Raw genomic sequence first — 72,089 nt, 5'->3', positions numbered from 1 at the left:
TTTTGCTCAATTGCAGATTTGCCCGAGTCTTCTCAACATATGGAATAAGAATGGCGTGTAAATAGGTCATCATCGCTTGTTCGTTATACCAATGGTTTCGGGTGAAGGTCAAATTCCACCCACTTGGAATGTTACCTTTTGGAAGACATGCCGGTGTCTTCCCAGCATAAATCACCTGGGATGAGAGAAATTTTCCACTACATGTGCAAGAAAACAATGCAGTAAGTTGCCTTTTGTCGTCACTGCCAGCTATTTCTACCCTCTTCGCACCTTTGTGTTCCATAGTCCAATTGGACACAGACACATATTTCAACCCAGTGTGGTCCCAGTTTATAATAAGATCTGCTGGGATGTCCTCCATGTAGACCTTGGTTCTAATATCAGCAAGGTACTGCTTTTTCAAAGCGTCGAAATCCAAAGGGTTGATTTTTGCCTTAGTAGTACCATGTCGCTTCACTAGACCCATTCTCCCCAACAGCCGTTTAGCCCAATCTTTTGTTATGTCGATAGGGCCCCCATGCTCTGCAAGTAAGTTTGCATCATACTCCTATCACAGTGCCTATTACTACTTGTGTGTTGACAACACTTCCATCTTTTCGCATAGCTTCAAGAAATAATTTTTATTTCTGCTTCAAGTTGATTACCAACAGAGGTCTTCCTCGGCGCTTGGCTGGCAACTGCATTATTGGATCGTTGCACGAACCTCTCTTCTTTGATCTTCTCTTTAGTTCTTCTTGATACAAGTTTTTCCAGCCGCAAACTGTGGCTTCTTTTAAACCAGGATATTCTTTCGTTTGCTTGAAATGGCGCAAAGCAGCAGTAACTCCATTCCTAGCAGCATACCCACCAATCGTTGCTCTCTCTTCGTCTGTAATCTTGACATAGCCACCACTTCGTATGTTCGCTACTGCCTCAGCCCGTTCCTTAAGCTCCTTCTCTACCGCTCGTATGCTATCCTTTGGCACCTTCTTCGGCAAGGTGTCTTCAAAGTTTAACTTGAAGTACTGCTTAATATCCATTCAACTCAGCGTGCAGTGGTTACCGCGTAAACTCACATGATTAGTAAAATTTAATCACGTGATTCAAAAACAGTATTCGTGGAAATAAAATCGCGAAAACCTCCAAATCATGGCATTCGTGAAAATTTCATCCCTCGAAAAAAACTGCGTATACGGTACACTGTAGATTACTTAAAGGCTGTAGTCCACCAGACAAAGATTTATGTAAGGCCAATTCAGCATGACCTGACACTTGATGAAGTAAAAGAAGAGGTATAATATATATGTACCATGCATAGAAAGTAACTAAATTCTATGACAGTATATGCGTGATTGTATTTTGTGCAACATTGTATAGTACATAGGGGTGTGGCGATTATGCCAGCCTAATTTCGGGCATAATAGGTATATGTGGGAATCAGGAATTATACTAGAGGTGATTATAAAGCTTTAACAGTAGGAAAATATGCAGATTGTGCAATTCTGTTAAAAAAGATCGAGATACTCTAATGGAGCAGTCAAAAACTCTAATAGAGCAGTCACTGAATATTATTTACTGTAATAAAGCAGTCACATTGAAATGAAATACTGCAATACAGCAACCAGCTAAAGAATTCAAGACTATTTGAAAGTTAAACATCAATGAAAATGGTGTAATACAGCAATTAAATGGTATTATTAACCAATTATGGTGGTATAATTTTGGGAATAATGGGCAATTCTCAAAAGCATAATAGGTGATTTTTTGAGCACTGTTCAAAAGCAGAATGTTCACTTTTTGGAGCATAATAGCCTCATGTCTAACAGCACGTATGTGCATGTACAGCTTTAGGATATGAGGCCTATAGTGCATACCCATGTCTACATAAAAACAGCCAAGCTTTAAAATGGGGTGCAGCCTTAAAAAAGCCTGGGTGAAAAAGATGTGAAATCAAAGGTGGCGGCCAAGAAATGGCTGTGATGGTAGGTTAATGGTAAAAATTTTAATAACGACAATTCAGGTGAATTTGTGTTCCCGAATCCTAGTGGAGGTCACACCCTTTTTTACAGCTTGGCTGTTTTTTTGATTAGATATGACTTATTTTTATAATTTCATACCTAAAGCCAGGCTATGGCCAGCTTTATGTATTTATTTTAATTAACTTGTCTTTTTCTTTACCACAGATCTAGAGAGTGACTTGTTTCTAGCTACACTCTCTACAGGTTGACTTGAACTGTACTTGGAAGACCCTACCGTGTGACATGATCAGGCTAATTTCTCTACAGGGTGATTTGTTTCTAACTGATCTCTCTACAGGATGATTTGTTTCTAGCTGATCTCTCTACAGTGCTGCTTATTTCTACTGAGCTCTCTACAAGGTGACTTGAAAAATAGTTGAACTCTTTTTACTGGCAACAGGATATCTTGCCTAACTGATCTCTACTGAGAGATTTGTTCATAGCTGGATTCTCCATGTCCATGGGGTGACTTGAAAAGTAGTTGGGCTCTTACAGTGTGATTTGTCATGCTGGTCTCTCTACAGGGTGCCTTGTTTTCAGCTGATTTCTCTATAGAGTGATTTTTTTCTAGCTGATCTCTCTACAGCATGATTTGTTTCTAGTTGATCTGACTTATTTCTAGCTGAACTCCCAGAGAAGAATTATGAAAATGGGATGGTAAACCAGAAATTTCATGTAGTTTTCAAGGACACTGCCTATAAAAATTCATGGACACTTCCTATGAAATTTTGACAATTAATGGACACTGCCTATGGAAATTTGATAATTCGTGGCCACAACAACCATGAAATTTTCTTGTGCCATGAAGTAATTTGTCAGTGCTATAAAATTACTATGAAATCTCCACTTTCATGAGTATTTCATGTCAATGAAATGACTTCCATGGCACTTAATGGGGGTTATTTTACTGTTCATGGATAATCCATAGGTGTTTCATGGTACTGTTCTCTGGTAGTGCTATATACACGGTGCGGACTTCATTCTCTATGGGGTGACTTCTTTCTGACTAATCTTTCAATGTAGTGATTTGTTCTTTTGTATCCCAAGTTAAGGAAGTTTATGTCCATGTAAAGCAAAACAGTGAAGGAAATGGAAGCTAAGAAGTGCATTGATGATTTAATGAATGAAAGAGATGAAGCTTTACTTTCTGCTAAGAAGCTTAGAAACCAGTAGATCAACTAAGGAGCACAAACAGAAAGTTGTATTGTGACATACATAATACAATAGATACCATTCGAAATTTTTACAGGAATGACATAGCTGAAGGAACTTCAAGAGCTGCTGTGTGTTAAACTCCCTTTTCAAAAAACATATGAATAAACAGATCATAAATTCTTTGTAGATGTAAATTTAGTTGCGTGTATCTTATTTAGCATATATAAACTATTTATTCAGCTACTTCTAATTAGAAAATAATGCATATAGTAGTAAGTATGGAGTTTACAAAAATAATTAATAATGATACACTAAAAAAGTTATGCACATGTGTTATGACTTCAATGTTTTAGTCATCAATCCTTCTGGTGAATGGAATGCAAACATTAACTTTGTCTATTCCATAATCAAACAAATGATAACTTCTGGCCATACATACCAAAAGATATACAAACTTAGAAAAGATGTGATATCTGTAGTACACAGGCTCCAACCTTGGATCTTTCTTGGGAGTGAGACTTTTCACAAAAGTGAATAATGGTGATGCAGTCCTTCAGCCGAGCGCATGCAATTCAAACCAGCACTTCAGGATGTCATGACATTATAATAGCATGGCTTCCTTGTGCTAGAGCATGGCTTCCTTGTGCTAGAGCATGGCTTCCTTGTGCTAGTTATATAAAGTGTTTGCCACTATAAGAAGTTGTGTATTACTAACTACAAGTGTAAAATATTAATAACTGCAAGTTATGTGTGCTAGCTACTGTACATTACATTCAATTTCCATGACAACCGTGACTGGCTCACGTGATCCACTGGAGAACACACTTCAATAATAATAATCTTGTGTATCTACTAGATGTCTTGCCAGCTCAACTAGCTACCTAGTTTCAAATCATGTCCACACAGGTTGTAGCTATCTTGTAGCACCAAAACCCCGGGAATTAAAATAAATAAATAGAATCACCGAACTTCACAATTTATATCCCGCCTGGATTCCCAGTGAATTTCAAAGTTCCTGCAGTACATTGCTTGCTATCCATATACACTCAGTCATTGTCTAAAACGAATCAGTCAGCTGCCATTGAGAACTCCAACCGCCAAACAAAAGTTTGAATGAGAGATAATGTGACCGCTAAAGCATGATAACTTGGCGCGTGCTGCAACCTTCTTGGCCTCAGGAAGCCTTGAGTGAAGCAGTCAATATTGGAAATTCGGGGAGTGACGATTACTTGTAGGTGTGAGAACACAAATGTTGGGCGTGAGAGCATGAAATTGAAGGCCAAATCGTGAGAATCACGCCTAGGGTGTGAGAGTTGGAGCCTCTGGTAGTATAACATATACATATATATGTGACTGGATCTGCAAGAATCCCATGTTACAAGTGCGGATCCAGGAACTGGCAAGGGGAGAGCACATTCTCTTATTGTTTTTGAAGCAGCAAATAATCACCTCTTAGTATATTGGCCTTTGCAGATGTTTGTGAAGTCTTATGTAAAGCTGTTTAAAAGGCCATAAATGTGTCTTAAACACCAGCAACATGATAATTATATTATTATATTTAGAGGCACTTATATAGTACATACGAAGGTACTGGGTGATAGTGTTCTGTATACAGGGCATTTTGGGTATTGTGTATCACTGTAACAAATCTGTTTGATACGATACTGTATCACGATACTGAAGGAAACTGACCATGGACCATATGCACTACGTACCCACACAGTACATACTATAGCTAATTTAAACATCATAACTGTATGTTGTGTATAGTCATGTTTTAATACAGTTTGTACATTAATTTTCCATGTTGTACATTTGAACATTCACAATGAAAACTTTAAGTTTAATCATTTTCACATTAAGTAAACTGATGAGATTAAACCACAAGATTTTCATGTAAGAATACAAGCCGGTTCACATTCTCTGGTAGCAGTCTGTTTCTTTTATGTGTTAACACATTGCCTGCTACAAAGAAACCATTCTGTATAGAGCTCAGCTGCAAACAAATCACCTGTACAGAATTCAGCTACAAACAAATCACCCTGTAGAGAGATCAGCTAGAAGAAATTACCTTGTAGAGAGTTCAGCTACAAAGAAACCACCATGTAGAGAGAGTTCAGCTGCAAGGCAATCACCCTGTAGAAAATTCAGCCATAAACAAATTGCCCTGTAGAAAGATCAGTTGGAAGAAGTTACCTTGTAGAGAGTTCAGCTACAAAGAAACCATCATGTAGAGAGTTCAGCTACAAACAAATCACCCTGTGAAAAGATCAGATAGAAGAAATTACCTTTAGAGAGTTCAGTTACAAACAAATCTCCCAGTACAGAGATCAGCTAGAAGGAAGTTACCTTGTAGAGAGTTCAGCAAACAAATCTCCCAGTACAGAGATCAGCTAGAAGGAAGTTACCTTGTAGAGAGTTCAGCTACAAAGAAACCATTCTGTATAGAGCTCAGCTGCAAACAAATCACCTGTACAGAATTCAGCTACAAACAAATCACCCTGTAGAGAGATCAGCTAGAAGAAATTACCTTGTAGAGAGTTCAGCTACAAAGATATCACCATGTAGAGAGAGGTCAGCTGCAAAACAATCACCCTTTAGAAAATTCAGCCACAAACAAGTTGCCCTGTAGAAAGATCAGTTGGAAGAAGTTACCTTGTAGAGAGTTCATCCACAAAGAAACCATCATGTAGAGAGTTCAGCTGCAAACAAATCATCTGTACAGAATTCAGCTACAAACAAATCACCCTGTAGAAAGATCAGATAGAAGAAGTGTGACAGACTGTAGTAATTAGTGACATTCCTTAGTGATTAGATGCATTGTTTGTACAGACTTTCTTAATCTTATTCACATGTTTTTGTACTTAGTTAAATATATTCATGTGTTTGTGTGTAACCTGTTTTCCCTCCTTCGGTTTTGTAATTAATTGCCCTTGTACTTATTTTCTCATCTGTGTTTTGTACTGCTTAATTATCCATTGTTCTGTACCTGTGGTTTTATGGTTTTATTTGTGTGTATAAATACTGTGTAGTAGTTGTACTTATTCAGTTGTTGTATGCTGCTGTCTTAAAGTTATTAAAGTTATTGTCAAGTTACGACATACTGGCGACGAGGATAAACCATGGCCACACATAGCCGCCTGCGAGAGTTCAACCCTGCTGAGAAGACTGGACCTCCTATGCAGAGAGGTTGGAGTTCTACTTTGCTGCCAATGAGGTGAAGGAGGCTGAGAAGCAGAGAGCTGTCCTTTTCAGTGTCTGTGGTGCTGCTACTTACAAGCTCATCAAGAACCTTCTGGCTCCTACTAAGCCTGTTGACGCTACCTTCAAGGACATTGTGAAACTGTTGACTGAACATTACCAGCCAAAACCTTCCAGAGCTGTGCAACGTTATTTATTTAATTCTCGTGTTCGCAAGCAGGGTGAGTCTGTTGCTACCTACATAGCTGAGCTTAAACATCTGTCTGAACATTGTGAGTTTGCAGGCATACTGGAAGATATGCTATGTGATCGCCTGGTATGTGGCATCAATGATAGCCGTATTCAATGCCATTTGCTGTCTGAACCAGACCTTAACTACAAGAAGGCATGTGAACTTGTTCTTGCTTTAGAAGCAGCGGATAAAAGTGCTCAAGAGTTGCAAGCCAAATCCTCCAGTGTCAACTTTGTGAAACCTAATAAAGACAGATCTTCAAAACCTATTGTTTGCCATAGATGTGGAGGCCCTCACAAAGCACCAGAGTGTACTTTCCAGAAGGCCAAGTGCCACAAGTGTGGGAAAGTAGATCACATTGCTAAGGTGTGTCGATCCAGGGCCAAACCTCTGAAGTCCACAGCAGCTAAAGCTCCTCAACAGCAGCATTCACTCCAGTTAGATGAATTGTCTTCAGATTCTGAATCAGAGTGCCCTGAGTATGGCATGCACAATGTCACTGTTGGCCATTCTGACCCAATTGTTGCCACAATTGAGATCAACAGCTCAAAACTACAAATGGAGATTGACACAGGGGCATCCAGATCTATTGTTGGTGAGAACACTTTCAAGCAATTATGGCCTGAAGAGCAGCAACCAACCATAACCCCAGCCAAGGTGAAGTTAAGAACATACACTGGTGAGCTGATTCCTGTTTTAGGTGTGGCTAAAGTAACTGTTAATCACCATAATCAGTGTAAAGTGCTTGAGTTATTAGTTGCTGCAGGTGCTGGACCTAGCTTGATTGGTCGTGACTGGCTTCATAAACTGAAACTTGACTGGACTACTATCCACAGTGTACAAGCTGAGAATAAGCTGCAGTCACTCCTCCAGCAGTATTCAACAGTGTTCAATGATGAGACTGGAAGATTCCAAGGAGTTGAGGCCAAGATTGTTGTTGATCCAGCTGTACCACCAAAGTTTTGTTGAGCCTGTACAGTCCCACATGCTTTAAAGACTAAAGTGGAGATAGAACTGAAATGACTACAGCAGACTGGCATCATTAAGCCAATTGAACATTCTGACTGGGCAGCTCCAATTGTGCCAGTTGTCAAGAAAGATGGTTCTGTGAGAATTTGTGGTGGCTATCGACTGACAGTCAACCGTGCGGCTAAGCCTGACACTTATCCACTCCCTAGAATTGATGACATTTTTGTTTCACTGTCTGCTGTCTGGTGGTAAAACATTCAGCAAATTAGATCTGGCTAATGCTTATCAACAGATTCCCTTGGAGCAAAAGTCAAAGCAGTTGGTAACAATTAGCACTCATAAAGGTTTGTATTGTTATAACAGATTGCCATTTGGTATTTCTGCAGCTCCTTCAATCTTCCAGCGTACAATGGAGAATGTCTTGCAGGGCATCCCAAATACCTGCATTTATTTGGATGATCTGTTGGTGACGGGTGACACACAAGAAAGCCACCTTGCTAATCTGGAAGTTGTTTTGTCCAAGTTGCAAACTGCAGGCCTTCGTTTGAAGCGCAGCAAGTGTACCTTCATGATGCCATCTGTCGAGTACCTGGGTCACCAGATATCAACCAAAGGAATACAGCCCACTGAAGACAAAGTTAGAGCCATAAAAGATGCTCCTGTACCTACTGATGTGACACAGCTACGGTCATTTGTGGGGTTAGTGAACTATTATGGTAAATTTTTGCCAAATTTATCATCAGTGCTAGCTCCCTTGTATAGTTTTACTACAGAAAGGTTCCAAATTGAAATGGGGAGCTCAGCAAGACAAAGCTTTTTCTGCAGTCAAATCTCAACTAACCTCTGAGTGTTTGTTAACTCATTTTGATCCCCAGAAGCCACTTACCTTAGCCTGCGACGCTTCTCCCTATGGAGTTGGTGCAGTGCTATCACACAGACTAGATGATGGCAGTGAGTGACCAATAGCTTTTGCATCCAGATCCTTATCTCCAGCAGAAAAGCGGTATGCTCAATTAGACAAAGAAGCTCTAGCTATTGTTTTTGGTGTCACAAAGTTTCATGTGTACTTGTATGGTCATTCTTTCACAATTTATTCAGACCACAAACCACTACAGTACCTTTTCAATCCTAGTAAAGCTATTTCAGCTATTGCTTCTGCTAGAGTTCAACGTTGGGCATTACTTCTCAGTTCATACCAGTATACAGTCTCTTACAAACCAGGATCTCAGATGGCTAATGCAGATGTCCTTAGTAGATTACCTTTGCCAGAGATGCCTGAATCAGTTCCTGCTCTGGGAGAAACTGTTCTTCTAATGCAAAGCTTACAAGCTCCAATAACATTTAACCAGTTGAAACAGTGGACCACACAAGATCCAATCCTTTCCAAGGTACACACACTGCTACTTCAGGGATGGCAGTATTCTAATGATCCTAATCTGAAACCGTATCAAGTGAGACACAATGAACTGACTGTATGTGATGGGTGTGTTATGTGGGGGAGTCGTGTTGTTGTTCCACAAGCAGGACGCAAGAGTGTAATGGAGCAGTTACATGATGGCCATCCAGGTACATCAAGAATGAAAAGTCTGGCTAGAAGCTTTGTTTGGTGGCCCCAGATGGATGATGACATTGCTGACAGAGTGAAATCATGTAACCAATGCCAGCTGACTCACCATGCTCCACAACCTGCCCCCTTACATCCCTGGGAATGGCCTGATCGCCCTTGGACTCGACTCCACATTGACTATGCTGGACCCTACCTTGAGAAATGGTTTTTGATTGTGGTTGACGCCCACTCCAAGTGGCTGGAAGTCAAAATGGTAAAGAGTGCTACTACTGCCAATACAACTGATCATTTATGTTCCTTGTTTGCCACACATGGGCTGCCAGAGATGATTGTGAGTGACAATGGTTCTGTTTTTACTAGTGTTTAATTCCAGGATTTCTGCTCTAAGAATGGCATTAAGCATGTCAAGAGTGCTCCATACCACCCAGCTAGCAATGGTTTGGCAGAGAGAGCTGTGCAGACTTTTAAAGAAGCCATGAAGCGAGCAGATCCCCGAGAATCTTTGTCGACCCGTGTATCTAGATTTCTGTTTAAGTACCGTCGGACACCTCACTCAACTACTGGGATATCTCCTGCTGAACTGTTACTAGGATGCCGTCCACATTCACATTTTGATTTTATGTTACCTAACCTGGCAAGCAAAATCAGAAGTAAACAGCTTGCCCAGAAAGTGCAGCATGACAAGAAGAGCAAGCCTCGAACTTTGAAGATTGGCTCTAATGTTTTAGTACATAACTTCTCAACAGGGCCTGAGTGGTTGTTTGGTACAATTGTCAACACTAAGGGACCACTTTCCTACATAGTGAAGTTGTCAGATGGGCGTTATTTCAAACGTCACATTGATCACCTGAGGAAAACTGACATTACTGATCATTATGCTACTGTTCCTGATGTGAATGATGACTATTCCATTTCAATCACCCACTACTGCACAAAAAGCCAATTCATAACTACCTACACCATTACGTCGATCTACCAGAGTCAGAACTGCTCCAGACTGATTGACCTACCCTCCCAAGTGATATGCAGTATCTTAAATGGGAAGGAGTGTGACAGACTGAGGTAATTAGTGACATTCCTTAGTGATTAGATGCATTATTTGTACAGACTTTCTTAATCTTATTCACATGTTTTTGTACTTAGTTAAATATATTCATGTGTTTGTGTGTAATCTGTTTTCCCTCCTTTGGTTTTGTAATTAATTTCCCTTGTAGTTATTTTCTCATGTGTGTTTTGTACTGTTTAATTATCCATTGTTCTGTACCTGTGGTTTTATGGTTTTATTTGTGTGTATAAATACTGTGTAGTAGTTGTACTTATTCAGTTGTTGTATGCTGCTGTCAAGTTATTGTCAAGTTACGACAAGAAATTACCTTGTAGATAGTTCAGCTACAAACAAATCACCCTGTAGAGAGATCAGCTAGAAGAAGTTACCTTGTAGAGAGTTCAGCTGCAAAGAAACCATCATGTACAGAATTCAGCTGCAAACAAATCACCTGTAGAGAGTTCAGCTACAAACAAATTTCCCAGTACAGAGATCAGCTAGAAGAAGTTACCTTGTAGAGAGTTCAGCTACAAAGAAACCACCATGTAGAGAGAGATCAGCTGCAAAGCAATCACCCTGTAGAAAATTCAGCCATTAATACTGTATTAATTACTGTACTGTATTACTGTATTGTAGAGAGTTCAGCTACAAAGAAACTACCATGTAGAAAGAGTTCAGCTGCAAAGCAATCACCCTGTAGAAAATTCAGCCACAAACAATTGCCCTGTAGAAAGATCAGTTAGAAGAAGTTACCTTGTAGAGAGTTCAGCTACAAAGAAACCATCATGTAGAGAGTTCAGCTGCAAACAAATTACCTGTAGAGAGTTCAACTACAAACAAATCTCCCTGTAGAGAGATCAGCTAGAAGAAGTTTCCTTGTAGAGAGTTCAGCTACAAACAAATCACCCTGTAGAGAGATCAGCTAGAAGAAGTTTCCTTGTAGAGAGTTCAGCTACAAAGAAACGATCATGTAGAGAGTTCAGCTGCAAACAAATCACCTGTAGAGAGTTCAGTTACAAACAAATCTCCCTGTAGAGAGATCAGCTAGAAGAAGTTTCCTTGTAGAGAGTTCAGCTGCAAAGAAAACATCTTTTAGAGAATTCAGCTGCAAACAAATCACCTGTAGAGAGTTCAGCTACAAACAAATTTCCCAGTACAGAGATCAGCTAGAAGAGAAGTTACCTTGTAGAGAGTTCAGCTACAAAGAAACCATCATGTAGAGAGTTCAGCTGCAAACAAATCACCTGTACAGAATTCAGCTACAAACAAATCACCCTGTAGAAAGATCAGCTAGAAGAAGTTACCTTGTAGATAGTTCAGCTACAAACAAATCACCCTGTAGAGAGATCAGCTAGAAGAAATTACCTTGTAGAGAGTTCAGCTACAAAGAAACCACCATGTAGAGAGTTCAGCTGCAAAGCAATCACCCTGTAGAAAATTCAGCCACAAACAAATTGCCCTGTAGAAAGATCAGCTAGAAGAAGTTACCTTGTAGATAGTTCAGCTACAAACAAATCACCCTGTAGAAAGATCAGCTAGAAGAAGTTACCTTGTAGATCGTTCAGCTACAAACAATTCACCCTGTACAGAGAGCAGCTAGAAGATATGTATTTTCCATGTGAGGAGCTGTTACCATTTTTACATGGAGTGGATGTTGTTACGCGGTAGGATTCGGCTTCAAGCGGCGGATCAATGCTAGCTGGCACTTCTCTCGTGTTATCACTTATTAAGACTCTTAATACGCATGCGCAAAATACCATGCTATAACACTCCCTCCCTACAAAGCTCCCCCCACATGCATGCAGCATATCACACATACACACATAAATACAAAAAGGAGGTAGCTACTAAAATACAGAGGGAATACAAGGTAAAGCCTACAATAAACAAGTTACCAAATAGTTCAAAAGTTCAAGCACGGTGTGATCAAACAGCCCGAGACAGGGCATCGGCAATAACATTGTCTCTACCTTTAATATGCTCAATGTCTAAGTTATACTCCTGCAAAACCAAGCTCCAGCGAACCAAACGTTGGTTGTGATTCTTCATCTTGTTAATAAACACCAATGGATTATGGTCAGTGAAAACTTTAACAGGAGTAACAGTTGACCCAACATAAACTTCAAAATGTTGTAGAGACAGCAAAAGTGCAAGAGTTTCCTTTTCACTTGTTGAATAATTCCTTTGGTGGCAGTTCAACTTCTTCGAATAATAGCACACAGGATGGTCCACTCCAGAAGGGTCTTCTTGAAGCAGCACAGCTCCAATACCAACATCGCTGGCATCTACAAACAATTTAAACTGCTTCTGAAAGTCAGGTGCTTTTAGAACAGGACCAGAAAGTAGTATTAACCTAATCTTATCAAAAGCACTTCTACACTCAGGAGACCAGTGGAACTTCTTGCCCTTCTTCAGCAATGCAGTGAGTGGATCAGCAATAGTAGAGAAGTTGTGGCAAAACTTCCGGTAATAACCAGCCATCCCTAGAAATCGTGTCAACTGGCGCTGGTCAGTAGGAACTGGAAATTTAGCAATAGCTTCCACCTTGGCAGTAACTGGAGTTATCCAGCCTTGTCCCACGACATGTCCAAGGAACTCTACACGAGCATGACAAAACTCTGTCTTCACTAGATTCACAGTCAGTTTGGCCTCTCTCAAACGGCACAAAAACTCACGAAGTTGCTTCACATGATGGTCCCAATCATTACTATACACAATAATGTCGTCAATGTAGGCCTGGCAACCTTCCAAACCACCAATAACACGATTAATCATGCGCTGGAAAGTGGCAGGAGCATTCTTCATTCCAAATGGCATGACTGTGTACTGATATAAACCATCAGGAGTAACAAATGCAGATATCTCTCTTGCTCTCTCAGTAAGTGGCACCTGCCAATAACCCTTCAGTAGGTCAAACTTGGTGATATAACGGGAGTGACCAACAGAGTCAATACAGTCTTCCACTCTAGGTAATGGAAAGGAGTCTGACTTGGTTACTGTATTTACCTTCCTAAAATCGGTACAGAACCAATAGCTGCCATCTGCCTTCGGGACCAGCACACATGGGGAACTCCATTCACTCTGGCTTGGTTCTACAATACCATGTTTTAGCATATACTGCACTTCCTTCCTCAAGGCTGCTAGTTTACTTGGGTGGAGTCTGTAAGGGTGTTTCAACATCATGACAAGCAATGGTGGTTCTACATGGCACATCAGGGAATACAACAACAAATTCTCTCACCAACCTTGTTACTGCCTCTCTCTCCCTTACAGGTAGATGTCGCAGTTTCTCATCTAAACATTGTAAAACATCAGAGTTCTGGAGTCGAACAGATTCCCTGGGCTCATCCTCAATCATCATTGGTTGGGTCACATTACTGGGATCACTTGGTGGTGAACTAACAACACTCACAGTCTTTGGAATTCCCTGCATGTCTGGTTTCTCATGGTAAGCCTTCAACATATTCACATGACAAAGTCTCTTAGCTTTGCGACGTCCTGGAGTACTGATAATATAATCTACACTGTTCACCTTTTCGTCAACTGTAAATGGTCCACAATAACGTGCTTGTAGAGGACTTCCATGCACTGGCAGTAGCACTAGTACCTTATCACCACATTTAAAAACTCGATATCTGGCTTTCTGGTCATACCACGTCTTCATTGCAGATTGTGTTTTCTTGAGATGTTTCTGAGCTAGCTCATTGGCTGTGTATAGTCGGTCACGAACATTGGACATACGAGTTAACAGACTCTCTGGAGCATCATCTAGTAACCAAGTTTCCTTGAGCAACTTAAGAGGACCACGTGGTACATGTCCAAACACAAGTTCAAAGGGACTAAAGCCAAGAGATTCTTTGACGGATTCTCTTGCAGCAAATAGCAAAAGAGGAATACCCTCATCCCAGTCCTTGTTCTCCTGAAAACAGTATGCTCGCATCATGGTTTTCAAGGTTTGATGAAACCTTTCCAAGGCTCCCTGCGATTGAGGATGATAGGGAGACGACTTCACTTGCTTAATGCCAAGTTGGAGCATCACATCCTGAAACAAATGGGACATAAAGTTGGAGCCCCGATCTGATTGCACGGACTTGGGCAATCCCACCAAGGTGAAAAACTTAATCAGAGCTCTAACAATCTTCGGGGCTTTGATAGTCCTTAAAGGAATTGCTTCTGGGAAACGTGTAGAGGCACGCATAATCGTGAGTAGATACTGATTCCCATCCTTTGTCTTTGGCAGTGGCCCAACACAGTCAATTATGACATGAGAAAATGGCTCAGTGGTGACAGGAATTGGTTTCAGGGGTGCTGGTGGAGGTTTTTGATTGGGCTTCCCAACCAATTGACAAGTATGGCAGGTACGACAATACTGCTTCACATCCTTCCTGATCCAATATCTTGCGGTAAGTTTTGTTTACCCCTAGATGTCCAGCCATTGGTGTTTCATGGGCAAGACTTAGAACATCACTTCGGTACATAGGTGGAAGCACTACTCGATAAATTACCTTCCACTCATGTGATGCTGGAACTTCAGGTCTCCACTTCCTCATCAGAATACCATTTTTCCGAAAATAACAACCAGGCACCATAGCAGCCTCTTGTTCATCCACAGCATGAAGGGCTAACTTTCTAATCTCTTCATCTTTCTCTTGTTCCTTGATCAGTGATTCCCGAGACAACAAACAATCATCTTTCACTTGGGACACTGCGTCCTTTGCAGAAGTAGATGTTAAAACCTTTGGAGCCTCATCATCAAGAATCGTGCCAGCCACACCTTCAAGGGGATCTCCCTTAACAACAGAGACATCCGGAGTGGATTGCTTAGATGCAGCTCTGGACATAGCCCGTGTCACAGCACAAGCTGAAAATAATTCTGGTGCATTGATCAGCATCTCTTCATTGCATGGCATCTGTGAAACATGGGGATTTGCCACTACCTTGCCTCCAGCCAGATCATTACCCAGTATAAGATCAACGCCCTGAACTGGGAGAGAATGTCTCACTCCTAAAACAACTGGACCATTCACTAAAGGACTCCTCAAACAAACCTTATGCAATGGCACATTGAAGATACCCAACTCTACTCCTTGTAGCAACACTGTCATACCAGTATCAGACTGGGAGCAAAAGGGTAGCACACTGTCTAAGATTAAGGACTGTGAAGCACCTGTATCTCTCAAAATAGTGACAGGTTTCTCACTTGGTGTGTCCACTAACGATACACTGCCACGAGATATAAATGGTCCATATTCTTCTGGGATATTCACATTACTAAATTGTGACACAAGAAGATCTGGCTTTGACTTATCATTCTTCTTCTGAAGAGCACGGCACTCTGACATAACATGACCTTTTCGCCGACAATAATAGCACGTAGGTCCACCAGGAAGTAAAGCACCTCGGCCATTAGTCTTTCCAGGACCAGCTGAATGACCACTGCGGTTGGTGTTTCCATTGGGAGTAGTACTGGTATCACTAGAGCTATCAGTACGGATTGCAGTCTTGCCATATGATTTGTGGGTCAAAGCATAATCATCAGCACGAGTGGCTGCTTGGTGGAGGGTGTCTATCTTTTGCTCATCCAGGTAGGTCTTGATATCAGTTGGGAGACAGTTCTTGAATTCCTCCATTAGCACTAATTGCCTCAGTTTACCAAATTCCTTCTGAACTTCCTTGGATATACACCAACGGTCAAATAATGTCTCCTTAGATCGTGCAAACTCAACATAAGTCTGGGAGTCATTCTTCCTGGTGTTCCTAAACTTCTGTCTGTAGGCCTCCGGTACTAATTCATAGGCTCTGAGGACAGCACTCTTCACAGTGTCATATTCTGAACTTTGATCCACTGATAAGGCTGAATAAGCTTCATGTGCTTTACCAAGCAGAGCACTTTGGAGCAGGAGTGTCCATACTTCTCTGGGCCAAGACAGGCTTGAAGCCACCTTCTCAAAGTGTAAGAAGTATTTATCCACTTCAGTTTCTTGAAAGGGAGGCACAAAACGAACATGCTTACTCACGTCAAAATCACTACGACGGGGGGTGGGGCTTGCTGTGGCAGTAGCTGCCGCTAACTCTAACTCTTTCATCTTTAATTGCATCGTCAATTCACGCTCTTTTAGCTCCATTTCCTTCAACTTTAGTTGGCTCTCGCATTCCTTTTCCTTATCTTTCAGTTCGAGTTTGTTCAGCTCTACCACATTAGCGCTAGTTAGCGAATCTTCATCGTCAGAAACGATTTCTTCTTCCACTAAATGCTCTACAAGCAGCCTTTGAATATCGCTCTTCTTCATAGTACTAGTAATTTCCAGCTTATAATGTTGAGCAAGAGCGGATAAGTCCGCTTTCTTCAGTGGTACTAAGGTTGACAATTTAGGAGAGTCCACAAAAGATTCGATGCTAAACGAAATGATGACTCGTAGATACAAAAAGGTAATAGTAGTGAAAATACGAAACAGTTTCGTCAGCCAGCAATTCTAGTAGTGTAATAATACAATTCCAAAAGTTGCCCACCGCCGCTGGTAACAATCCGATCCCTAACAAACGAGAACACAGAAAGAAACAACGCCAAATAACAAAATTCACACCTGTTCGGGCACCATTCAACCCGGTGCCAAGGAATTCGTATTTGGGGTTAGAAGTGTGAAGTGGTACTAAGTGGCGTAAACTGGCCACGACAATTGGCGATAATTCAACAGTAAATACAACTTCTGTACTCCAAGATCTTCAAAAGATCAAGCTTCTGGTTCTCCCGGACAAGCCCCCAAGTTGTTACGCGGTAGGATTCGGCTTCAAGCGGCGGATCAACGCTAGCTGGCACTTCACTCGTGTTATCACTTATTAAGACTCTAATACGCATGCGCAAAATACCATGCTATAACAATGTAGCTGTGAAAACACTACAATGAAATTGGGTTCCAAAAATATAGCAAGTCACTTGTACAGGAAACTGTCAAGCTTGTTAATAGTCAAGTTCAACACAAGGATGAAGTTTGTGCTGTATTAAACCAAGCATCTGGAATCAACTAAATCCACAGCCATCGATGATGTCTTACACGAATTCCTCTCTAAACTAACTAATATGCCTATACAAGAATTTTTGGACTCCACTGCAGCAATTAAGAAGGGAACAGCTTTTGTATCCAGACAAATTTAAAGGGACAATGTGATGTAAGTGAAGCCTTTTAAGATTTGTTATTATTTTACGGTCCTTAAAAACATATATTTATGTATATGCTCTGTAAACTATTTGTAAATCACCCACACTTCAGCTTGTGTAGTATGGTGCAATGCTCCGCGTGTTTAGGAAGGCCACGAAAGTATCACGGAGGGTGGGAAACAAGTAACACAAAGATATACGTGACTAGGGACACGCTAGAGAATTGGAGGGAACTAAGAAGGAAGTTGGATTTCTCGAGTGACAACCTTCTGGCCATCTACCTGCTAAAGCGAAACGAAGACCTGATGAAGATAGAGGAAACTGCTGACTCTCCTAATGATAGGTAATTGTTCGTGGTGTAGTGGTTAAGATAGATATAGATTTGTTCATTATTTAATTTTGTAAATTCCAGCCTTTGAATTGATTACAAGTGTCTCCACTAAGAATATATTGTAGCTAACAGGAAGGCTACACCTTGCATACAGGGATACAGCAAATGTTCAAGTGACGACTAACTTAGTTAAAGTGAGTTCAACTGCAGTGCACCTATTATGACCCCTTGCTCCAATTCTGCTGATCTCACTGAGGAAGAGAGATGTGTGTGTGTGTGTGTATGCGTACATGCGTGTGTATAGCATAATATTACAGACACTTATCACCTATGGCATTGTTTCCACCTATTTGTGCTTCAACTCCAGCTAGACTACAATCAAGTATTGGACATCAGCAAACTACAGAAGAATTGTACAGTAACTTTCCACTTTGACATGATTTTCATAAACTGTCTTGTATAGTAGCAATGATGATGGGGATGAGTGTACCAGTCTAGTGAATGATACTAATTGGTATGAGTTGTGCTGTAATAAAGCATTACCAAATAAATAAATAAGTTCTGCTTATCATATGTGATATCAGTGATGAACTGTACAGGTATGAATATGATATGGACCTTCTCATCCACAACTGTGATGGTGACTATGGGTAGGTTTCTTACCTGTTGAATTGTTTATTTTACCACACATCATCATACCAATGATCAAGGTCACCAAATTTCTACTCTTTTGTATGTTGAAGCTGAAAATGCTTTGCTCTGTGATGATTCATCAAGGTAAATGTTGTTAAACAGTAGGGATGCCACGATAGTCACGATATACGACATGTCACGACATATAAGTCTACGATACGATATGACATACAGTACTGTATGTCGCGATACGTACACGTGACCTCATGTGCACCTGTAAGTAAATAATGGCCATTGTCTCAAGAAATGGATGCCAATTTAACTTTTGCTGCCCCTAGTTTAAGACTAGAAGTGAAATATGGACTTATTTTGGGTTCATGGCGGACAGTGATGGAATGGTAGTAGACAAGAAGAAAATAGCGTGCCGTCTTTGTCGAGTGATAATTGCCTACTCGGGTAACACGTCCAATATGACGTATCATCTCGAACGATTGCACATCAGCGAATTCAAGAAATACTTAGAGAAAACTGGGAAAACCAACTCTGTCAATGGCAGCAAATTGTCCGAAGAAGACACAGTCGTGGATGATGAAGCTGAAGCCCAGCCAGAGTCTGAACAACTCACGCTTAGTGCAGCATACAAAAGGACAGCTCCGTTTCTACAGAATAGCCCCAGGTACTGTTCTCTGCTTCGTGCAACAACAAATTTTATAATTCACACGATGCAGCCATTAAGCTTAGTGGATGAGCCAGCTTTTCGCAACCTATTACAGGTTGCTGAGCCTAGATTTCAGCTGCCACACCGTACTCACATAACTACAAAAGTTCTACCTGAGGCATACAGCAGAGTTAGGATGGCAGTTGAAAAACAGCTGGCTTTGGCAAGCAAATGTACCATAACAACAGACCTGTGGACATCACAGCACCAGCAATGTTCATACATGTCTTTAACAGTTCATTTCATAGCTGATAATTTTACTCTGCAGAGCAAGTGTCTTCAAACACTTGAGGTCCCACAGGACCATGATGAGCTTCATTGAAAGATGTACTCTCATCTATGTTTTCAGACTGGAAAATCACAGATAAGGTTTGTGGAGGTATCAGTGATAATGGTAGTAACATTGTCAATGCCTTCACTCTGTTGAATATCGACCACTTTCCATGCATAGCTCACACTTTACAATTGGCAGTCAACAAAGGTCTGAAGGTAGCAAGAGTGCAGAGAATTATTGCACGTTGCAAGGCAATTGTCAGCCATTTCAAGAGATCAACAAAAGAGACCTACAAGTTACGAGAAAAGCAAGAATTGTTAAAGTTGCCACAACACATGCTTGTTCAAGATTGTGTAACACGCTGGGGTAGCACACTTTCTATGTTACAGAGACTGATTGAACAACAAACGGCTATTTCAGCAGTGTTGGTGGAAGGGAAGGACAGGCATTTGATGTTGGAAAGCGGTGATTGGGAAGTTGTTGAAATGCTAGTAGAGCTACTGAAGCCATTCCAGCAAGCTACCACTGTTATGGGAGCTGTTAGATATCCCACATTAAGCATTGTTAAGCCTCTGCTCTATAAGTTACTTACTAAAACACTGAAGATCACTCAAGGAGACTCTGCTACTTCTAAGGCAGTAAAGCAGGAGATTAAGAAAGACCTGGATGATAGGTATCACAAGCCAGCTGTGAAGAGGATAATCAATATGGCTACTTCCCTAGATCCAAGATATAAGGACTACCATTTCTTGACTCCTATAGCAAGCGAGAAATTGTAGACATGGTAGAAGAGGAGTTGATTTCTTTGGAATCTGATAGTACAAATCAAGAATTGAGAACTGAAGAAGTTGTGGATGATGATGATTTAGATCCACCGGTGAGCAAGAAAAAGAAGGGACCAATTTCTAAATTGATAGGAGACTTGTTTGAAGGTTGAAGGGCAGAACAGCTCTGGATCTTCTACTTGCAAAGCATCAAAGGAATTATAGCTATAGACTGTGTAGAAAAGGCTATGTGTAGCCTATATCTAACTACTTATGCACTATTATAACATCTTGTAAATATTCTAATAAATTAGTGCACGTGCGATATTTGTGACTTTGTAGGAAGAGCAGCTTCAGTAGTTTTAGCTTGACATTAGTGTCTACAGTGGTACAAGAACTAGGAAATTCCTGGATAATTGTTAAGAAGCTGTTTCTAATTTAGTGTGAGTCCACTCCACAAAATACATTAGGCCTATTAGTAGCAGGTTGGCAGCTATTCTTGAAAACTAGCTCCTTAAGTGGCCAAAATACAGCAGAATCAATACCAAAATCTTTGGCTAGCTGTTGAAGGCCATCCACCACTGATTCTTATGAAGCGAGGTCCTTGTGTCAAAGCCAGAAAATGTGACTAGAGCCTGACAGGGCACCCAGAAAACATAACCTCAAGAAACCAGTTTTGAGCATCAAAATCGCCGGATAGTTTGATAGTGTAGCTACCCACTAGAGGTGGTCGTTCAATTTCCCCTGGTGTATAATTTGGATCCGCTTTCTAAAATCAAGTTACAAATAATGGTAAAGTACTGTGTGGTATTATGTTCAATCCAAATGCACCTGGGAATGCATACATACTACTCAAGGTACTACTTAGCACAATTACTGTAGGCAAGATATGAGCAATGTAGGATATAAGGTTACACATATTTTGAACAGGATGTCTGTTTGTGGCCTTGTTTAATGATACACCACAGAATAAACACATACTACAAACAAATACATAATTACAAACAAGACTTGTAATCACAAAAGAGAACCTCACCTACAGACCAGGTGACACATCAACGACATTCAGTAACAGCTCAAACTCAATTGTAGGTTGGCATCCTGAGGTCCGATGGACTTTTTCAACAGGTGCTATAGTCTTAATGATGTTCACCATCTTGGCAAAGCTACCACTCTCTTAATATATCTGGTGATACATTCTACTGACGAGTAACACTATATTTATCTCCAGACATACTACTCTATTGATGAGTGCGATTTTGATAACCTGGATATAATAAATATTTGTGTACTGGACTAGGCGACTCTAAATGATGCCTACCTTGTTTTCCTGCACCGAGTTGTAGTAAGAAGAGCTTGTTTGTTTCCTCACATTAGAAGCAGTGGCAATAATACCATTCCTTTTCACGTACCCATATGGAATTATAGCTGTTAAGGAGGCGGGTGATGTGCGAGTAGTGACTTTAGTCCAGAACCCCTCGAGTCGAGACGGCCGCTTCACTGGCATTCTTTTATTTCACTACTTGCTTGCGGAGTCTTCTCTTTCTCTATGTCAAAGAAGAACGCTTCGATTCTCTCCAACTTTCTGCCAGCACCTGCCAACGTCGCCATTTTTAATGTTCCCACGCAGCATAACAAACGCCTCAACTTTTGTCAGAAAAAAACTATTAAGTTGCGCGCTTAGGTTAAAATCGATCGGTTAAAATTCTTGTTCTTTGCGACCCACCCAACCTTTTACTCTAGAAGAGAAAGAGAGTATCTTCCCTCATATTATGTACAGCTAGCTAAATATTATACGTAACTATACCATAGATTATATACAGGGCTATATTCTATGGTTTTAAACTCTAGTGCACAGACTAACGTACGAGAAGCCATACAATTGCACGTAAGAGTTTGCTACTTGATATTATTTCAGCCCTTCAGTACACTCAGACTTACTTCAAAGATTCTGTTGAGCAGCATGCAACTGTCAGCACCCAACTAAATTACATTAAAAATGCTTTCAGATTGCTGCATCTCAGGCTTGAGTGATGATTTAAAAAATTTTCCTGGTGGAGGGGGAGCCTGCCCCCAGACCCCCTTGAAAATATGCTACAATTGCTATGCCCTCAACTGTGGTGGCCCACCCACCCCTATTTTGCCAGAGCCAGTCCTGCTTGGTAGTCTTGTTTGGTTACACTTTGGTTCACACTTATCAGATTTGATCAATTTAATTGTTCAGGACAAGTAGTGCAATCTGGATCCAGAGGCAGAGATGGTTTCAGTGCCCACGGGTGATTAGTGCTGTGAGCAACTGGCAATCTGGCTCAGTGCCCGAGACATGCTGAAACACGTAGTAGCTACTGTAATACATGAAGGAGTTGATTATATAATTACAGGGGAGGATCCAGACTTTTAAAAGGGGGGGTTCCACTTTAAATTGCAACTTCAGTCTAGCTGTAAGTTGAAGATCAAAAAAAAAAAGGTCATTACCTGCTGACAATAGCTGCCCCTCACCATAGATGCCCTCACCAACTGCCAATTTTACCTCCAACAACACCTGCTCTTTTTCATTCTATGTCCATGCTCAGAGTGTTCAAAGATCCCCCACCAACCTAACTTCAGCTCCCTTTAACTGTTAATTTCCCCCCTTTAAGTAATCAAGTAAGTAAACTTTGTAGCTAATCACTACTACAATTTAGCTTCTGGCCACTGACACAGGATGTCAGTGGACCATCAGCGTGCTGCCACGTGTGCCGATTCTATCATACCAACATCTGCAACTTGTATGCATGTATGTATATGTATGTGACAGTATTGGTTGGGTAAAACCAAGCCCAAAAGTGTCTTCAGATCGACCCAAAACATTTGCGTCAAGTTGCTACAGAATTTAGAAAAAAAATGTTTTGCAGAAACGTTTCTGTTCAGTGTACATTATGTATTTAGTATGTAATGTCCAAATACTGTAAAACAATAAGAAGTGGATAGCCCTACTGTGCATTGAGTGTAGCACAGTAGGGATATTCACTTCTTATTGTTTTACAGTATTTGAACATTATGTACTACTCCAATCCAGCTTGTTTCAGTACTTTTTATCGCAGCGTTATACACTGTCCCTAATCAAATTTAAAATTCCAAATTTTTCTTATACTTTTGAACTGCAGACTATACTAAGATTTAGTGTAAATACGACTGTGACATCTCTGATTTGGAACACGGATATGTTTTTACAAAGTTTTTGTCATCCAAGGTCAATGGAACATAATCTGAAACTCTTTTTGGGAAAGTCCAACACACCTCATCAGTAAACCATGAACATGTAAACACTAAACAGCCATATTTCGCTCCTTTCAGCCACTGTACTGTCATCTCTAGAGTACACTTGTAACTGCCAAATGAAATTATATCCACCTTACAAAATTAAGTTTGATGACTCTCACCTTACCTACTTCATAAAACGTTTTACCAGAAATAAATTTAATCGATGTTCCTCAACTGTACAAAAAGCACAATGTAGCATCCAGCAAATAGGTAATGTCAGATATTCAGGTGATAATGACAACCGAATAGTCATTGGATTGGAAGTGATGGTTAGATTACTTGTGCTTGTGATAATCTTTGTGCTGAAGAAATTCAATATTTTTTTAGCCAGAAAATAAATAAGTCAGGAAGTATATATGGCACATGTTAATCGGTATCAGAATTATCCTGAAAAGAATAAGTTGCCTGAACCCATCCAAGAGTGGTGCAGCTCATTGAACAAACCTTTTGGGCCAGCTTCATTCATCATATGGATGTGAATCCACCAAATTTGTGTAGCTGTTGAAGTTGAACTAAATCGTAAAAAAGTATTGTAAAAGTATTTCTGTAGTGTTTGCTTAAAAAGTGTGACATGTGCTTATATATATGTGTGTGTGTGTGTTTAATAGGAACTCAGTTTGCTAATAAATTTGTTGATTATTTACAATGATATCATATTATGTACATAGGATAATTATTTGAGTACAAGTACATCAATATCTGTGCACATTACTGTGTATGTATATAATTTGCCAGTATGTACATTCATCATTGATAGTGACTGTGTTGTATTATAATGAGTAATGTGTACAGTAAATACAAACACACATCACAATCTAATGCATGTAGTCAGAACATGCATCTGTACTATCAGTTTACAAGCACATGATGCATATTCTATGATACAAAATACTCTATATATTCTTAATATTTAATGCACCTTTACTTCACATTTACCTCACATGCATATAAGTATGTGCATATGTAATATGTGACCAGTTTGCACAATTAACCGGTTCTTAAAAACGAAAGTTATTTTACAAAAAATATGCATTTTGACATATAAACTTGGGCTCCTGCTACTCCTTGTAGGATCCACTTATTCCTTCATGGTTTGCATTAAACTGCTCACGAAGGATAGATCTACAACATCATATGTGACCTGATCTTGGAAAACCTACCTTTTGGCACATTGGTCAATTTTCTGTTTTAAAGCTTAAATGAGGTACTGGGTGCTCATCTATCGTATGTTAAAATTTCAGCTTAATATCTTGATGCATTCCTGAGATATGGCCAATTTGCTGTCCTGTACATTACAAACTAACTTTTATGGTAATGTATTGAATTCTGTGAGTGATAAAGGTGACAAATGTGACCTGATCTTGGAAAACATACCTTTTTGGCACATGGGTCAATTTTCTGTTTTATAGCTTAAATGAGATACTAGGTGCTCATCTATCTTGTGTTAAAATTTCAGCTTAATATCTTTATGCATTCCTTAGATATGACCGATTTTCTGTCCTGTACATTACAAACTAACTTTTATGGTAATGTATTGAGTTCTGTGGGTGATTAAGGATGACACATGGTGACAAATCACTTTGGTTACTAATAATTCCATTCTTACCATCTAAAATACTTTAAAAGACATTTCTGATAGTTTAATGTAGTATTCTTGGTACTTTTCTGCAATTAAATTCCATGTATCATTGTCTAAGACTAAGTTTTAGCCATTCCAGCACCTGAACAAATCACCCAATTAGTAAGGAGTAGCGTGGTCCAAACCATATATTCATAGGATGTTTCATTTACGAGATGTGTGTTTGAACACATGCATGTAACAAGAGCCAATATATTGGCTTTCGCGTTAACAGAACACTTTTATTTATTAATGTAGGGGCCAAAGGGATATAATATTAAACAAAAATTATTCACTCACCATTATCTGCAGCATCCAAGGAATGGATCACCAAAGTTTCAGGCTTCTGTGGTGTGTAGTTTTGAAATTACAGCGCTAGAAAGTAGGAAGAACAAGGAAATCAATTTGTACAGTGACCATACTAAAAATTAACTACAGGCACTTGCATTCCCAGCCATAACTTCCATTTGGATTAATCTACAAAGTTGGATTTGGCTTACAATGTTCACCATGGATTGGCAGGTCAACCAAGGTATAGTTGTGCATAGGTGTATGGAAGTGGTATATTTCACTTGAAGGACACTGTACAGTTGTTCCTGAAATTAATGCAGACTTAAAATCAATTGATACTGTAAATACAAAACTTATCTGGACCAACTTGAATGTAGTCTTCAAATGTACTTGGGTTTAAGTTTAAATAGCACTGATAAAGTAGGGCTGAGCAATTGTGACATTTTGCTACTTTCACGATAATAGGATGCACGATTATAGGATTATATGATAGTTATCACGATTATGATAACTATCATGATGTTATAACTCGCATACATCAGCATTGTGTATGCACAAAAATTATTTATTTTAACTACACATGGTGAAATTGTGTATAACTGTAACACCATTAAGGGCATAGCTAAGCAGTTTAGTTTGATACAAACAGTATAATGAATAATGTAGTAGTATCCTTAGAAATTCAACAGGTAAGCTTACTAAGCTAATTATGTAGTAAGATTTATTCACACAATAAACTGTATCAGGCTTGCTTTCTGGATCGTGTTCTTCCACAACAGTACGTGCCACCACTTTGAATTTACTACTATACATTTGCATGTGATGTCTTCTTGACCAATGCTTGATTGATCAAGAGAGTACACTAGTGGGTGAAGATGATGACGATATGTACTACCGCATTGGGGGTACAGCAATATGTGCTATGTTGAACCTTAAGGTACAGGAAATTGAAGAATTGCTCAAGGACAGACAAGAATGCAATATCTATTCAAATATCTATGCTACAAGCTATGAATTTAAGAGATAAGTCTGGCATCCCAGATTACTTAAAATATTATGACAGAGGATATATGTACTTTCCTCATGGTAGGTTAATCTAATCCAAAACAACCAAGCTGTAAAAAAAGAGTGCAGTCCTCAAAAAGGCTATGGTGAAAAAGATGTGAAATCCAAGGTTGCGGCCAAGAAATGGCTGTGATGGTAGGTTAACGGTAAAATGTTTAATAACGACGATTCAGGTGAATTTTGGTGCTGCTTGGTCTTGGCACAAAATTCACTGAATTTTTGTTATTAAAATTTTTTACCATTAACCTACTAATTGTTTGTAACTGAACTCTCTATATGATGGATTCTTTGTAGCTGAACTCTCTACAAGGTAACTTCTTCTAGCTGATCTTTCTACAGGGCGATTTATTTGTAGCTGAATTCTCTACAGGGTGGTTTGTTTGTAGCTGAACTCTCTACAAGGTGACTTCTTTTATATAGCTGAACTATCTACACAGTAATCTTTTCGTAGCTGAACTCTCTACAGGGTGATTTTTTTTGTAGCTGAACTCTCTACAAGATGATTTGTTTCTAGTTGGTCTCTCTATAGGTTAACTTGTTTGTAGATGAACTCTCTACAGGATGGTTTCTTTGTAGCTGAACTCTCTAGAAGGTAATTTCTTCTAGCGGATCTTTCTAAATGGTGAATTGTTTGTAGCTGAACACTCTACATGATGGATATTTTGTAGCTGAACTCTCTACAAGGTGAACTTTGGTAGCTGAACTCTCTACAGGGAGATCTTGTGCAGCTGAACTCTGTACATGATGGTTTCTTTGTAGCTGAACTCTCTACAAGGTAACTTCTTCTAGCTGATCTCTCTACAGGATCACTTGTTTCTAGCTCATCTCTCTACAGGGTGAATTGTTTCTAGCTGAACTCTCTACTAGTGCTCGGCGGTATCAGATTTTGATTAGTCGATATTAGTAACCCCAACATATCACGATATATCGGTATATAGTTGTTATATGCACATGTACTCTTTGCATACAATTTCTTTTCATACAGGTTGAATAATTTAACTGATATGCAATTTACAGGACAAGGTAAAGTGAGTTGGAATGAAGTACTGGATAAGACAGTCATGATTATGAAAGCTTATAAAAAAGTTACAGAAATACAACTTGTCAACTGTATGTGTATATGCACACAGACTTAATCATGTCGTATACCCTTTCAGTAAAACAAAAATCAGTATTATAAAAATCATTGTTGAATAACTGAAACTTCAGAGTTTCTACAAGTTTTTGGCTAGAAATACCAGCATGTTCACCTTGTGTGGCTTTCTTCTTAGACACAATGTGACCAGATAAACTGAACACTCTTTCTGATGGTGAACTACTGGCACATACACATAAGTATTTTCTTGCCAATTTGGAGATCACAGGAAAATCTGTGGCATGTATTTTCCACCATTTTAGTGGATTCACTTCCGGATCAATTGTAGATGTTTTTAAATATTCTTCAACTTCATTTCTCATCTTGTCTTCAGCTGTCTGTTCCTTGCTAGGTGTCACTGTCCCTGCAGTGCTACAAACAGTACTTGTAGCCTCTCTAAGTAGGCTGCTTAGCTTGCGTTGTTTGTTTGGTGGACAACCAACACCTCCACTACTTGTAGATGGCTCATCACCTGAGACCACAACTACAGAATGATCATCTACACCAGCTCCAGATTCTATCAACTCAGCGCCTTCTTCTATCACACACTGCTTAATCACATCTTGATCTTTCAGATGTTTTGTCTTGACCCTTGGATCAAGGAAACTGGAAACATTGAATAACTCGTCAAAGTCAGATTGATCATATTTTGTCATAAGGTAATTGATAATCCTTTCCTAGATATCAGTAACCAATGTGGTATCTGTAGGAGATGTAGCCAAGGTCTTCCTCTGCAATAAATCAAGCAGTGGCTTAATGGCTGAAGCAGTAACACGTTCTTCACCTGACAGTGTGTCGGTAAACTCGGCCAGTGGGCTGAGAATTGATTGAAGCACTTCAATGTCTTGCCAGGTTGGTAGTAGATGTGAACATCTTCTATCAGATGCAAGCACCTGTCGAATAGCAGATTCTTGTTCTAATATCCTTCCTACCATCAACTGTTGAGACCCCCACCGTGTCACACAATCACTAACAAGTGAGTGTTGGGGTAATTCAAGGGTAGCTTGAGCTTCTGATAAAATATCCCATTTTTTCTTCCAGCTATGGGAAAATGAAGTTACAATCTTCCTGCATATGCTCAATGCCCGTTGTACTCTGGAATCATCTTTAATTGAGTTACCGATTGCTAAATGAAGGTTGTGACCAAAACAGGAAAGATATGGCCAAGCAAGGTGTGATCTTATGGCACACAAGATGTTACTACCGTTGTCAGTAGTGATGCACACTTGGTTTGCTACATCTAAACCCCAGTGTGAAAGAGTGTCTTTTAAAGCAACTGCAATATTTTGCCCTGTGTGGTCTGTAGGGAAATATAGGGTCTGTAAGCACTTTGTCTTCAACTCCCACTCATCGTTGATGTAATGAATGGTATATGACAGATAAGGCTCTCCTGTAACACTAGTCCACATATCAGCAGTGGCAGAGAAAGCTTTTCCTTGTTCTTGAAGATCTACCTGCAGTTTCTGACGGGTGTCTTCATAAAGAGCTGGAATGGACGTTTTTGAGAAATACTTACTGCTTGGCAAATCATATTGTGGGTCCATTTTCTCCACCATGTTTCTAAATCCAACTTTATCAACGGTGTATATAGGCAAACTATCTTTCGCTAGACAATAGGTGACAGCAGTAGTAATTTCGCACCATTTTCTCATTGTTCTGTCATATTGTTGCACTTTCTTCATGCTACTCGCGATGGATGGCTGCTGCCGCTTCTCTAAATCTTCTTTTCGATGATTTTTTGTCTTAATAGCAGTCATTACTAAACCATGAATAGTCGGGTGATGAATTCTCAGGTGTGACAGTAAATTTGAAGTGTTCCCTCCCTTCGTCTGTACGCGTTGGTAACACTTCGACAAACAACAACATCTTTGCTTTTAATCCTTCCATCGCTCTCTTTTTCTAAACCGAAACATGTCCACACAAGTGACGTTGCATTTTTTCTGGCCTCTAACTCCATCGAATATTCAAGAACATATAAACACGTGACCGTTACTGCACAAAAAAACCGGAATTTCTATAAACTGGTTATCGGAATATTGCACAACTAACTAACTGGTTACGTACATAAACCGCGATAACTATAATTATCGGTATACCGCCGAGCACTACTCTCTAAAGGTGATTTGTTTGCAGCTGAATTCTACATGGTAGTTTCTTTGTAACTCAACTCTCTACAGGTGACTTCTAGCTGATCTCTCTACAGGTAATTTGTTTGCAGCTGAACTCTCTACATGATGGTTTCTTTTTAGCTAAACTCTCTACAAGGTAGCTTCTTCTAGCTGATCTCTCTACAGGGTGATTTGTTTGTAGCTGAATTCTTTACAGGGTGATTTGTTTGCAGCTGAACTCTCTACATGGTGGTTTCTTTATTACTGAACTCTCTACAAGGTAGCTTCTTCTCTCTACGTTTGTAGCTGAACTCTCTACAGGTGATTTGATTGCAGCTGAACTCTCTACATGTTGGTTTCTTTGTAGCTAAACTCTCTACAAGGTAACTTCGTCTAGCTGATCTCTCTACAGGGTGAATTGTTTCAAGCAGAACTCTCTACAGAGTGATTTGTTTGCAGCTCTACTCTCTACGTGGCAGTTTCTTTGTAACTGAACTCTCTACAAGGTAACTTCTTCTAGCTGATCTCTCTATGCTTATAGCTGAACTCTCTACAGGTGACTTGTTTGTTAGAGTTTATACACTAACAACAACACTAGCAACAACAGTTTTAAACAATAAAATACACAACTAATGCACTGGGTACAGTAGCAATAGAACAATACAAAAAGAACAGTTAAATTAATACTTTACACCAGAAGACTTACAATATAAATTACCTAATGCATGAAAACCTATAAAAACAACCACAAGTGCATATAATTACAACCAATCAAATAAAGATTTCTACAAACACTAAATATGTGTTTCTATAAAATGTCACACTTCATGCATATATTTATAAACACATATACTTAAAAGTGCATTCTTTAACACTCCTCACTTTTAAGAATAATGTTCTGGTATTTGTTTAACTCCCATCATTTCACAATCTGCAGAACCATTCACGACTAAGTGCTTTTGTAAAAATATCAGCAGCCATCTCTTCTGTAGCACAATATTTTAGAGTTACAGTTCCCTTATTTACTTGTTCACGAATAAAATGGTATTTGATGTCTATGTGCTTGGCTCTACCATGTGACTGAGGATTTTTTTGTCATTGTGATGGCAGATTGATTATCTTCAAACATAGTAGTTGGTATAATGGGTGCATTCCCCAGTTCAGACATTAACTGTCTAAGCCAAATTGCTTCTTGTGCCACACTGGCTAAGAACATACTTGTTGACTTTCTGTCATCAAGATCTCCAGCCCAGTCTGCATCACAGTAACCGACACATTGTTTGGTGCCTTTCTTAGAGTAAACAATTTCATGGTTTGCTGTTCCCTTTAAATATCGCATAACGCACTTCAGAGATGTCCAATGTTGTTTGGTGGGATTTAAAGAGAACTTAGCCAGTTTGGTGGGATTTAAAGAGAACTTAGCCAAAGTACTAACAGTGTAAGTGATATCTGGCCTAGTGCTTACCGATAGGTGAAGCAAAGCTCCAATTGCAGATTGATAACATTGTTGATCAAGGCAATCTTCACTGTTGGAAGATTTCATAACCTTTGCTCTAGGATCAACAGGTGTGCTAACTGGCTTGCAATCTTGCATGCCAAACTTTTGGAGAATCTTACTAATGTAAGCAGGTTGCCCAATCCAAATTCTTTCAGAGCTCTCATCTTGGAGGATTTTCATTCCCAGGAAATGGTGTAATTTTTCCATGTCCTTAATATCAAACTTCTGCGAAAGAGCATACTTTATTTCTTCTATTCTCTTTTCATCCTTTCCAACAAGGATGATGTTATCAACATAAACACCAATAAAGAACATATCTCCTCCTGCATCTGCGTATATGCATGCATCACTCTCGGATTGACAGGCCCATTTGCTTAAGCTGGTAATCTAAGGCCACGTTCCAGCAACGAGGAGACTGTTTAATAAGGCCATAAATGCTCTTCTTAAGTTTACAAACAAGATGTTATTTGCCTTTAGCAGCAAAACCTTCTGGTTGCTTCATGTAAACCTCCTCCTCAAGCTCGCCATTCAAGAAAGTTGTGGTCACATCAACTTGATGTAGCTTAAGACCACACAGGACAGCTAATGCTATCAAACACGGACTGATTCAAGCCGAACAACTGGACAAAATGTCTCCTTATAATCAGCACCATATTTTGTGAAAACCCCTGGGCAACTAATCTTGCTTTGTATTGCTTGATCATTCCATCTGCACCAGTTTTGATCTTGTACACCCATTTGCTTCCTACAGCTTTTCTACCTCTGGGTAGCTCAACTAGGTTCCACACTCTGTTATGGTCCAATGAGTTCATTTCAGCATCCATAGCTTCCACCCAGCGTGAGCTTTCAGGGCTGGATAAAGCTTCCTGAAGAGTAGTGGGATCCTTTCCACTTTGAGTACATGCATTTGCTCTCTCTCCATAAAAATCTGGAGGTCGCCTTTGTCGTTCTGACCTTCTAAGAACAGGTTCAGCAACTGACTGGCTAGTTGGTTGCTTCTGGCTAGGCACCTCACACTCTGAGAAGTCTACAACAAAGTGATAATCAGTCTCACTATTTGCTTCTGGTTCAAGCACTCACTCATTTTCACAAAACTTCACATCATGGCTATTAAACACTTTGAGGCAATTTGTATCATAAAGCCGATAGCTTTTGGTTCCTTGACCATACCCAAGAAAAATACATTTTCTTGCTTTGGAATCAAACTTTTGCCTCTTGTCCTTCGGAATATGTGCAAATGCACCACAGCCAAAAACGTGCAAATGTTTCACCCTTGGCTTTTTATATGTCCAAGCTTCATAAGGTGTCCAGTGGCAGATCTAGGATTTTTAAAAGGGGGTTTCTGAAAGTTGGTATAGCTGAATAAGGCATCTAATGACATTTCTCCAGAAATTTTTGAGACTTTAGAAGTTCTGAGATCGGATTTCAGGCTATTTTTAGTTACTAATTGCAATAAATCCAATGCTTTAAACAAACACTATTGCTAACTATAGGGCAAAGATGGTAACTGCAATCTGTAGCTTTGATAGCTCTATTAGAGTAGTTACATGACTGCTCTATTAGAGTACCTTGATCATTTTTAATGCAGTGAGAGATGAAAAGTGAAGTGTTGCTGAGAGTTTAATACCTATAAATGGTGTCAGTTAAGTGCAACTGCATGCATGCTACTGAAATACAGTGGTATATAGTTGTTTGCTATGAAAAATTGTCAGTGCAACAATGTTTATGCCACTGAGCTAAATTTAAAAGGGGGTTACTGTCGAAACCCCAGAAACCCCTCTAGATCCGCCACTGGATGTCATCCCTTCAAGCACTTTAGTTGGGCTCAACTTTCTCAGACAAGCTGCTGTAGATAGCGCTTCACTCCAGAATTTGTGAGGAAGTTTGGAATCGACAAGCATTGAGCAAATCGTTTCTACAAGAGTTCTATTAAGCCTCTCTGCAACACCATTTTGCTCGGGTGTTTTGGGTACTGTGTGTTCATGAAGTACCCCCTCTGTTTTCAGAAACTCCTCAAATTTGTTTGAGGTATATTCCCTGCTGTTATCTGTGCGAAGCACTTTCAATTTGCGCCTACTCTGTTTCTCATCCAAGGCCTTCCATTCGACAAACTGATCAAACACGTCAGCTTTGTGTTTTAAGGTATGCACCCAAACATAACGTGTTTTGTTGTCAATAAAGGTAAGAAAATATTCAGCACCGCCAATTGATTTTGTGCTAATTTTTCCACAAACGTCACTGTGCACCAAGCCAAGCAACTCCTTTGAACGAGTGCCACTTGAGGCAGGGGGCTTTTATGATGCTTACCACCAATGCAGGTTTGGCTTCTTCAAACTAACAAATTGTTAAAATAGCTGTTGATCATTGCACATATGGCAAGTGGCTCGTGAATCAACAATCCAATTGTATTTGGACTCTGAAGAAGTTAACAGAGCTTGTGTAACTACCAGTGCATCATCTTCACTACTTCCTTGCTCCAAAGTTACTTTGTTTGCCTTGTGTTTCTTGGCATCAAGCCTCCCTTTCTTCTCCTTATCAAGGGTTAGTTTACGACAGTTAGGCTTGAAATGTCCTGGCTTTCCATAGTAATGACAATTAAATGGCTTTTGACTAAACTGAGTCTGAGATGCCAGTGCCTTGGTATGCCCTCTTTCCTTCTCTCTTTTGTCTTTCAGTTTGCGCTCTTCATGTAGTAGGTGCTCTGTGACAGTTTCCATCTTAGGTATTGTTTCATTTGTCTCTAAAGCAGTGACCAACATGTCAAAGGAATCAGGTAAGCTTGCAAGTAAGTGCACTACACGGTCTTCTTCAGGCACAGGATCACCAACAACAGCTAAGGCATCAAACATCTCAGTCATAGCTTTGATATGCCCTTGTACAGACCCTCCCTCCTTTAGGCGGAGTGCATAGAGTTTGCGTCGGAAGTTCCAGTTTATTGGCCCAAGTCTTCTTCTGAAACTGTACCCCATTCAGTGGAACAATGGACACAGATTTTAGTTCCACCATGATGCTTCAAAACAGTCACAAGTATACAGCACAAGTTCAGAATGCACTGGGTACAGTAACAATAGAACAATACAAAAGGAACAGTTAAATTAATACTTTACACCAGAAGACTTACAATATAAATTACCTAATGCATGAAAACCTATAAAAAAACCACAAGTGCATATAATTACAACTGTTGGTCCTTTGAGCCGACGACCTACGGATAGATTTGTCTGGCGACTCTGTGAATCCTGACATAGCTACTACGTGTAACTCGTCACTTATTAACCCACCGCACAGAATCCTTGGTACCGGGCATGGTACCCTGGAAGGCGAGTAATTGGTTGTGTATTAGAACGTTTTGTGTCTTGTTACCTGTATAGGAAGTCTCGCGCGGTGTTGGCACGCAAGACTAAAGCTTTTCTTGGTGTGCCTTAATTAGAATAGTGAAGGCAAACTACGCGGAAGTCCTGGCAGCTACCCATGGACACGCCGGAACATTGTTAACCACAACAAATATGTGAGTCATATAAGTAATTATGGCTGAAGGATTAAGTAGAAAGAAAGGTTCGTGGCAGACACAGGGCCTCCGCTACATGGATGATACATGAGATTTACGAAACAATAGAGTCTACAGCTGATAGGGATTCGATCATAACTAAATTGGAACAGTGTAAGGGATCACTAGAAGAGAAACTGGAAGCTCTTAAGCGGCAAGATTAGGAAATACTGGGGCTGGTAGAAGATGAAGAAGTAGAACACGAGATCAATGAATCAGACACTTTCAGTGGGAGGGTACGTAGGGCTGTTATTGATGCTACTCAAGCAATGGAAGCAAAGAGATCAGTGCCAGGTTCAACAGAAGTACCTACAAGTGTCCCTGGGTCAGCTGCGGAGATGAGCACCCCTTCCGCTGAAGTTACAGTGACTTCAACCAGTGCATCAATACCACCTGAACCCGATGCTTCTCCAGTATTGACAGATACAGCTACATCAAGTACCACTGTCTCTACAGTTGCTACTATCCCTCCTACCCCAGTGTTCACAGTTTCAACCTCCAGTTCTACAGTTGAATTGCCGGTCATCTCTCCACCTATTTTCAGCACTCCCCACTTATAGTATATTCACGTTGAGCTGAATCCTCAGAAACATTTAATAACTCATGAATGCAATTACACGCGATCTTGAAATTTGGCTCATTTGTAGTACTGCTTGACCCACTAAAAATATTTCAAATCTTTTTGTTCAAATGTTTGACATAATATTTACAGCCAATTAAAATTTTCACAATATATTTCCTATGTGGAAGCCATATAAGTACAATGTCCATTACAGCCCTTTCTCGAACTTGTAATGGAGCCAAACTGTATGTGTCTGTTGTTGACACCTTTGCTTTTACCAATAATCATCTGGTTGGCTGAAATGTTAACTCTGTTGAGAAAAAATCCACTTTTAATTTTTTAGTTGTTTTTCAGGATTCAGCTCAACGTGAACATACTAAAGCAGAGACAAGAACGACATTAGCTTCAGGAGGATCACCTGATGTAACAAGCTCACTCAGCCATCTCTCACCCGCATCTACGGTTAGTCCTTCACCCAAGGTGAAACTGGTGTATTTTCTGTCGGTTGAATGTAATGAATTAGACAGAAAATAAGCTCCCGCAGGAATACTATTGGTAGTCACCTGAACCTCTCTCACGTGACATAGGGTTTAAAAAGGTGTTTTAAGTGTGTAAATACATTTCTACACCACGTGTTCGTACAAGTGGGTTACTTTGTGACTGACTGTGTGACTGTTTTGTTCTTGACCACGACGAATTGTTATCTCGAGCTATGTCGCTGGAGGAAGACCGATTCAAACAGATCATGGAAGCCATAGCGGCCACCAAATCAGGGATGGAGCAGCAATTCGCCACGAATCTGCACGAGCTGCGGCAGGAAGTAGCTGCGACGCAGGCAAACTGCTCGCAACAAGTACTGGAGAAGCTCAACCGAAAGTCCTGCACATTTAAGAAGAAAGGCTGCGAGCACCAGTTCGTTTTCAACGATAAGGTGGATGATCGCCTACAAAATGCCCAGAAGCAGTTAGATAAGATCACTACTGCCGACAACGCCTCAAAGCAAGCCCTGGAGTGGGCCAAGGTGGAGCTAGACCAAGGTAAAGACGAGATCCGCGTCCGGCAGAAACATATCCGGATTGCTGACCGGTCGGATTGGGCTGTGGTAGCGGAGTACGAGGCTGATGAGCTTGCTGACAACTCCGATGACGAGAAACGGCAATTTCGGGCCCAAAAGGAGAGAGACAGCAAGCGCAAGCGGGCAGCTTCTGGCGGGCCGGCGAAGAAGAAGAAGCAAAGGACCAAAGGGTCGACCAGGTTGGATGATGGCGGAGTACGGAGGGCTCCATTTGGACCCAGGACGACCAGAGCCATTGGGCCATGCTACTCCTGCTCACAGTGGGGTCTCTTGACAAGGTCATGCCCCAGGAACCATCAGCTGTATCCTTTTGATGAACCAGTTGTGAGTGCTGGTGATACAGTGTGGTCAAATAGTAGTATGGTGTCAAGCACAGAGGGCTCTGTGGGGGGTAACAGTGTCACAGAGGTAGACAACCACAGCCCACAGTTGGCTGCTGGTGTGAAAGGGCATGTCCAGAAGCCATGTGCTGATAGCACAGCAAAGCAAATGTCTAATAGCCAGGTCACAGGTGTTGACAATTCTGGCCTTGGAACTGGGGGACCCTTAGGCAAAGCTAGGGTTTCAGGGCAAACAGCACTGGGACACAGGTCTACCAGTGAGGAGCCTTTGGATTGTTTGGAATCAGACACACCCAGTGAGTCCAATGAGTGGGAACTTACTAGGTCATGGGAATGGAGGAACCTGGGCCCTTAGTTGACCATCAGATAGTGGACGTGCAAGGGAGGCTTAAGCAACACCTCCCCTTCTGGACAGAGGTACTTAAAGCTTCACCTACAGTGGTAGATTGGATCCAGTGTGGCTATAGATTACCTCTCCAGTTCACACCAACCCCCTATGAACAAAATAATCACAAGTCCACCGAAGAACATTTTGAGTTTGTTACAGACAGTGTGAAGGAGTTACTAACTAACAGGTGTGTGCACGAGGTGAAGGAAAAGCCATTGGTGTGTAGTCCCTTGTCTGTTGCTACAAATCATGAGGGAAAATGCAGGTTGGTATTAAATCTCAGGCACCTCAATCAGTTTTTACGAAGAGACCACTTCAAATATGAGGATTTGCGAACTGCCATGCTAATACTTAATAAAGATGACTTTTTAATGAAATTTGATTTGAAATCAGGTTACCACCATTTGGATATATTTGGGACGCATCAACCTTATTTGGGGTTCTCATGGGAGATGGAGGGTGCTCGTAAGTATTTTGTGTTCACGGTGTTACCATTTGGCCTATCCTCAGCATGTCATTATCACTGGCAGTAAGTATAAATGGATGAAGTAGATACTCCAACGAATTAGATTACTCTGACCAACTGTGACAAATCTGATTACAGATAAATCAACAGAAGTAATGTGAAGTAACTGATCAGCAAGTACAAAACAGTGACCCACACCACATGCCAATATATTGTACACGTCTGTTTAGTTAGTACCAGCTAGGTTGGTGGCTGAATATATATATATATATACATACATGTGCAATTTTCAACACAGTTTTTTTTTCATACATCTTGTTTGTGATTTTATTACTCGATTTCCAAAAAAAGACAGTACACACAAAACAATGACAGCCACCACAACAGAATTGCCTTCATGGCCATGTATACAAAAAACAATCAAAACCATACATGAACTTACAAGTTGTGCACAACTCAGCTTTATAAAAGTCATGAAATATTCCGTGGGTTCAATGGACATGACCATTGATGAGTAGCTCTTGCTGATCCACATGTACATACTCTACCTTCACCTTCACCATTACTTTCATCATCAGCGAACTGTACCTGCACTTGCTTCCTACATCCTTATTTATTCCTTTTTGACTTCTGCACAGAGGTGGTTGTGTGGTTGCTATTCTCTTCATCATCTTCATCTGACTCTGATCCATATGTATGCGGGATAGTTTGCCGACGGCTCCACAATTTTCTTTCTTCATGCTCCTGCACACGAGCTTTCTTCCACTTTGTACGGGCATCTTTTCCTTCCTCACTCTGTTTTTTTTAGCTAAATCTCTGTGGCGCCTCTCGTTAGCCTTACGTAAAGCTTCTTGCATTCCATCTAGTACAGCCAATCATAGGCAAGAAAATAAATCCAATATCCAGTAGTATGATGCACCTTTCTTCTCATATAACCATGACATATTTGCCTGCTGAAGTAATCCCAAATTGGTTGTCATCATGTAGTCAATACACTGTATGTTGTGTCTTTAGATTGAAATCGAACCAACACATTGTGAGAAGTTTCAGAGTAATTAGAATGGCCACGACCTAACTCTTTATGAATTATTTCTGAAGCCTGGGATGCTTGAGCATTGCATTCTATTTCATAGGGTAGTGCATGAAAGGGACATGTGAGTGAAATTTTGGTATGGTAGTCTTCACCCTGACATAATATGTCTTCTTCACATTTACCAATTACATGTTTTCAAAGCATGAAAGCCACATTGTCCACTAGGAAATTCATGTATATCACGTGCATGGTACTTCCCGAAGATATGCATTTGGGATTCAAATATATCAGGATTTGTATCAGAATCTAGTAAACAATGAAAGAAATTTGTTCTTGCTCCACGCATGAAAGCCTTTGATAATGTTTAGAATGGCGCTTAGGGCACAGTGGTGACTGCAGGGTAATTATTCTTGTAAGTATCTTGAATAGTGGCAGAATATGATTTACGCTTTGACAACTCTTCTAGGTGTTTTGTGTGGGCTCTAGCAACATGCATCACTTTACCAGTAGGATAATGTTCTTCAAACGATTTAGCTGCAGAAGAATCACTGAATTTCAATATTCATTCCTTCCTCTTTAGCTTTACTAAAAGCAATTCCAACGGCATATCTATCTGCACCTTAGGAAGTGCCTTCAAACAATTCAATACCTGTATCTGTTACTTTACCACGCATGCTCAGGTGCACAAAATACAGAAGAGAATTGTTAGTATAATTCCATATAGTGAAGCTACAATTTTTACTAAATTTTCCTCTAGTCAACCAAACAGATGTAACAGCTCTTTGCCAACTACCTATAGTTGACGGATCCATAGATTTCATATCAAGTTTAGCCTCGTTGCACAATTCCTGTAACATTGCTTCCACAACTGGGTGAAGCATTTTTATTGTTTGATAAAATGTGTTGGCATCAGCTGCTGGTAATCATAAATGTTGCCTTAAAATTTTACTGTACTGTTCGTGCATACACCCACCAGCAATAAATGCAACTTACAATGCTAAGCTGCAAACAGTGCATTTTGAATAAGAAATGTATATGGAACTTTTAAAAATTAGAACTCTCTGGGTACATCTTGAGCATGAAAACTGTACAGTAGCACTCCCACCAAGACCAACATGCTTGATGCTGATTGGGAGCAACTTTCCTTTACATTAAGGTGTATAACACACAGAAGTAGCATTTAGTTCATCAATAAATTGCTGCAGTTGTAATGTCTCACACATGAATACACCATTCCCTACGTCAACAGCACTCTGTCTTCGCGGTAAAAACCCTCTATACTGTTATGATGTTAACACTTGTCAGCAGGGGTAATTTATGGTTTACCAAAGTGGGTGGGCAATAACCGGTTTAAAAGTTCCTTCACTGGTTATTGGCTGACCTAGACAACACCGGTTTATAACTGGTTAATTGGACACCGGTATACAGCACTAATCATTATAGATGCATTCACTGGTCAGCATTAAATATTCAGTATAATATTATGCAGATGTCCACTGATAGAATAGCAGTGACCAAAGACATGATGTACCAACAAGATAGTTTTCTTAAACAGTTGAATGCCTGGAAAAGATAGTCAAAACATTGGGGAATAAGGCAAGGATGTGAAAGTTGAAGTTGTTGATGAATTGAAAGTATCATCACATGTCTGCTGACTTGAACAACCAGATGATGATGGCAATGTGTAATGCATGAGTAGTAGCAGCAGAATACCCTTATAAAATGACATAAAAGCTTATGGCTATGAGTCATACATGGGAGAAAGTTTATCTGCCTAGATTTCTATACACGTGACCGGATTTGACAAAACCAGACTTGCAGGTTTCCACACACATCCAGCTTTATTATTTTAAAAGACCATAACTCAATGTAGCAGTATGCTATCATTCAATGTTAGACCCGTTATTGCTCGATGCAATGAAAGAATTGTGTGAAAATTGTAGGTTAATAGCACACTGAGTGGTTAAGTTACAAGCAGTTAAAGACAAAGAATTGTATGTGTGTGGAATAATATTATAGTAAAGCTATTTCACTGTGTTTTCTGGTCACACAGCCATTAAGGATCACAATTTAGCATACCAAGGTAGCTAGCTACACTGTGTATATACATTAAGAGTTCCATACCAAATGATGCTTTAAATATTTTCTTTCAAGCACCCCTTATGACATGTACGTACCTCAATACTTATTGTTGCATGCAGTTACATTTGCGTTGTTATCACAGGAGTGCTTGTACAAACCCATAGTACAGCTGCAGTTTTGAATGATGATACATATTGCAACAGCTGCAACAACAGCGAACTCCCATCTAGTTCTGGTACAGTAGTATCAACATCTTTGCAACAAATACAGGAAGCTTCTTTCCTCTTTTTCCCTGAAAATGGTGAAGTAGTATTAATGAAAGGCACTAACTGTGTCAGACATGGTATCGTCGTTGAAGGGACAGTGTTGCATGGAATCAATCTACCTAGTGGTTATATCAAAGTGATTGTAAAGGAAGTGATTGCAGATGTTTCTCCACCAATTGCAGAAAAATTTACAGGTAAATCTGTTGAGGTTGTGAAATACATGGTTGGCAAATTAAAGAACTGATAGTAAAGTAAAAGAATTTCCCACTATTAGACAATTAATTTAATTTGGTACTATGTTGTCCCTACTCTAGTTTAAAATTCCTTATACTTGTTTGCGAACTACTTCCATAAGTATCTAGGATTGCCATAGAATCTCCTACATTATCCTGTGTACCCTTTGTATTCTCAGACAGTCTGCTTAATTCCCATCATACAGTCTTTAGTCTAAAGATATCCCAGGATAATCTGAGATATACAGTAATGTGGTAATCACAGTCTTTAATCTAAGGATATCCCAGGATATCTTAAGATAGTCTAAAGATTACTATCTTGAGATATACAGTAATGTGGTAATGTGGCATAATCACAGTCTTTAGTCTAAGGATATCCCAGGATATCTTAAGATAGTCTAAAGATATCCCAGGATATCTTAAGATAGTCTAAAGATATCCCAGGATAATCTGAGATATACAGCACTATGGTAATGTGGCATAATCACAGTCTTTAGTCTAAGGATATCCCAGGATATCTTAAGATAGTCTAAAGATATCCCAGGATAATCTGAGATATACAGCAATGTGGTATAATCACAGTCTTTAGCCACAGGATATCCATATCTTATGATAGTCCTGAGATATTCAGAGAAACTCAACAGTATATGTGGTATAGTCTTAGGCTGATCTTCTCCTATTATAGCAAAGAGTATCCTAGGATAACTTCAGAACATCGGATATCCTATGATATTCTGAGATTATACCATCATGTTAGTAGTCAGAGGATTAGTCTAAGGATACAATGAGATAGTTTTAATGATTCCCAGACATACAAAAGTATAGTGCACTTTATACTAAGGATATCCTGGGATATTCTGAGAAGCACAACAATCTGGTACAGTCCTAGGCTTATTTTGTCCTAGGCTTATTTTGTCCTAGGTATCCTGATAAAGTCACAGAATATAAACCCCAGGATATCCTTACAGTAAGTAAGTACCTATGTGATGCATCAAATATTCTCAGGCTTTGGTCTAAGAATATTCTCAGGTACGATAGTGTGGCAATACCTGGTAGCTTAGGTTTCATATATTCCTAGGATATACGTACAGTGTGGTAATGTGGTATAGTGCCAGGCTTTGGGTAAGGATATTCCTGATATTCACAACAATGTGGTAGTGTTATAATACCGGGGCTCGGTAACCTAACCAGTATGTATTTGCTTTTTATCCTTTTATGCTGTTTATTATTTTAGTTCATGCATATAATACAGAAGCTCATATCATCACAGCATTACTATTCAATGTACACATTACCGTTACTATGCAGGCATCTCTTTTTTTTTTGTAAATAATTGTGCTAAAACCACTTGTATATACGTAGGATAAGAGCATTGTCTTAGTGTGGTTAAATGTGTTAAAAGTGGTGCATGTGCTCAATACTAAATGTGCTAACAGTGCCGGTGTATGTGCCCAGTACTACAGTGCTCAGTTCTCGGTGAACTTTCTTTTCACACCAGCTATCTCTGAGATTCTACAAGTAAAAGTAATATAAGGTTATATACATTCACATTATTGTACGGCTTACGGTCTAATTTCAGGTAGTTCGATTGCCCGTTGGTACTGGCTTATTGAAACCTCATATTTGTTGAGTTTCTTGATAAGTGCCATCTTTTCTTCTTTGTCTTCTGGTACCGGTACTTTATCAAACTCATAAAGCTAGGGAGATAAACAGCACTGATATGATATCAACCCTAATACATCGCAAGAGCAAACATGGTTACTATAGTAGAATATTAATATCCAGACACCTGTTACAGTATTGTTTCAAAAAATCTGTAAGTACGTAGGTGTAACATCCTCTGAGACTGTGGTTGCACTATTTTTGCAATGCCATCATGAATAAAGCACATTTGAATGCATGACTGATGTGCATGCAGGTATTCATATTATGACGCTTGGACCACAGAAGGATAAAATACTCAAATGTCATTGGCCACTTACGGGTATCACTTTTGTAGCTCCCTTGTTCATGTCCCAATAGATTGCTGCCTCTTAGGCAATACAAAACATGATAATTGCACACCTGTAACACTAGCAAGACATGGGTCCTTATTTGGACAGTTAAAAGCCATTTTAGTGACGAGATGGAGGTGATATGGACTATTTCAATAATGAATGCTGAGAATGTTGTGTTGTGCTACAGCAGCTGTGAGGGTACAACAATGAGCTGTGGTCTAAAGTTAGACATCAAAACACAGAAATACATAAATTTCAGAAACCTTAACTCAGGCCCTGTAGTAGCGTGCTCGCTTTGCTCTTGTGCCACAGCAGAGGGCCTTTGTTTCTAAATTCCTTTGTGTTTCGATGTTTGAATTTTTATTTATTAAGCTTTACAGCTCAAAGGCTGAAGGTTTGTAGGACACTAGGTCCTACAGCCTGCTTCAAGATGTTGAATACAAATAACATGTGTGAAAAAGGTGCAGGAAGGAGAAAAATCCATGCTCAACTATTACTTAGCATGCATGCATGTCAAGTATTTTACTGATTGTAAAGTATTTACAATAGTACAAAGCACAAACAAATTTGCTCCATTAAGCATGCATTGCACCAGTTATATTATTGTATCAAACTCAAGGGACATACTGTAGATTAGGTGGTATACACACTGCAAATGTATTGTTTTGATATAGAGATTTCGTTGGTAATCCTGTAACTTTATTTAGAAGACACTGTGTGTAGTCATGCATGTTACATGCTTTGTAACTATGCTCAAATGGTATAGTATGGTTAAAACCGTCTTATCATTGCTCCTCTTGACCCCCCGACTTCCAAAACAGTCCCCTGTCCATCTGTCTCCAGCATAACAAATGCCGCAACTGCCTTCTCTTTGTTTCCCTTGTGCTTAAATTTCTTCTGTGCCAGTAAGGTGGATAGGTGTAGTTTCTTCCCCGGCAAGGTCAGGCAGAATGCAGCAACATCTGTTTTTATCTCTTTTGTAGCTTCATTGGGATTGAGTTCTATAGAAAGCAAATTATATCATGTTTATAGTTCATTGTTTTGACAGTTCAATTTTTGTAGCATCATTGTTACAAAGCAGCGCTCAAAGTTCTGTAAAAGTTATTAAGGAAATAGGTAATGCGCAAATGCAAAAGATGATCTTTAATGTAATCTATACCAATATTTAAGGCATGTTGTAACTTGATGAGACTAGGCAACATAAAGCCCATTGACATCTTTACCATGATTTACCACCTTTGAGCTTCAAACAATATTTAAGCATGGAAGAATTATATGCCTTCTACATTGCATCAGGCAAAATACTGTACAATACAAAACTTTGACAAGACAAAATTTTAGTGATTTCAGGTGAATTCGGTGGATAAAAATTTGGTGTCCTATGGGATTCCCTTTATTCAATTGGCTAAAAATTGGAAATAAAATCATTTTGTCAAAATTTTCTCCTGTCAAAATTTTTTATTGTACGGCAGTAGCCTGAAACAAAATTGTGGTTGTGCATTGAATGTGAGTACTGGTGAAACTACTTTTGTATGTAAACAAACCTTTCAGAGTTGGGTTAGCAACTTCTTGTAGTACTCCCCTACCAGCAACAAAAGCTGTTTGTTGGCAAATAGTTTTAATCAAGTTTATGGCAGCCTTGATTGCATCCTGAGATACTTCTTCCTTGACTTCATAGTTATCATTATCAATTGAAAACAACATGTGCAACACAGCTGCCACTCTCAATACTTGCCCACAGCTCTTGCTCAGCATTCCTAATTACATTTAATAAGGGAGTTATGTTACTTTCTCCTCATTACATTTACAAACCTGTTAAAAATTCATCAACTCCAGCTAATGACTTTAACATCTCTTGAGTTTGATCGTAAAAGTCTTCAAAAACCTTCAAATTTTCGGGCAATTTAAATTCCCTTGCTTCTATTACTTTGTCTCCTGCAGCAGGTTCTTTCCACTGTGTTTCAAACAATCCGACTGTAAAAGGAGGTTGACAAAAACATTTTTACTGTACAATATAGTTGCACTGTACTGGTAGTGTGGCAGGTGTCAAATAGTTCATACCGTCTACTCATAAAAGTATGTATCCATACCCTGTAGGTCATGCCTGTGCTTTTCCTGGGTGTAGTGATGTCATTGGACTTGACGGAAACCTCAAGAATAGACGAGACATTTGTGCATCAACTTCAGCAGGCTATTTATCATTTCGTGGTTTGTCGGGCATTAAAATAGGATGCCAATCAACACCAGCTTGGAATTCAAAGTTCTGCTACAACCATGCACCTCGAAAAAGTCGAAAGTCATTAGATGTCTCTGAACAGCATCACCCTGAGCACATTGCACAATTTGTTACTGGAAAGAAACAAACGCGAAGTGGGATTTATTATGAAGTGAGAGAGCATTATACGTACATGTGTGTACTTGGCTGACAGCAATTAACATGCTACAGTTTCTAGTTTGTACATATGTCAGAAATATAGTGTGAATGTACGTGTTATTGGAACTATTTAGCAAATTAGTTTCAAAACTTAGGAATTTACATAAAAATTGCAAGATGCATGCTTTGTAACACACAGTCAATTCTGCATTTCTATTTTATAGTAGTCGACAAAACTGAAATAGAGCTCTAACTGTCATGTTTTGTTTCAGTAATTGATAATCAGGAAACTCATCCAGGCAAACAATTAATTTTCAAAATAAATTTAATGTTATTCTTTTGTTGCACAAATGTTTGCTAGTAATGACCTATGCTACACCGGACAAAAAGTAAATGAATAAGGGATGAACCAAGGAGAGTCATCAAACTTAACAAATAAAAAAAAAACAAGTGGACAGGTAGCTCCTACTTTAGTCATAGCTGCTAGAAAAAAAATCTATTGGCGCAACTACATGTGTACATTATCATGTTACTTAATAAATCTAAAACTCCTAATCTTTGTCGATACTTGTAGCCAACTACTATCATATACAAATTTTGGTTAGGTTGTTTCAATGGATGCTGAGAATGAAAGGATTACATGGGTGCCTGCCACAAAAGTGCCGCTTTCAGTTTCTAATATTTATACGTGCTCACATGTTCACGTGATTAAACGTTCATTATCATTGTATAGGAATTTTGGCTAGGGTTAATAAACGCAAGGCTTGGATCACACCAATGCAAGGCAAGGCTTGGATCACACCACATTGTTGTATATTTTACGATATCCTCAGATTGTAGCATGAAATTGAGCCACATTGCCAGTTTTGTACCACAGTATTGTATACCTCACTGATCATAAACTAAAGCCTGAGATGATACTATACAGGTAGCCATAGCAGAAAAAGATCTAATGGCTGGCCGACTAAATCCAGCCATACTTAACAAGTATCACACAATCTAGCACTTAAAATCTAGTTAGTTATTTAAAGTCGTCATGATAATGTTAGTAACTAATTAATTTAAATACACTGCTAAAACTTAAAGACATACAAGAACACCAAAATTATAGATTAGGTAGAGTTGGGATGTAATCAGCTTTGCTGGGAAGGGCAATACATACGTACCATACTAATGTATTAAGGCACCCTTGGGCTAGTTTGGATACAATAAACCTGGGATTATCCTACTGGCTGGGGTATATCTTAAGATATCCCAGGACATCTTAGGTACAATAGGACACAATAAGCCTGGGATTATCCTACTGGCCTGGGGTATATCTTAAGATATCACAGGATATCTTAGGTACAATAGGACACAATAAGCCTGGGATTATCCTACTGGCCTGGGGTATATCTAAAGATATCCTAAGATATCTTAGGTACAATAGGACACAATAAGCCTGGGATTATCCTACTGGCCTGGGGTATATCTAAAGATATCCCAGGACATCTTAGGTACAATAGGACACAATAAGCCTGGAATTATCCTACTGGCCTGGGGTATATCTAAAGATATCCTAAGATATCTTAGGTACAATAGGACACAATAAGCCTGGGATTATCCTACTGGCCTGGGGTATATCTTAAGATATCCTAAGATATCTTAGGTACAATAGGACACAATAAGCCTGGGATTATCCTACTGGCCTGGGGTATATCTAAAGATATCCCAGGACATCTTAGGTACAATAGGACACAATAAGCCTGGGATTATCCTACTGGCCTGGGGTATATCTAAAGATATCCCAGGACATCTTAGGTACAATAGGACACAATAAGCCTGGAATTATCCTACTGGCCTGGGGTATATCTTAAGATATCCTAAGATATCTTAGGTACAATAGGACACAATAAGCCTCACTTGTTTGTATCACAAGATATCCCAGGATATTACTGCTGTATGTGTGCATCAAGATTGTAGCATTATACAATACCATTGGGATTGTTAATATTTTTGTATACCAACTCATGTGTTTAGCACTGAAAGATTAATTCAGCACATACAGATTGATCGTAGATCAAACCACATCTTGCTGAGGAAGTGGTGTCCTCGTAGTATAGTTTGTTATAGTTGTGTGCATTTGGTGTGAATTTAGCACAGACCAAGCCTGTGTTATGCTTTTGAAACATATACACTGTTAAAAACGAAGTATGCATTACACGCGTGAAAGTATGCATTCACACCTTTAGTGGGTCATACCAATGGTATGTCACGCTGACATATCACAGTTGGAGTGTATAACACACTTTACGAGGGTATGAAATATTTCAGCATATATATAGTTGTACTTTTCCGAACTTAAACAACACACCCATGCATAGCATGATACCACAAGCATGCATGAATGCATGTCTAATAGTTTGCACATGAATATTGATGAGTGGTATATCTTTGGCATGAGTGGTATGTAATACATACCCTTAAAAGCTGATTGCTTTAATAGAGTATATACTTTTCCATGCATATACTGAGGCTATATACCCATGCATGCATATATAACAGATAGCACAAGTATGTATGCATGTTTATAATTGCTTGCACATGCATGCATGCAAGAGTTACATACCTAGCATACATGGTATGATATACATACCATACCATATGCATGCATGTGTGGATATTTATAATTGAGGATACATGACATGAACTTTATTATTTTTAACATACATTATCTCAAGTGATGCGTATACTCAGGGGCGTAGGAGCCACAGGTGCGCCGGGTGCTGGCGCACCCCTTTGATTTTAGCACATATCACGTGATCGTACATCACGTGATTCTTTTTGTATTGTACCCGAGTAATGGACAAGTGTCAGAGACGTATCGTCGAGTTTGTGGCAAGCAAGAAGAAAGCTGCTAGCACAGGTGCTAGGCCGAACAGCACAACCCAAGTTATAATCATCGATGATTCCGATCGAGATTCCGATAGTCAAGAAATGGATACAATTGAAGCGACCACGTTTTCATCCGTTTCCGCTGATGTTCCGGTTCGACAGTTAGACGAAGATTCGGATGAAGACGTTGAAAATGAAGAGGAAATACAGCTGATCCCACAGGTTAGTGCTGTTACACAACAATCACGCGAACAATTAAGCGAAGAAACGGTGTCTCAAGTGGACTCTCCAAGTAGTAATCTTGTAGGCACGCCGGAAATTAGTATTAGTGTAGCAAGGAACACAGCTTCTGACAGTGCCACTGTTTGTAGCACATCAGATGGCTGTGGTTGTGTTGGTTGTAGTGATTTAACTAGGCCAAACCAGCCATTGGATGTGTCCAAATCAAAATGTATGCAATCACATCTTAGCAAAGAAAGGCAGCTAGGGCAGAAGAAACAATACAATAGATCCATACAAACATTCTGGTATAATAAATACCCTTGGATTACTGTCTGCACCGGTCGGTATAAAATATACTGTAGGATCTGTTGCTTAGCAAAGCAACACGGACTATTGTCAACTTCAGTGCTTAAAAATTCATCATTTATCGGTGATGGATTTGGTAATTGGAACAAAGCCCTTGAAAGATTTCACATGCATGAAAATAGTGATATGCATCGTGAAGCAGTAGAGCGGCTTCAGTTGAGGGAGTCTAGTATCCACATTGGCTGTATACTAGACACCAGAGCTGCTCCTGAGCAAGAATTTCACAGGAGCATGCTTCTAAAGTTGTTACGGGCAATCAAATTTTTAGGAAAACAGGGTTTGGCTATTAGGGGTCACAATGAAAATGCAGAGGCTTTTCAAGGTAATCTGTACCAACTTCTCCTGTTACAAGCAGAAGATTGCCCAGGCATGAACGAATGGCTGAGACAACGTGAGTACATTTCACCAACAATTGTAGATGAGCTAATAAAATCAATGGGGAAAAGCATTCTCAGAGACATCATAAGTGAAGTCAGTAGTGCCCCATGGTATGCTATAATTGCTGACGAAGCCACTGATGTTTCAGGTACTGAGCAAGTATCTGTATCAGTTCGTTGGGTTAATAATTGCTATGAAGTTCATGAAGACCTCTTGGGCTTGAAAGAACTCCCTAATACTAAAGCCGTGACCATCCACCATGAAATCAAAGATGTGCTGATGAGATGTTCGTTGTCTATTTCTCAGTGTAGAGGGCAGGCTTACGATGGAGCTAGCAACATGAGCGGCATAAGGAATGGGGCCCAGGCACTATTCAAACAAGAAGAACCTAAAGCTCTTTATGTTCATTGCTTAGCACACAGTTTAAATCTATGTGTACAAGATGTTTCTAAAAAGTGTAAGCTTCTCCGAAACACCCTGGATTTTATTTATAACTTGGTCCAGCTTATAAAATTTTCTCCTAAAAGGCTAAACCTTTTTGAAACTTTAAAAAGCGATGTGACAGTGAACACAGGTGAAACACTGCCTTCATTGAGGACTCTCTGTCCAACTCGATGGACTGTGAGACATGGGGCTATAGCGAGTGTTTTAAAGAATTACAAAGTATTGTTAACTGCTCTTGATACCATACAGGAAGGGCATGATGAATATGCTGCAAAGGCAAGCGGGCTGTTAAATCGGATGGAGCAGTTTGATACTTTTTTTGGCTTAAAACTGGCTCACCAGATATTTGCTCCAGCTGAGCAGTGCTCCACCAATATTCAAGCAGTTAACATTACTGTTCAAGAAGCAATGAAGGCTGCCAATGTGCTTATTTCTCATCTTCGTTCAATACGAAATGAAAGCACATTTAATTGTTTTTATGAACGTGTCATCCATGAGTCACAGTCTCTGACTGCAGAACCCAAGTTGCCTAGAATCCACAAATTGCCTAGAAGGCTGGACCATGGGTCTTCTGCATCTCATCAACACTCGTGTACAAGAGACATGTATCGACAAACTTACTATGAGGCCATTGATACAGTATCAGAAGAAGTTAAAAGGCGATTTGATCAATCAGATATCCAATTGATCCGAGATATAGAGACCCTGTTGCTAACATGTGCTAATGGTACTGGTACAGACTCGTTGTCTCAGGCTTTAGTTAGGTTTCTTGAAGGAGATGTAGATGTCGAGCATTTGAAAGTTCAGTTGCGCATGCTGCCTGATGCGATAAAAACTGCACTCAATGGTACCATCAAAAGAGTCACCAATGTTAGAACTATAGCAGATGCCATGATGCAATCAGAAATTTATCAAAATATGCTCTGTGAAGTTAATAAAGTTCTTTTGCTATATTTCACATTTCCTGTGACTACTTCCACTGCTGAAAGATCATTTTCAAGTCTCCGTAGAATTAAAACTTACTTGCGGAATACGATTAGTGCCTGTAAATTGAACAACCTGTTGCTTATGCATGTTCACCAGCATAGAACTGATAAATTAGATTTAGTTTCAATTGCGAGGGAATTTATATCTGTCAACTCCAGAAGAATGAACTATTTTGGCAAAACAATGTAACAAACTATTTTGGTAAAACAATGTAACACTCTATTCATAATATGTAGCTACTTAGTTTTATTGTGTGTATTAACTTTCCTTTACAGCATGCATTCTCAATGCTCATGTACATAATGCCATTATACCAGTAGCTATACTACATATATATATCAAGTCAGTATTAATTCCATTGATTTTATGTTGTAACATGTTCAGTTTAATCTAATTACATGAATTTTATGCAGTATTTTTGCTATAATGTCGTCAGCGTCTGGGGGGCTGCGCCCCCCAGCGGGTGAGTCGCCTCCAGCCTCAGCACCCTTGCCCTCAAAATCTTCCTACGCCCCTGTCCTGCGTATACTGCAGCTGGGCTCATATTATATAACTATATAGTCACTCACACATGCATGGGATTGTCTTGAACATGAGCTCATAAATGTCACACAAGCTTAGTATTATAATGGCAAGTACATTGGCATTGGTCAAAGTTTGCTTTGCATCGCCATTCATGGATATCAAGGTATTGATTGTTCTATTAGAGTAATTTAGTAATGACTGCTCTATTAGAGCACACGGTGACTGTTCTATTAGAATATTTACTGCAGTGATATAATATAAAAAAATTAGTTGTGTCATTCTATAATACAAGCATGCAGGTATTAATTGCGAGATTAAATTATCATTCCAATGCATGTAGACATTAATAGTTGTTTGTAGCATTTATACAACACTGTAGTGATTTTCAAATTATTTAAAAAATAACAAGTCAAGATGTGAAATAGACATTATATCCTGTAATACAGCAGCCATAATATATCCATGCTCTTGTATGTAATATAATAAATCAATGAATGTTCTGTTAGAGTATTTACATATAGTGACTGTTCTATTAGAGAGTATCAATCTGCAGTTTTCTTTAGGTAATGTGGGTTCCTGTTCACATAGTGCTCTACAGTATTACTCTATATAAGGGTTTATACTGCAATATATCAGCTAAAGAAACTAGTTTGCCTTTATGAAGGTTTATTGGGCAGGATCAAGTCCATTTTATTGCCTTAAATGCATTCTAATCAGTACCTAAGTTTTAAAATATAATGTTCCACTTACAAATGATAAGCATCATTCGATAACAGCCTAATTGCTTTTCTCTACTTTGTCCTGACTTGCATAAGAAGCAAGTAATCAATTGGGTATACAACCCAAGAGCCCACATTAGCCCTTTCGTTCAATCAAAACAAAATGAATATACTGTAAGCATTAATTAAAATGTTTATAGGATCTCAATGAGTTTCTCATTCCTATGTGCTTCTTGTATCTCATACATCACTCTAAAGATATACCAGTACCAATATATAGTTATACTATATTTCGATAATCACATTCTTACCCATGCATTCATATAGTGCACTTTGTGGTCCCGTTAAATACAGTATTAGTGGCACTTGTGTTTCTCACATTCCATACCTAAAAATAGACCATGCAGTTAAATTTAAACAACATTGGATTACATCCTTACCAATTCTAGAGGTGTACCGATACCACTCTTTACCAATATTTCCAATACAGTGCTTCTACTAAGATCATCTGCCGATGTTGATACTAATCATTAAAGCCTAGACAAAAAAAACTAACACTGAAAGTATCATAAATTTACACATTTAGCTTAGCTATACGCATTCACTCACTCACACTCACGCACGCACATACACACGCACACTTATTACACATACAACCAGAAAACGAACAAGTGTAAATCCTCATACATGCATTAACACACTATACACACATACGTACAAACACAATCTGAGAACACCAGTCATTACATACTCCCCCATTATCACTTCACTACGCAGGAAGCGAGTGATATTACCCTATTAAAATCAAACTTCTTACAGCATAGATGTTTTGTTAGAATGTTCCACACACAGGAGAAAGGGTAAGACTTAAAGTAAGACAGGAATTTCCCCACAGTGGTTGGCAGTAGCACTAAAATAGCTACCATTACCACTCACCAGCTGCTACAGATTTACTAAGGTTCCACAATGTACTATTCTAAACCTAAACCTTGACACATCTCTGAGTGGACTATTGTATTCCCCCTGCCCTTGAGATTTAACAGAATGTACCTAGTTTTATTTTAAATATATATATATATATAATCAGTAAATATAATCGGTAATCAGTAAGGCGGTGGAGACAGGGAGGCCAGGGGGGCCCATGCCCCCCACTTTTTGGCCAATGTTTGTAGCACAAGATCGAGATACTCTAATAGAACAGTCTCTTACTCTAATAATAGAACAGTCAATTTTTATGTCTCCTTGACACTGTAAGTAGTTACTCAATTTTTTCAGTAACAACATAGTGAAATAGCCTAAAATACAATCCCAGAGCTTCTAAAATTCAAAATTATCATGGCCCCCAGACCCCTAAAATAACATGCATGACTGTTTTCTGTACTTTCAAAAACTTTCAGCACCCAAGTTGGCCCCCTCACTCATTAGTCAGCTCCACCGCCTATAAGATGGACCGTCTGAACAAGCATGTCACTAAACCCCAGGGATTACCCATTACCAAGGACACTATTATTACATTGTTCCACCATGATTATGACACATGCTGTACCTGTTCAGTGATACTCGAGGTGAAGTGTAATATTGTCCATCAAGTTTGGCCTTCTTGCGATGCCACATCACCATAGCATAGCTGTTCTGTACTTGTAGAGATGATATAATAACAATAATGTATTTCTCAATTTTAATATGACTACTCTATTAGAATATCCCAACTTTAAGGTGGAGGGGCTCTAGCCCATAGGTGAACCATTATACGACCCTTTACTGCCATGCACATCACACTTACACTAACACATAATAAAATTTTTCAAGTTGGTACTAAGCTCCACGACACACGTACACACACACACACACACACACACACACACACACACACACACACACTCTCTCTCTCACACCACACACCCACATACACACATGTACGCATGCCCAAGCACGCACACATGTATGCATGTGCATATATCTGTACACACTTGCATACATGTCGTGTACTGTATGCGCTGTATGGCAAGGAAGAACGGCTATTCCAAACATCGTAAGTTTAAACAAAAAAAATCATGCACTTGAATCTTGTACGGGTAAATCCTCCTGGGATTAGACTAGTAAATCAGCCACGGAATCCTAAGTTCCACAACAGCTTCAATACCACTGAAGGACAGTTGGGCATTTGCTTCCCCAGATGTTACAGCTGGGTGGATTACTTTCCCAGTTGACTAGGTGACCAGGTCCCAACAGCTGGCTATACTGAGCTGGGTTTCCCATTGGACACACCAGTAAAATATAATCAACCCATTCCATAAGGTGTCTGGTCCCATTTGACCACACCTAAAGGTAGGTCGGTCAAAACACGGTCAACATTCAATCACATCCTTACCCGTCCATTCCCATGAAATATAGTTCCAATTGCACACCTAAAGCAGTGCAGTACACCAGTTACAACATTTTGTGTGTGAGTGTGTCACAAGCAAGTGCCAGAATCACACAAGAAACTACGTATACAGGCTTACTTGTTAACTGAAAAAGTTTATTGGGAAAGTACAAACAGCTTACCAGTCTCGTTACGAAAGATTGTCCTCTCTTAACAAGCTTAAGCGCATCAATTTCAGGGATAATAAATCTTTAATTCGAACTAGTGCCCACTAGTGGCACTTAAATCAGTCATGCTGTCGTCATATCTAACGCGCATATATGATGTTGTTGTTATTGTTATTATCTACTTTATGTGCGCTAATAGGAAGTAGAATTGCATCATCAAACAGCAAGTAAGCAGTTTATACCTCTGTGTGTTGTTGAGCGATGTGGTATTGTATGTGTTGAGTGTGTATATGGTACTGTGTGTTGTTCTCATAGATAATGGCGCGTATATTGTGTAAATAAAGGGCGCGAACCCTATTCTGTGACTACTCGGTTAGTCTCGCGTGGCTAGACCGCTTTTTTTCCGTGTATTGGGTAGGGAAAAGAACCTAGCAACCTGCCTATGTTCTGGTAACTTGTGTGTTTAATATCTTCAACCGCCCCTGCAGTAATTAAAGTGGTCTGGCCACGCGAGACTATAACCGCCTTTACGTTTTGTTGTTGTACTGTTATACCCGCTTTAGCGTTGATCACCATTAAGTGAGAAGAATGTCTGGAGATGAGTATTCTAGCCAACCAGAAAAAAGAGCACGGATTTAGCCCTCGTATAAAGTAAGCATGCACATAAAGATGGGTGTATTAAAGTAGTCCTATGGTAATATCAGGAGTTCGTAATTGGCATATCGTGACACTAGATACTTATGATTTCCTGGTGATGTCAGAATCCTTGTCCCATTCCATAATTCGTACTTTAGACCTTCGACTTGTGTTGGAGTCCTTGTCCCTTCAACTTGCCATTTAAAATAAATATTGCAACATAAATGTGTGTGTTTATTGTTTTAGTTCGTGTATGTTGGGACCATCATCATTGAATTTAATGTGCAGATAAGTGATAATGAAGCCGTTTCCATAATAAAATGGAAGAATAAAGCCTTAAAGACGACCTTAATAAGATTTGGGAGGGGCACAAACTCTGCACCAGTCTGTTTCGATGCCAAAAATACAATCATTACACACAACAACTGCTTACTTGTTATTGTTATCGAATGTTATTCGCTTGTTATCTAAAGCTTGATTAGTGTTGTCTTGTTCATGTAACTAATGATTAAGCGTGGTGTGGGTAAAAATTGTTTGTTGTAATGAGTACACATTGATTCCCCTCGTGTTATCGACTGAGACTCTCCACATGAATTGGCACCATAGTACACAATCAATAGGGCCAAAGGTGTAACAAATATTGTTTGTTATTGTTGTAATAATTGTATGCATGTACCTTTGTTAATGTTTTAATGTATGTTAGTCCAGAGCATAGCTGCAAAACAGCTAAAAAAAACCAGCAAATATTTAACCTTGGTTATTAGCCTCTCTTGAAGTTGGCAAATAATTCTTTGGCAACTGACAATGGATGGTTTGGGTTCAGGACAACCTGCCGGCGGCATTGTGTCAGTGGTCCCTGTGACTACATTGTTCTTCTAACTAACACTGGATCGAGAATCTGACGAAAGGGGTTCATATCTACATCCTATACTATAAGTACAGCCTACAGTCATATAAACCAGTGCACAATATAACAGTTGGCCATCAGCCAATTTCCGACCAAGATGGCACATTGGCCACTCAAGACAGGTATTGACCGGCCATTTCTGCTGACCAGTTTTTTTTTAAATTATAATTTGTATCATGCATTTTTAATACAATAATAATTTTACAAGGCAAAAATTTCCGTGGCAAGAGTTAAAACCATGCGTGAGGATAAGCATTGCCACGGTGTGGCATAAGCTATTGTCACGCGTGGCAGAATAATGACCAAAACAGCCACGCGTAGCTACAGCTTGAGAGCCACGCATTGCCACTATATACGTAAAGCTGTTATTTTTTAAAACTGCCTTGTGTAGCCTTGGAAAGACTAGCCATTGTTACTGCAGCTAAGTCACTTACTGTATTCACTCTTTTACAGGTATAACTAGCTAACTTGGACCTCGACTTGGACAGTGGTCTACGTGTGGATCAGTTCTCAGTGGTCACAGTATACTACACTGCACAACCGAAAGACTACAGTAGTTTTGCTGGCGACTCAATATTCACTGCAGAGCTACAGCGTCTCACTATCCACTGTGAATTTGGGGCTCACCTAGACGAGGCCCTCAGAGATCGTTTTGTCTGCGGACTAGCAAGTGAAACTATACAGAAACGACTTTTAACTGAGAAAGAATTGACGCTCAGTGGAGCTATCGATATAGCACATGGGATGGAGTCTGCTGCCTATCACGCCAGAGCGCTACAGGGCGGGGCACAGTAAAAGGAAGTGCACAAATTGAACCAGACTTCTGGGCGGGGGGAGACTAAAGAATGTTACAAGTGTGGTCAGTCTTCCCACCACCTATGCATTGTCCCTACAAGAGTGCCAAATGCCACAACTGTGGTAAACAAGGACACTTAAAGAGAATGTGCAGACAGGGACAACCACAAACTAGGCAGCATAGTGATGACAAAGAAGCTACCAAAAAGCGAATTGGGACTGTCACCGATGCAACTACAAGCAGCTCTGATGCAATAAATGACAAGTCATCAGTTAAGCCCTTTACTGTGGATGTCAAGCTCAATGGGAAACCATTTTCTATGGAGTTGCACACTGGTGCAACTGTTTCCTTAATTTCAGAGAACACTTTCAAACAGTTATTTCCAGGTACTAAGTTGCAACCATCAAACACACAGTTGCACTACTATTCAGGAGAGTCGATTTCAGTACTGGGTCAAATACAAGTTGAAGTTTCCTATGGTGATCAATGTGTCAAATTACCCTTGTTAGTAGTGGCAGGGGGAGGCCCAAACCTTTTTGGCCGAGATTGGATGCTACAAATTGAATTGAATTGGAAGAAAATTTACACAGTTACTAGTGATACCACGTTGGAGCAGTTATTGAATTGTCACAATAGTTTGTTTGAATCAGGTCTTGGAATGTTAAAAGATTACAAAGCTAAAATTTACATAGATCCTCAGGCTAAGCCTAAGTTTTGTAAAGCTCGTCCAGTTCCATACTCTATGCAAACTAAAGTGGAGGAAGAGCTTGACAGATTGAGGACAGAAGGTATTATTGAACAAGTCCAATATGCAGAGTGGGCGGCACCAATTGTGCCAGTCCTTAAGGCTGATGGTAAATCACTGAGAATCTGTGGCGACTTTAAAGTCACTGTCAACAAAGCTTCAAAGCTTGACCGTTATCTGATTCCTAAAATTGAAGATTTGTTTGCTACTCTCTCTCATGGCACTTCCTTTACAAAATTAGACATGAGCCAGGCTTACCAGCAGATCATGTTGGATGATGAGTCTAAAAAGTATGTTGTTGTCAACACACACAAGGGGCTCTTTTGCTACAATAGATTACTTTTTGGTGTTTCCTCGGCACCAGGGATATTCCAACGAGTCATGAAATGTCTCCTCAAAGACATCCCAGGTGTTATTGTTTATCTTGATGATATACTTGTGATGGGCCGCTCAGTGGAAGAACATTTGTCAACCTTACATAAAGTTTTTCAACGACTGGAAGATGCAGGTCTTAAACTGAAGAAATGTAAATGTGTGTTCCTCTCCGACTCTGTGACTTACCTGGGTCATCGTATTGATTCCCAAGGCTTGCACCCTCTAGAAGAGAAAGTGAAGGCACTTCAAGCTGTTCCCAATCCCAAGAATGTGACCGAACTAAAGTCATACTTAGGGATGCTCTCGTATTATTCGAAGTTCCTTCCAAACCTGTCATCGAAGCTTGCTCCTTTACACAAGCTACTGAAACAGTCAGTCCCATGGCAATGGAAGGATGAACAGCAGCAAGCATTTGAGAACTCAAAACAATTGCTATCGTCGTCACAACTCATGGTTCATTTTGACCCAACTTTAGAAATTCGTTTGGCTTGTGATGCGTCTGCCTATGGCATAGGCGCCGTTTTGTCACATGTAATGCCTGATGGATCACAAAAACCAATAGGCCAGTTTCATGTAAGGGAAAGTATTTTAATTAATCTTTTAATTGTGGTTGCGCAACCACTGGATGCTGTGGTTAGCCATAAAAATGTACAGAAACCATTGGGAAACGGACAACCACGGACACAAAATCTATTGTCACATAGAATCTAATGGAAATATCCGAGTTTTTAAAGCAGCACTGTAGACTACATCGATTTCTACTCCCTGTGGTGTTTGTCTGCTGTAAATACGCTAAGCCACTAGCGAGTTATGAGCCAATAAAGGTTAGAATGTGTGATAAGAATGTTTTCTGGAGACGAAACACAAAAGCAGCTGCTTGTTATTCTTGTTTACCAGATGTACAGTACAAGAGCAAGCTGTACTATCACCTGGATGATGTATCTGGGCTCCCTGAACACGCTGTTAACTTATTAGCTCTCATGCCAATTCAGCGCTTTCCTGTGAAGCGATTCACAACAAAAACTATTGTTAAGACTTGTTTAAGTTCCTATGTTATTTTCTGACTTCGAACTTACAAATATCAGCTGTGGAAGGCCTTGTCTGGTGACATTTCTAACTTCACCACCCTATTAACTCGGGCATCTTTCGTCCTATTTACAGCGGACAACCACGAAACAAAAGAGAAATCAATGTAGTTTCTTTCCATGTACAGAAAATTAGAACATACCATATACTTTGTAAGTTACCGAAGTTTTGCTGCTGGTTATCATCGTTTTCCCAATGGCTTCAATACATTTTTATGGTCATCCACAGCATCCAGTAGTTACGCAATAGACAATTAACACTGATTGCATTCTTAAGGCCTTATGTGAAACTGGCCTATTGGTTTTGTGTCTCGGACCTTGACAGATGCTGAAAAGAAATACTCACAAGTGGAGAAAGAAGGTCTAGCATGTGTTTATGGTATGAAACGTTTTCATTCATACTTGTTTGGTCACAAATTTGTGTTACAGACTGATCACCAGCCTTTGACAACATTGTTCAATGAGACCAAAAGTATCCCGGTTCAAGCATCAAGTCGTATACAGCGCTGGGCACTATTGTTAGCATCTTACGAGTATACCATTGTTTTCAGATCCACTAGTAAACATGCAAATGCTGATGCTATGAGTCGGTTACCCTTACCTGATAAGCCTACTAGTACTCCTGTACCAGCTGAGTTTGTGTTAATGATAGAAAAGCTTGACAAAGCCCCCATTACCTCAACACAAATTGCCAATTGGACTAAGAAGGATCCTGTCTTGGCAAAAGTGTCACAATACATACAGTTGGGTTGGCTAGTCAGGTTGACAATGTACTGAAACCTTACTGGAACAGATGTTTTGAACTATCCACTCATGCTGGTTGTGTCCTTTGGGGTGTAAGAGTGGTTGTTCCACCACAGGGCAGACAAACAGTTCTGGCTGAACTTCATGGAGGACACCCAGGGATGACACGGATGAAGGCTTTGGCACGACATCTAGTATGGTGGCCTAAGTTAGATGAAGCCGTTTAAGATGTTGTGAAACAGTGTGAGGATTGCCAGCAGAATTGAGCCACACCCCCTCCAGTACCACCCGCCCTTGGACTAGATTACATATAGATTTTGCGGGACCAATTGAAGGAAAAATGTTGCTGATCATTGTCGATTCCCACTCTAAGTGGATTGAAGCATTTACAATGAAGAATGCAACTAGTTCAGCTACCATTCGATACCTTAGACAAGTGTTTGCACAATTTGGAGTACCTGAAAGCATTGTATCAGATAATGGAACACAATTTGTTACTTCTGAATTCAAAGAGTTTTGTCAGATGAACAGTATCCGCCACATTCAGACTGCGCCGTACCATCCATCATCCAATGGCATGGCAGAACGTTCTGTTCAGGTAATCAAGCAAGGTATTCGTAAACAGTCAACCGGTACACTAAATGATCGCATTTCAAGAGTGTTATTCCAGTACCGTATTACTCCACACAGCACTACAGGCTCTTCACCATCTGAACTTTTGATTGGTAGAAGATTGTGTTCCAGGCTAGATCTCCTCAAACCTAGTACAGAAGATAGAGTTCTCACCAAACAGCGGAAACAGAAGGAGACCCATGATAAACATTGTCGAACATGTACCTTTTCAGTTGGGTAGAAAGTGTATGTTAAGAACAATCGCAAAGGAAGGCTGTGGTTATCTGGATTTATTGTCAAAGAAACTGGTCCTGTCTCTTTTCAAGTCAAGTTAGATGATGGTAAAACCATTGTTGCCATCAAGATCAGCTTAGACAACGTTTCAGTGACAATGACATTCCAAATCAAGATGTTCTGTTGCTTGATGATAATGATTTGACGATGTTTCCTAACAGTTTTACATCAGATGTTACAGTAGACCCTCCAAGTAATGTGACTGTTGAGCAACGCTACCCCTCCAGAGTTAGGCGACCCCCATCTCGTTACATAGAGGAGTCAGACACTTAAGGGGGAGGAGGTGTAGTGATGTCATTAACTAACTGATGTAATATATGATTGTATAAGTGCACGTGCATAGTTGCTCTTTCCCATACAGCCGTTTTGTTGTAGTTGCTTAATTTGTTGAGTTGATTACAATTATTAATCATTGAACTTATTGTGTATTTACGATACCACAAATGCCCACTGCAAGAATGTGTTGTACTATCGTCTAAATCGCCACCAATAATGGTAGAATTATAGTCGCTTCAGATAACCAGCGACACTTGTACTAAAAAAAGGCTTGAATACTGCTACAACATGAAAATACTACTGTGGTTAACGTTTTAGAATGAAGTACTTCTACATCAGGATTAAACTAAACTGGATGGATTTTATTTACACACAACTTGCCACGTGGCGGGCATTTAATAGAACTTTTGAGCGAACGATTACTAGCATGCCTATAAACAAAAACAAACTAATTCTAGCACAATTCTAGTCATTGTAATGGTTATTGTAAATGTAATTTGCTGCATTTCTAATGTAAGACAGTTACGTTAATGGTATTCTTTATTGTAAGCAATATATCACAAATCATGAACTCAATATATCACAATGTGTAAAAAGTTTCTCAATACAGTTATCGTTACGTACTTATATCACAATAGCAACAGTACATCATTATATTGCCCAACCCTAATTGCCCATCCATAAAATTTATGCCTACAAGACTACACAATAAGAAGTAACGCAAATAATTACCTCAGTTTATAAGTATTCCATCACTTTCACACATTTCTGTATAAAGATAATGAAAGCAAATCGCCTATCACCTTTCACACATTTTACCAAAGGTCTGCAAAACTCTAACAAATGTGGATTTCATATTTGTAATTACAAGTGTAAAGTAAAACCTAAATTATATCATATCTTGTTCTTTCATTTTAGGAAACACATAATTTGAAACATCTCACTACAGGGTACGTCAATCTTTACACTTTTATACTATACACCGATACAGCTGTACATGGAAAATTTACCAAACAAAGTAATACCCTAGCAAATGCATAGACCCTGTACAATGGCACAAGGTTCAACTCCACATACTATCTATCAATCGTAGCCTTCTTACTAAGCATCTTTGATTTATCCCTATATATGACTGATGTACAAATAGATTTTTCTGTTATTACATATCTTGGAGTGCTTAAAGCTGTATATCCATTATGTAGGATATTCAGATATGTATATGCATTTTAAAAGTGTACTGGCAATCTGGTCATGCTGTATATGTAGAATTACAAAAGCATATTCCTTCCAGTATTGTAGCATTTCCACAACAGAACAAATTATGAGTGACACAATTGTAAAGAAAACTACTTTAGTCACACACACGCACACCCACACACACGCAAAGCACGAACACACTGTGATGCCTCTCGGGTCCACGTGTCGTTCGTCGGAGGTGTGAAACCGTCCTTGAAGTGTGCCGTATCACTCGACGGTTGGTACAGTAGGCTATTATCACTTAATATGATTCAGCAATGATCATTAAACAATTGTTAAACAACATTTGATCAATTACAATCACGCACACATTAGCAGCCTACAACAATATTTGGTCCATGAGTTCACACCTTCAGTCACGTGTCCGTTCTCACGTGATCTTTGCCTTTACATCCTCCCTCCCCTTGAGAAGAGGAGCCCTCCACAGTCATACAGTATCGGGCAGGCTTCTTCACTACTCTGCCAGCACGTGTCTTAGTTGCTTGGTTCTGACTGGTATCATCCTGATTACTAGTCACTTCATCAACTTGGGAATTATCTGGAGGTGGTCTTCTAACTTGACGATGACGTCGAGGTTTGTAGTGTCCCTTCCAGGGCTGAATATCACCAGAAAAAGAACCATTGCACAAGGAAAGACACTGCAATGATACAACCAGTGGTTCTGAATTCGGATCATTCATCATCTGAATTGTTGCATTAGTGGTGGTAACATCTTGAACACGGTAGGGTCCCTTAAACCCTCTGTCTAACTTAAATCTTGGCTCCACTTTCAGCATAACCAAGTCTCCAGCACAAATTTTGCTATCTTGAGCCCTCTTATCATATTGTTCTTTTGTGTCTTGAGCATTCTGGATATTCCTCTTTGCTAACATTCTAGCATTCTTCAACTCTTTAAACAGTTGTCTGGCATACTCTGATTCAACTGTAGGACAATTAGTGGCTGGTGCATAAAAATTCAGTGCTGTTGAAATTCTGGCATCACGGCCATACATCAAGAAAAATGCTGACTGTGAAGTTGATGCTTGGGGAGCAGTTCTGTATGCTAACAATGCTGGGCCCAAACACTCATCCCAGTCCTTTCCCCCTTTTGACACAACTTTGCTCAACATTCCTTTAAGAGTTCTATTAAATCGTTCGACCAATCTGATGTGTAAAGCATTGTATATGCATACAATAACGCAATCTAATACAAGCAATTTACTTGCCGCATTGTTTGACCCTGGCGAATGTTGGACATCAATGGCAGCTGGGTGGCTCTGACTGTTGGTATGACTGTGATTGCTCGGCTGACTACTGATGGTATGACTGTGACTGCTCAGCTGACTACTGATGGTATGACTGTGACTGCTCGGCTGACTATTGATGGTATGACTGACAGCTCGGCTGACTACTGATGGTATGATTCTGATTGCTCAGCCGACACTGCTAGTCCTGCTGGGTGAAATGACTCTGCTGGTCCTTGTGTGCATATAATGCAAGCGAATTTGCTATTCTGGAGGTAAACAGCATCTCTATTTGCTGATCGATTCCGTCCAGCCTATTACAAATGTTGTCAAATCGATATTCCTACAAAAAAATTCAAACTGCTCATCACACAGTAACACATAATGTAATGTAATAATGTGCAAGACATAAAGGAATTGCAGATTTGAATGTTTCTAATAGTTGAAACCCACAATAGAGGTTTTCATTATATTGTATGTAAGGAATACAAGCGAGAAAATTCAGAACTTAAGTTTCAATACAGAATCACAGAATTTAAAGGAAAGAAACAAAGGAGGCCACGATATATACAAGTAAATGAATAACAAGTAGATGTTGTGCTACTTCTAAAAACCAGGCGCCATACTGGTCTACCTGAACTTAACCAACAATTAATATTACCAAGAGTTAATAATAGTGGAGGGGAGAGTGTCTAACGCTGTATAGGGCTGCATAAAATGAGCGCGTGGGAGCTAAAGGGCTTCACCACGGATAATCTCGTGTTTAGTCGCATTCTCTACACTTGACAACTAGAACCAATCGTCACTTTTGTCAGGTCACATCAACGATGCTGCACAAAAGTTCATGAACACTAGAATCGATATTTGGGAAGTGCTGATAGTGGTATTTGGTTCCAACATGGCAGACCAGGTAACACCGCATCGCATCTTCAAACGACGGTTTTCCTACTTCCCATCGAGATGATGTTTCTTCTTCCACTAGAATCTGTTTTCCACTCTCACGGGTACTGCCACAATTTGATATCTTCGACTGAGAACCATGAACGGACGCCATTTTATAACACTCGCTTCTCACGTGAACTGCTATCGATACACTCTTTTCTGAATGAGTATTGCGCCGGCCGCGTAACCATAATTGAATGCGTTAACACGTCGCTTGTTAAGATTGCTGAAGCCCTTTAGCTCAAACGCGCTCATTTTATACAGCCCTATAGAGCGTTAGACACTCTCCCCTCTACTATTATTAACTCTTGATATTACATATTATGCTATTACTTATTTTAATCAGTCAGTCAGTATAAATAGGAAACATTTTCAGTCACACTGAAGGCAATTTTAGGCTTAGTTATATGTACCTAACCAATACTGCCAAGGCACTATGAAGGTATTGTGAGGCTGGTTTCTGGTCAACATTTTTTTGTGAGGATGTGCAAAAATCCATGCATGATTCCGAAATAGTATTGTATGATACTGGTGGACATTAAATCTATACTTCAGCAGAGCTCAATAGAACGGTCGGTCAACGGTCAAAATCTGGACAACAGGATCACATGACCGGTAGTAATTAGTGTCGTCGGCCAAAAAATGTCCGATCATAGGAAGCGTAGTTTTAGTGGTGATTCTAGTGGTAGTAAAGTTGTTAAATGTCAGATAGGGTATAAAACATTCGAGAAATGGCAAGTACAGTACAACACCGAGCACAGGACACTTACTTGGTTGCGCTGTGACACGGAAAGAGGTAACGCACGTGTCGTATCGTTGTGGTGTGAAGTTTGTCGAAGCTACGAAAGAAAGATTTGCAGCCACAAGAATTTCTCGAAAGTATGGATCAATGGATCCGGAAACCACAGGACTAGTAATGTTATCGATCACGCCACCAGTTCCCAACACAAAGCAGCCATGGAATGTCTTAAGTTCAATCAAGCTAAGAAATTCCAGCAACCTTTGGCAGCCGTAGCTCCTATAGTCGGCAGTTTGATGAAGTTGGACGCTGGAGCTCGTCAGAGATTACGCCGAAAGTTCGACATTAGTTTTGTTATGGCTCGGGAAGGGATACCGTTTACGAAATACACACCGATTTACGAGTTAGAAGCTCGTCATGAGGTAGACCTAGGCCTATCCTACAACAACGATGTTGCTGCGAAGTGCTTTACGCATTATATTGCCGAGAGTCAACGGAGAACACACAAGAAATTTGTTGAACAAAGTGTTTGTTTCTTCAGTTTCCTAATGGATGGGACTACAGATGTAAGATGGAAGATGAAGCCGTGTTGATGATGTATTGCAAGAAAGACGATTTTTTAAAAGAAATAAAATCCTGCACAAGGTACCTGTCAGTTGCTAACCCCAGCGGAACTGCTACTGATGGCCTACTACAATGCCTTGGAGAAGTGCTACAACGTACTATGGGTATACAAGATATTTGTGTTCCCTCCAGTATTTTGAAAGTCAAGCCCATATTAGTTGGAGGTAGCACTGATGGCGCATCGGTCAATATCTCACAAAACAATAGTCTCAGAGCAAGATTACTCGAGAGTGTACCGTGGAAATTTTGGAGTTGGTGCTATGCTCACCGCTTAGAGCTTTCTTCCAAAGATGGCTTGAATAGTCAATTGTTCAAGAATATTGATGAAACGCTCTTAAGATTATATTACTTGTATGAAAAGTCCTTCAAAAAGGTGCGAGAACTGAAGGGGATTGTTGAGGATCTTAAAGAAGTATACAATTTTAACAATGGAGGGTTCATTCCTGTTCGGTCACAGGGTTCACGCTGGATAACACATAAAAGAAGAGCTCTACAAAAAGTTATCAATCAATATGGAGCTTACATTGCACACCTAACTACATTGTGTGAAGACAAAACTCTCAAATCTGAGGATCGAGCTCGCTTGAAGGGGTATGTGCAGAAGTGGTCCCAGTCAAAAATGCTGCTAAGTTGTGCTATCTATGTTGAAATTCTGAAAGGCCCATCGATTTTAAGCCTGTGTTTGCAAAAAACTGATTGCAACATTGTATATGGTTTAAAGCAAATTCTAAAGGTAGTAGATTCCATAAAATCTCTCAGAAGGCAAGATCCATCACTATGGCCAACTGTCAAGCTGGTGATGGAAAGGATCGATTCCGAAGGTAGTGTTTATTGCTATCAAGGAGCAGAAATCAAAAATTACACAGATACAACATTGGAAAGCTGCAAGAGGCAAGCTTTAGGGGATCTTGAGCGCTTGAACAGAACTATTCAACAAAGACTAGAATGGTCTGATTTACATCTGTTAAGAGCTCTCATAGTCTTTCTTGAAAGTCAGAGCTGGGTTGAAAGGGAACCTGCTGACCATCGAAGTAAAGTGGGGGATCCGGATGTATCTTTAGAAGAGGTGAAAGGTGCTCTTGAGTTGCTGTCGTCTCACTTTCGAGACCCACTAGAAGCTGCCGGTGTTAGCATACCATCCATCACTTCAAGATGAAATGGAAGATGTTGTCATTTATGCTAGGGCTTACCTCTCAATTGGATCCACTGATTACAGAAAAGTATGGTACAATTTGTTCATCTGTCCAAACTCTTCAGAGTGGCCTAATGTTCTTCGACTTTGTCAGTTGACATTCAGCTTGCCGTTTTCAAATTCCAGAGTAGAACAGATTTTGAAATGCACTGAACATTTCTACGTTGGATGATTTAATTGAAATATATGTTCAGGGTCCTAGTTTGGAGAACTTTTGTGCCGATCATGCAATTGATTTGTGGCTAGAGGACTGTCCTACTAGCAGAAGGCCACACCAAGGTGCAAGGAAACCTTATAGAGTACGTGAGAAAAAAGATGGTCCATCAAGCTCAAAAGATGTGTCAGGTGATCAAGATGAAGAAGACAATGACAGTGATGATGACGAGCCAAACTTTACACTTGACAAGTGGGATCAATGGTTTCTAAGTTCAGAAGACAGTAACGTTTCTGATTCTGATTTTTAGCTTGGTATATATTATACTTTATGTACCGCTGTAAGCCTTGTTTTATTTAATTCTAGTCTTTTATACATATAATTATTTGGAATAAAAACATGAATGTCAACATACATGATGTTAATAATAATACTGTACAGTAACTGAGTACATGATTTGCATAGGTTCATTCAAATTTCTTCTGTTAGATGTCAGTGAAGGGGATTCAGTGAACAGACCTGTAATGACAAATACATACATTTTACTTACCTATATGATGAATCCACCACATATACAAATTATATTGTAATAATACTTCAGCTACACAGTAACACTTATCAATCTCTGCTATTGTGGTAATATATTTGTCTTAGAAAATATGCAGTAAAACTCAACAAACCACATATCTGGTTAGCAAATTCTGCAAACTTTTTCCTGGGAGTATCCCCCCAGACCTCCTAGAAGGCTTAAGCTATATGTGTTTCATGGAGTGCTTGCACACTGTGTGATGACTTCTACCAGTGCATGTGCCCCCTTGGTAAAATCCTACATCTGTCCCTGCATCAAAAGCAGCATGACCGATCAACTGATGTAGATGACCTACACTTTTGTCTTGGTCTGACAAAATGACAGATCAACCAAAATTAGTTATATTGAGCTCTGCTTCAGTCTATGGCCATAACTGCATTAGGGATTGGATGTCTGCTAGTATATATGCAGTGTAGGCAACCTTCCTTGTCCCTTAGTAGAACTTCAATTATTTAATTAAATTCCAGTCCATTATGCATTCATTGTATGTATTGAAGGCACCAGCCCACTGAAGTGACATCGAACAGTGAGGACATAGCTTTAGTCATTATTGCAGTATGCTTGTCTGAACAATTTTTAACCAGGTGTGCACCAACAGCTATTAAAATTGGTTTGACCTAAACCATGTGTCTGCATGGCTGTCCTCACACACAAGTTAGTTAACATAGCATACAGACTTCAAGATACAGAAAATAAGTCATCATTCAGATACATCATTCACATAAGGTTTCACGATGGCATGGAATCCCTAAACCATAAGTTTTGCTCTATATCTCACAATTGCTTGAGAAAGCAAAGCTTTTAATGTAACACAGATCTGGGTAGGAATATTTTGGAAACATGCCATTAATTTTTAGTGCTGAATTCTGCTTCCTGTGAACTGTTGACACGCAGAAGGAAGAAAGAAGATGGAGATTTTGGGGTATTTTGGGAAAAATTAAAAACATCTAAAATCATTTCTCTGGTGTGTAACACTTCCTGGTCAGTCTTAGCAATAGTAGAGTGAATCTGAAGCCTGCTTTTGGCATGAATTCTATTAGAGTTTTAATTTTTTTCTGCCTAATCCATATCATGAACCAGTATGGGTAGTACCGTGTAGTAGGGAATCTCCACTTCCCTTAAATCAACACACACACTAATGCAAACATCCTAGAAACAAAACACTTTTATAGAAGAGCCTTAGTGTAAACAAACACTAGCTATTTACTACTGTATGTATTTAAAAAAATATATATATATATCTAATCAAAAACAGCCAAGCTGTAAAAAAAGGAGTGCAGTCCTTGAAAAGGCTATGGTGAAAAAAGATGTGAAATCCAAGGTGGCGGCCAAGAAATGGCTGTGATGGTAGGTTAATGGTAAAAATTTTAATGACAACAATTCAGGTGAATTTGGTGCCGCTTGGTCAATTGGCACAAAATTCACCTGAATTGTCGTTATTAAAATTTTTACCATTAACCTACCATCACAGCCATTTCTTGGCCGCCACCTTGGATTTCACATCTTTTTTCACCATAGCCTTTTCAGGGCCACACTCCTTTTTTTACAGCTTGGCTGTTTTTGATTAGATTTCACTTCTTTTTGTATTTGTATACCCCAAAGCCGGCCATGGCCAGATTTGGGGCTTTTTAACCTATATATTTTTCTTTACCACAGGAAAAAAAATGAAGCAGATTTTATAAACACTTTAACTCATTCTGATTTTATCAGTAAATGTACAAATTATATATATATAATGCATATATCAAGAGCTCATAATATAAAAAGAGAGCATATAATTATTACATGTCAATTAATCCCCACAGAATAATTTGCAGCTGATCTCTCTACTGGGTGACTTGAAATGTAGCTGAAATCTCTACAGGGTGATCTGCTTGTACGTAGATGAACTCTTTACAGGATTCTCTCTACAGGGTGACTTGACTCTAGCTGAACTCTCTGCAGGGTTATCTGTTTGTAGTTGAATTCTCTACAGGGTGATTTGTTTGCAGCTGAACTCTCTACAAGGTAACTTCTTCTAGCTGATCTGTCTACAGGGTGACTTGTTTCTAGCTGGTCCCTCCACAGGACGGTTTGTTTTATCATTTAATACAAAATTCCCCACATCCTATTTCATAGACGACACTATAATCAAAACTAGTAGTACTCACTGTGACTTCGGTGTCATTTTATCAACTGATTTATCTTGGAAAAATCATTATAACCATATATCAGCTAAAGCCTATAGAACCCTTGGACTACTGAGACATACCTTCAGCCACTCAGTTGACATTCCAACCAAGAAAACTTTGTATTTAGCATTAGTTTGATCACAATTACTTTACTGTTCTCCTTTATGGCACCCCTACCTTATTTGCGACATCTCTACTTTAGAAAGAATCCAACGCCGGGCAACCAAATTTATTCTAAATGACTATGTAACCAATTACAAAACACGTCTTATCAAACTTAATATACTACCACTGATGTACATCTATGATCTTTATGGCATACTCTTCTTCGTAAAATCAATCCAGCATCCATCTAATCATTTCAATATCAGTAACTATGTCAACTTTTGCCGCAATCCTACCAGATCCTCCACCAGTAACAAGCTTCAACACAATTTTACATCATCCAACAAACAAAGTAACTTCTACTTTAACAAATTACTAAGAACCTACAACAGGCTACCAGTACTTGACTTAAATCAACCTTTTTCCACCATTAAATCACAGTTACTCAAGATCTTCTGGCAGCATTTTACAAACAATTTTGACTCTGACAATCCTCACAGTCTGCAGTTTGTTTGCCCTTGTAGTACTTGCTCCAAGTCTCCTCGCCCACCAAACTTCAGCAGTAATTAATAAATTTTTTTCTTGCTCTCTCTTAAAATAAGTACTTAGCTATATAAGTAAGATTATTATTAAATACACATGTAAGTTTTAAAATTATAGAATAGTTCAACTATATATCAAATGTAAATGTATGTAATAACCTTAGCCAGCTAACTCAATTTGATTGTAATTGTATACATTCAATTGTAAATGTAAGTTGTACGTATACTTTTTCTGGCTGCGGGCACCAGTTGCCCACAGACCATTAATGCAGGCACGGCCTGCATTAAAAAGCAGTTAAAATATAAAAATATAAAAAATTTCACATCTTTTTTCACCATAGCCTGTCTGAGGGCCGCACTTTTTTACAGCTTGGCTGTTTTGGATTAGATTTCACTTCTTTTTGTATTTGTATACCCCAAAGCTGGCCTATGGCTGGCTTTAGGGCTTTTTTTAACCTATCACTTTTCCTTTACCACAGGAAGAAGAAAAGATGAAGCAGGGTGATTTCTTTGTAGCTGAGCTCTCTACAAAGTTATCCTTCTAGCTGTTTTTCAGGATTCAGCTCAACTTGTACATACTATAACTGAGTACTACTGTAAAGTATGATAAACACAAACTAAAATGTCTAAAGTAAGAATTGTACAAGTACAGTACAAGGAAAAATTAGTAATTTCACATTTGATTAGGGATCATAGAAATAAAAAGAAGAGAAGCTAGTGTGGTCATCTACACCTGCAGATATTGTAGTGGACAACATTTAATCCCCAATTCAGTCTAGACATGCATAGATAGACTGAATTAGGGATTAAAAGTCCACTAAGTATACCGTAGCTATAGGCGACCACACTTGTTTCTGTTCTTTTTATTTCTATGATCCCTAATCAAATGTACATGTAAAATTACCAATTTTCCTTGTATTTGTTTGTTTACTTTTTGGAACATACTTTATGACTGGTGAACCATCGAATACTGCTTCAAAAGAAAGAAAGGAATGTTTTTGTCTAAATGTGCACCCCAATCATTAAACAGTGAAGAGCCAATGGGCCATTCCGCTTCATTTTCAGCTATGTTTAGTCCATTACACAGCATAACTAATGAAGAAGTACATTAGAAGCGCTTCTGCAATATATCAAGTCACTATGGAAAATACGAAAGATTCATCAACACAATGCATCCCTCCCCCCACCATCAATTTGTGAAAGTTATGTTGCTTTGTTGTTACATATTCAGCCTGAGGTTCAGCAGCATTGTAAATGAAGGAGATCATCAAGTGCCTCTGCAGTCACTATGGATAACATGGATGTTTAGCCACTGGGAAGCCATTAGTGCTATCATGAATCGACACCTTACACTGTCAGCAAAAAGAAATGGGACGAAAAGGAGAACAAAGGTAACTTAGATAAGTCAATGATGCATTCATTATACATGCTGCAGTATGCCAAAAGGCACCAGTCGGGATGAAGTGACATCTAAAAGTGAAAAAATCAAGCCCATATCCCTCGCCGCTATCGAGTTACCTTTGTCTGAAGGTGTCAGTCAGTCAATCAGTAGAAACTCCATTAAATATATATATTTTAAAATTTAGTAGCAACTTTTCTGAAGCATTCTG

The 72,089-nt window shown here is 39.4% G+C and overlaps 6 protein-coding genes and 1 long non-coding RNA gene across 7 annotated transcripts; 4 read left to right on the top strand and 3 right to left on the bottom strand.

The window, feature by feature from the left end:
• Window positions 1-3,474: 3,474 nt before the first annotated feature.
• LOC136244127 (uncharacterized) lies at window positions 3,475-7,554 on the top strand. Its single transcript, XM_066035643.1, has 2 exons — window positions 3,475-3,520; window positions 6,338-7,554. Exons 1-2 carry the CDS (start codon window positions 3,475-3,477, stop codon window positions 7,552-7,554), a joined length of 1,263 nt encoding a protein of 420 aa, XP_065891715.1.
• Window positions 7,555-18,663: 11,109 nt separating this feature from the next.
• LOC136244126 (E3 SUMO-protein ligase ZBED1-like) lies at window positions 18,664-20,215 on the top strand. Its single transcript, XM_066035641.1, has 3 exons — window positions 18,664-18,916; window positions 19,354-19,951; window positions 20,041-20,215. Exons 1-3 carry the CDS (start codon window positions 18,664-18,666, stop codon window positions 20,213-20,215), a joined length of 1,026 nt encoding a protein of 341 aa, XP_065891713.1.
• Window positions 20,216-27,423: 7,208 nt separating this feature from the next.
• Window positions 27,424-28,110, bottom strand: LOC136244125 (E3 SUMO-protein ligase ZBED1-like). The gene has a single exon (XM_066035640.1). The coding sequence runs from the start codon at window positions 28,108-28,110 to the stop codon at window positions 27,424-27,426; it is 687 nt and encodes a 228-aa protein (XP_065891712.1).
• A 21-nt stretch (window positions 28,111-28,131) lies between these two features.
• Window positions 28,132-29,211, bottom strand: LOC136244124 (E3 SUMO-protein ligase ZBED1-like). The gene has a single exon (XM_066035639.1). It carries the CDS (start codon window positions 29,209-29,211, stop codon window positions 28,132-28,134), a length of 1,080 nt encoding a protein of 359 aa, XP_065891711.1.
• Window positions 29,212-35,881: 6,670 nt separating this feature from the next.
• Window positions 35,882-37,506, top strand: LOC136244122 (uncharacterized). Its single transcript, XM_066035638.1, has 2 exons — window positions 35,882-36,881; window positions 36,941-37,506. Exons 1-2 carry the CDS (start codon window positions 35,882-35,884, stop codon window positions 37,504-37,506), a joined length of 1,566 nt encoding a protein of 521 aa, XP_065891710.1.
• A 10,668-nt stretch (window positions 37,507-48,174) lies between these two features.
• LOC136244609 (zinc finger MYM-type protein 1-like) lies at window positions 48,175-51,110 on the top strand. The gene has a single exon (XM_066036166.1). The coding sequence runs from the start codon at window positions 48,266-48,268 to the stop codon at window positions 50,882-50,884; it is 2,619 nt and encodes an 872-aa protein (XP_065892238.1). The 5' UTR covers window positions 48,175-48,265; the 3' UTR covers window positions 50,885-51,110.
• An 836-nt stretch (window positions 51,111-51,946) lies between these two features.
• LOC136244738 (uncharacterized) lies at window positions 51,947-54,562 on the bottom strand. Its single transcript, XR_010695556.1, has 6 exons — window positions 54,487-54,562; window positions 54,311-54,347; window positions 53,486-53,571; window positions 52,380-52,476; window positions 52,251-52,327; window positions 51,947-52,191 (listed from the first exon to the last, which is right to left on the bottom strand). It is a non-coding gene; the product is annotated as an uncharacterized lncRNA (long non-coding RNA).
• Between the last annotated feature and the right edge of the window lie 17,527 nt (window positions 54,563-72,089).

Source organism: Dysidea avara, chromosome 14 (genome assembly GCF_963678975.1).
Source record: "Dysidea avara chromosome 14, odDysAvar1.4, whole genome shotgun sequence".
Taxonomy (NCBI): Eukaryota; Metazoa; Porifera; class Demospongiae; order Dictyoceratida; family Dysideidae; genus Dysidea; species Dysidea avara.
This window is presented reverse-complemented; position numbering and strand designations above follow the sequence as displayed.

What these genes read in the sequence shown, in the direction of transcription:
- LOC136244122 (XM_066035638.1), top strand. Translation starts at nt 35,882, where the DNA reads ATGTCGCTGGAGGAAGACCGATTCAAACAGATCATGGAAGCCATAGCG. An exon ending in TTTGGAATCAGACACACCCA is followed by an intron (nt 36,882 to 36,940) that starts GTGAGTCCAATG and finishes CTGGGCCCTTAG; the next exon opens with TTGACCATCAGATAGTGGAC.
- LOC136244124 (XM_066035639.1), bottom strand. Translation starts at nt 29,211, where the DNA reads ATGACTGCTATTAAGACAAAAAATCATCGAAAAGAAGATTTAGAGAAG.
- LOC136244127 (XM_066035643.1), top strand. Translation starts at nt 3,475, where the DNA reads ATGCACATGTGTTATGACTTCAATGTTTTAGTCATCAATCCTTCTG. An exon ending in TTTAGTCATCAATCCTTCTG is followed by an intron (nt 3,521 to 6,337) that starts GTGAATGGAATG and finishes CCTCCTATGCAG; the next exon opens with AGAGGTTGGAGTTCTACTTT.
- LOC136244126 (XM_066035641.1), top strand. Translation starts at nt 18,664, where the DNA reads ATGGCGGACAGTGATGGAATGGTAGTAGACAAGAAGAAAATAGCGTGC. An exon ending in GTCTGAACAACTCACGCTTA is followed by an intron (nt 18,917 to 19,353) that starts GTGCAGCATACA and finishes CTATGTTTTCAG; the next exon opens with ACTGGAAAATCACAGATAAG. An exon ending in AAGAAAGACCTGGATGATAG is followed by an intron (nt 19,952 to 20,040) that starts GTATCACAAGCC and finishes TGACTCCTATAG; the next exon opens with CAAGCGAGAAATTGTAGACA.
- LOC136244609 (XM_066036166.1), top strand. Translation starts at nt 48,266, where the DNA reads ATGGACAAGTGTCAGAGACGTATCGTCGAGTTTGTGGCAAGCAAGAAG.
- LOC136244125 (XM_066035640.1), bottom strand. Translation starts at nt 28,110, where the DNA reads ATGACAAAATATGATCAATCTGACTTTGACGAGTTATTCAATGTTTCC.